This window comes from Microtus oregoni, unplaced genomic scaffold (genome assembly GCF_018167655.1).
Source record: "Microtus oregoni isolate MIOR12 unplaced genomic scaffold, Mior012 000074F_ref0000038, whole genome shotgun sequence".
NCBI lineage: Eukaryota > Metazoa > Chordata > Mammalia > Rodentia > Cricetidae > Microtus > Microtus oregoni.
Genome location: NW_024544004.1, coordinates 3,987,222 through 4,048,169, shown reverse-complemented (window position 1 = coordinate 4,048,169; position 60,948 = coordinate 3,987,222). Strand labels below are relative to the sequence as shown.

Here is a 60,948-nt window from a genome sequence, read left to right as displayed (position 1 = left end):
TCTGCGGGACCAGGTGTGAGTCTGGGACCCAGAGGGAGTAGACCTGAGCCAGGACCTCTGTGGGTCCGTCCATTGGCCTGGCACATCAAAGGGAATAGGGAGGAACCAGAAACCTCAGTGGGGCCAAGTGTGAGTCTGGGACCTCTGAGGAAGTAAGCCTGAGCCAGATCCTCTGCAGTTCTGGGTGCAGCTGAGCCTGGGAATTTCGAGGCAGTAGACCAGAGCCAGAAACCTTTGTAGGACCAAATCCAAGCCAGGGACTTATGCAGGAGGGGGTCCAGACCAGGATTTACAGAAACAGGTCAAAGCTGGTAACCTAGGCCAAAGTAGGCCTGAGACAGCAAACACCAAGGGAGCAGAGCAAAGCACAGGAGCACTAAGCTATCTCCAGGAACAGGAATAACCAACGGGGTAACTAGAACTGTGACATTGACTGTACCATGAGGAACAACCATCTGAGTTTTAGATTCACTGGCACCTAGAAGACTATTTAACAGAATCTCAGCGCCAACCACACCTATAAGAAAAAAAGATGAGTAGAAAAGGTAAGAACACATGCAACACCACAAAGAGCAACACAACACCAGTAAAACCTAAAGACCCTACAACAGCAAGACTTGAACAAACAAATATAGATGAAGCAGAAGAAAACGACCTAAAAAATAACATCAGGAGACTGTTTAAAACTCTTAAAGAGAAAATAATATATTCCCTCAAAGAAATGGAGGAAAAGACAAACAAAAAATTGGAAGACACCAGCAAATCCCTTAAAAAAAAGCAAACATATGAAAGAAACTATTCAAGACTTGAAAACTGAAATAGACAATAAAGAAAACACAAGCCAAGGGAATTATAGAAACAGAAATCATGAGAAAACAATTAGGAACCACAAGAACAGAAGAATACAAGAGATGGAAAAGAGAAACTCAAGTACTGAAGATACAATAGAGGAAATAGACTCATCAGTTAAAGAAAACATTAAATTTAACAAAAGCCTAACCCAAAATATCCACTAAATATGGGACACCATGAAAAGGCCAAATCTAAGAATAATAGATATAGAAGGAGAAGAAGTTCAACTCAAAAGCACAGAAAATATATTTAACAAAATAAAACTTTCCCAACCTAAAGAAAGATATGCCTGTGAATATACAAGAAGCTTACAGAATACCAAATAGACTGGATCAAAAAAAAAAACCTCCTCTCACCACATAATAATCAAAACACTAAACATATACAGTAAAGAAAAAAATATTAAGAGCTGCAAAGGAGTGCTCTCTTTGGCAGCACATATACTAAAATTGGAATGATACAGAGAAGATTAGCATGGCCCCTGTGCAAAGATGACAAGCACATTCATGAAGTGTTCCATATTTTTAATCAAACACTAAACATACAGAGTAAAGGAAAAATATTAAGAGCTACAAAGGAAAAAGAGTTGGGAAAAAAATATACCAATCAAATGGACCTAAGAAACAAGCAGGTGTAGCTATCCTAATATCTAACAAAATAGACATCAAGCTAAAATCAGTCAAAAGAGACAAAGGTCATTTCATATTAGTCACAGAAAAAAAAATCCATCAAGAGGAAATCTCAAAGCTAAATAAGAAGGTGAACCCAAAGAAAAGCATATAGGCATCCTCCTGAATATTAACCTTCATCAGGCGATGAAAGGAGACAGAGACAGAGACCCACATTGGAGCACCGGACAGAAATCTCAAGGTCCAAATCAGGAGCAGAAGGAGAGAGAGCACGAGCAAGGAACTCAGGATTGCGAGTGGTGCACCCACACAATGAGACAATGGGGATGTTCTATCAGGAACTCACCAAGGCCAGCTGGCCTGGGTCTGAAAAAGCATGGGATAAAACCGGACTCGCTGAACATAGCGGACAATGAGGACTACTGAGAACTCAAGAACAATGGCAATGGGTTTTTGATCCTACTGTACGTACTGGCTTTGTGGGAGCCTAGGCAGTTTGGATGCTCACCTTACTAGACCTGGATGGAGGTGGGTGGTACTTGGACTTCCCACAGGTCAGGGAACCCTGATTGCTCTTCAGGCTGATGAGGGAGGGGGACTTGATCGGGGGAGGGGGAGGGAAATGGGAGGCAGTGGCGGGGAGGAGGTAGAAATCTTTAATAAATAAATAAAATATTTTTAAAAAAAGAGGAAATCTCAATACTGAACATCTATGCACCAAATACAAGGCCACCCTCATATGTAAAAAAAAATTCTGAATTTTAAATCATACATTAAACCCCACACACTAAGAGTGGGAGACTTCAACACTCCCCTCTCACCACTGGACAAGTCAGTCAGACAAAAAATGAACAGAGAAATAAGGGAAGCAACAGATGTTATGACTCAAATGGATTTAACAGACATCTATAGAATATTCCATCCAAACAGAAAAGAATGTACCTTCTTCTCAGAACCTCATGGAACCTTCTCAAAAATTGACCACATACTCGGTAACAAAACAAACCTCAACAAATATAAAATAATTAGAATAACCCAATGTACCTTATCAGATCACCATGGTTTAAAACTAGAAGTCAACAGCAACACTAATTCCAGAAAACCCACAAACACATGGAAATTAAACAATGCTCACCTGAATCATCAATGGGTCAAGGAAGAAATAAAGGGAGAAATTAAAGTCTTCCTAAAATTCAAAGAAAATAACCACACAACAAACACAATTTTATGGGACACAATGAAAGCATATTAAGAGGAAAGTTCATAGCACTAAATGCCTACATAAAGAAGCTGGAAAAATCCCACACTAGTGAATTAACAGAACATTTGAAAACTTTAGAACAAAAAGAAGCAAACTCACCTAAGAGAACTAGACGTCAGGAAATAATGAAATTGAGGGCTGAAATCAACAAAATAGAAGGGTGAGAGACAAAAATTAAGTTTCACTCTTCTACATGTAGTGAGTGATCCAGTACGACCAGCACCATTTATTGAACATGCTCTCTTTTCTCCAGTATATTTTGGCTTTTTTTTTTGGTCAAAAACTAGGTGGCTATCATAGTGTGGTCTTACCTGTAGTCCCTCAATTCCATTTCATTAATCAGTGTATCTGATTTCAAGGAAAGGGTGCAAGAACACAGTGGTATATCCTTAGTCATCAGAGAAATGCAAATCAAAACAACTCTGACACCTTAACAACATCTTACACCTGTAAGAATGGCCAAGATCAAAAACACTGAGGACAACTTATGCTGGAGAGGTTGTGGGGAAAAGGGAACACTTCTACATTGCTGGTGGGAATGCAAGCTGGTACAGCCTCTTTGGATATCAGTGTGGTGATTTCTCAGAAAATTAGGAAATAACCTTCCTCAAGATCCAGTAATACCACTTTTGGGTATATATCCAAAGGATGCTCAATTGTGCCACAAGGACATGTGCTCAACTATGTTCATAGCAGCATTGTTTGTCATAGCCAGAACCTGGAAACAACCTAAATGTCCTTCGACCGAAGAATGGATAAGGAAAATGTGGTACATTTACACAATGGAGTACTACACAGCACAAAAAATAATGACATCTTGAATTTTGCAGGCAAATGGATGGAGCTAGAAAACATTATTTTGAGTGAGGTAACCCAGACACAGAAAGACAATTATCACATGTACTCAGTCTTAAGTGGTTTTTAAACATAAAGCAAAGAAAACCAGCCTACAAACCACAATCCCTGAGAACTTAGACAACAATAAGGACCCTAAGAAAGACATACATAGATCTAATCGACATAGGAAGTAGAAAAAGACAAGATCTTCTGAGTAAATTGGGAGCAGAGGACCTTGGGGGAGAGTTGAAGTGGAGAGGGGAGAGGCATGGAGGAGAACAGAGAAAAATGTGGAGCTCAATAAAAATCAATAAAAAAGAAAAAGAAAAATATCAGGACAAGTACCAAGGCATCCCTTCAAACTTTCAATTGAAGTTCAAAGTTCAAAGTTTTGTTGGAATGACTTTATTATCTTTGCCTGGAAATCCATTTGAGTGTAAGCTTCAAACATGCCAGTTCACTGGGACAAAAAAAACCTACTTTTTCTGAATGCCTATAAATTAAACTGATAAAATATTGGTAGATTAGGGCTGGCAAGACAGCTCAATGGGCAAGGGTACTCATTTTTTTTAATGATTTTATTTTCCTCATAATTATTCTTTGGACATTTCATAAATCTTGATCATGTTTACCCCTCCCACCCTCCTCTCTAATCCACTCCTCTTTTCTATCCACCCAATTTTGTGTCCTCTCTGTACAATTTGTGCTGCCCATATACACTGTGTACCAGCTTAGTTTCTCAAGTTCCATGACTCAAATAGTATCTTCAGTAATAGCGTCTTACTTTCAGTTTCTGGAGTGTAATCAAGAGCGTTGGCAACAGTGTATAAGCGGTGGAGCAGGTGTCTATGGGACCTCAATGCCCAACAACTCCAAAAGAGGTAACCCATTTCTGGCATTGGACGTTTTGTTAGCCAATGGTATCCATTTCAACTGTTTTTATATATGCACATGTTTTTGGAAGCTTCTACAGTAGATTTCAATATGACTCCTTCAAAATGCCTTTGTATTTGTTGTCTCTCCCATATCCCCTTCTCTATCTTGCCTTCTCAGCCGCCACCCCTGTTAACACTTCCCATATCATTATTTCACTTCGACCCTTTATACCACTGTGTTCTTGCACCCTTTCCTTGAAATCAGATACACTGATTAATGAAATGGAATTGAGGGACTACTGGTAAGACCACACTATGATAGCCACCTAGTTTTTGACAAAAAAAAGCCAAAATATACTGGAGAAAAGAGAGCATGTTCAATAAATGGTGCTGGTCGTACTGGATCACTCACTACATGTAGAAGAGTGAAACAATTTTTGTCTCTCACCCTACAAAAAACCTCAACTCTAAGGATCAGCACAAAATGAAGGATCTCAACAGAAGACCTGACACCATGAGTCTCACAGAGGCATAAGAAAGGACTTGCTGTATAGATCCCTGATAGCACCAATAGTAAAATCAATCACATGTTGGTTTAAGAGTCAAGTCTTTGAAAAAAATCATAAAATTATTAAAACAAAAAGTATTAGTCAAAGCTTGGAGTGGGGAAGACATTCAAAACATATCAACAAAGGTGAAAGAGACAAAGGCAAAGAGTGACAGATAGTAAAATAAACAACATAAAGATAAGCATTACACTTAAACAAAATTGAGGGAAAGCAGTAAGGTAATCTTTCCCATGAAAAAATGTATAAAAAAAGGCCTGGAGAGATTGCTCAGTACTTAAAGCACTTATTACACAATCAGCAGGCATGTGGATGAAGTTATGACACCTGCTGGGTGGGCCTGGCGCCAGCTCTTAGAAGGTGGAGACAGGGGATCCTCTGAGAAGTCGACTAGCTATTGATAAGCTAGGAGTTCAACCAAAAGAGCTTGCCTCAATTAATAAGGTGGAGGGAAATTAATAAGGTTGACTTCTGACATTAGTCCCAGGCTATCACACACATGAGCACATGTGTACACTTGCACACAACTAAGCTCCCAAATACTTAACTGAATGTGTATCCACTTCACACATACACTTCAAAACTGAAAACGAGAAAAGGATATGCTTAAACAAAATAAACTGACAGATAAACAGATTTTAAATGTTGATTTTTTTTCTAAACAAAAATGCAAATTAAAGATGTTATTTTGCATATCTGCCTAACTGAAAAACTCAACTAAACAATGTGTATATATAAAACACTGTTCAGATTTCAAGACATCCAATTGTTTCATCTAGAATTTTCCTGAGTTTCTAAATTTTATATAATCATAGATATAAACAACTATTTCAAGTATATTCCTCATGCCTTTACTTATTGTGCTGGCTAACTTTATGTCAAAGGGTAGAGTTATCTGAGAAGATGAAATCTCCTTTAAGAAAATGCCTCCATAAGATAGGGCTGTAGGCAAACTTGTGAGGGAGTCGTTTAGTTAATGATTGATGGAGGAGGGCCCAACCCACTATGGGCAGGGCCACCCTTGGGCTAGTGGTCCTGGGATCTACAAGAAAGCAGGCTGAGCAAACCACAATGACCAAACCAGTAAGCATTACCCCTCCATGGCCTCCGCATCAGCTTCTGCCTCCAGGTTCCTGCCCTGTTTGAGTTCCTGTCCTGACTTCCTTCAAAGACGAACAGTGATAATGAAGTGTAAGACAAGTAAACCCTTTCTTCCCCAACTTGCTTTTGGTAATAGTGTTTCACCATAGCAATATTAACCCAATCTAAGATACTTATAAAGTACAAAATTGTAAAGAGCTGGTATCGTTTTTATCATACTTAACACAGCAGTATTATACAGCTATTGAAATAACATTAGAATATATATTTGTTTTTCGAGACAGGGTTTCTCTGTGTAGCTCTGGCTGTCATGGAACTAGCTCTTGTAGACCAGGCTGTTCTCGAACTCACAGAGATCCGCCTGCCTCTGCCTCCCGAGTGCTGGGATAAAAGGCGTGCGCCACCACCGTCCAGCTAACATTAGAATATTAATAAAATGGGAAAATACTTAATATACTGTCAACTTGAAAACATAGCTTACTAGTTATGAATATCCTTTTTCAATAAATTATTATTTCATTAACCCATTTCCTATGAGTGTGTATTTCTATTTTCAGTATAAAAACATTTCCCCAATTTCAAAATAATGTAATTTGTACCCTAAATTGCATTATTCAATTTTCCTTCAATTCTAGTTTCCAGACACACTTCTGATTACTAACCTTTTTGCTATGTATTTCCATAATGGAAAGGGGGTGGCCTGTACTGGAGAAGTACACATTCTGTAAATTGCAGTGTTACCTGCATTGTAGCTGTCTGCTGATATGTAAAACCTAAAAAGAAACATTACAACCCATTACATTTATTAAACGAAGTAGTTGAAATGTAAGAAAGGAATGCTGTAAGTATGGTCTGAAAGTGGGGAAACTAGAAAAGATAGTAAGTAGACTTGCTGGATGTGGGGCTACATACCTTTAATCCCAGCACATGGTAGGCTGAGGCAGGCAGATCTCTGTGGATTCCAGGCAAAGCTGTAAGCCCTCTGTAGGTTAGAGCACTTTCTCTGTAAGCAAAAGGATCTGTCTGAGATCAGACTCTGACTCCCATGCTAAAAGTTGGGTGTGGCCATGCACTACAGTTACTCAAGGGCCCTTGGGGGTGCAGACAGGAGATTCTCTGGGGCTTGCTGGCTGCAAGCCTAACTCCAGTTTTAGACACTTTGTCTCCATGGGATAAGGTGAAGAGTCATACAGAAGGACATCCAATGTCTTCCTCTACATGCACATGCAGCCTCCCTCCACATGCACAGTTTTGCAATAATATACTGTAATTATATTAATATAATAATATTAGTGCACACCAGACAGACACACACACACACACACACACACACACCAGTAATGAAATGTTGCTGTCTTTTTTCCTTAAAGCAAACACTTCCAAACTTATAAACATGGACACCTTACTTAAAAGATTTCTTTCTGAGGACTATAGTAACTGCCATATACAAATTATATAAATTGAAATGGAAGGCCACTTTTAGAATCAAGAATTTAATAACAACCAAGATCGTACTTTACATAAGGGGGAACATTTCTATAGAAAAAAGTACACCAAAAAGTGTAAATTGCTTCTTCTCCTTTTGACTAAGATCAAGTATTAAAAAAATACAAGCCAGATGATAAATGAAAAATGCTGGTTTACATGTGTTCTTTTATTGCTAAACATCAAATTCTGACAATTATTATACCATCAAGTTAAAGCCTAAAAATGAATTACAGCTCACTCAGAAGTTATTGAAAAATATCTGTGTGCCACCAGTATGTGGATGCTCAATAAATACCAAGGACACAATGATGACAGAGTCACATCACTATGAAGCATACGTTTACAATTTGTTGTTAACACAATGACTAAGAATAGATTATCAAAAAGTCAAGTTTAGCTGTATGTCTCTTCAAACTAAGATGCTGAAAATAATATATGCATTCTTTATAATTACATCTGATTAAAATAAAAACCTTAAAATGTAAACAATACAGAATAGGAAGACTGAGAATAAAGTCTTACCATTGAACAAAGTGACAACACAAAGATACTTCATCAAAATCACCAACATAATTCGTTTTCCAATATAATTCATTTTTCTAATTGCTCTAAAGAAACTAAAATGGATTTTTCCCCAGAAAAATGATAACACATCAGGGACATAAAGACCTTCAAATTTTGTTATGTTAACATATATGTACAGTAAATATTCAATAATTTTTTTACAGCTTACTTAAATAGAAGCATGCTTTTCTATCCATAAGTATACACCAATCACCATTCAAGCAAATTAAGCACTTCTGATATCTCATGCACTGTAGGAAGACAAAGCTGAGTATGAATGACACAGTCCTAAGAGTAGAACAGTCCACAGTGAAGCTGAAGAGACAATATGTAACATCTCCTTTCTTAATCAATGAAGCCATTTGTATACAAATCTGCTGGACTTCCAGGAGGAGAGAAGGTCCCACACCCTGACCCTACAGGTAGCTGACAGAGGTGTTCAGCAGAGAATATGAAATGAGGTTTTGTTTTGTTGTTGCTGTTGCTTTCACTTAGAAAATGAAGTTAGTGGATAGAATGTCCTCTTATTAAAATATTTTCATGGCCTATAGGGTTATTTAGTTGTAGAAGGTTTGCTAGCATGTGTGAGGCTAAGCTCAGTTCTATAAGTACCACAGTAAACAGTAATTGTTCTCCTCAGTATTAAAAAATGATATAAACACATACATTTCATTAGTAAACTATTTAATACATGTGATCACGTTACTTATATGAGTATTTCATGACATTGTCTGTTTTACCTGAAAAGGTCTGTGCATTTTTAGTATGCAAATATATTTTGGTCCTGAGTGACCTTAGACGACAATAAATACCATATTTTCTGGGATAAAAACTAAAAATTAGTAAATGCATATGCCTTTAGTATTGTTAGCAATGAACAGCCTAACATTAATAATATCTCAAAATGATATTCAAGTGTATGGTTTATATTAAATAAGGAAGACAAATTTGTAATAACATGTAAAAGATTTCTAAAAATTAATTTAAAAGTCTTAGGCGCTTAAGATAACTAATGTTCTGAAAAAGGTAACCACATGAAGTACCTTACTTCAGGAAGGAGGTATATATCTGGCTATTAGTGAATGGAGCATTGACTTTCATTACTTCTAATGTGTGTGTGTTTCATCCAATATATATTTTTCATGAAAGAAAAAAATATGTGCATATATCCCAACGACTAACAGTTTCACACTGGCCAGCTGACTCTGAATTTCCCAGGGTTCCACTGCTACCCACAAGACCGACTGAGGTTCTTCAGGGCTTAAGAGTGTGTTACTAGACTCTGGAAAATCAGTATTTGTACAGTCATTCTCACTATCCCACAAAGTCTTTGTGTACTCACAGAGGTAGCTTGGGGAAGACAGAAAACAAAGATCGGGTGTTTAATCCCCCAACAGAGAGAAACATACTAGACGCTGGTGAGGACAGAGTACGGCTCAGGGGTGAATGCTATTGCAGCATAAAGGAAAAGGCCTACCCCAGAAGAGTTCGAAGCTGCAAAACTCTATAAAGTGGATACTAGACTTGCTGAAATGTCTGCTCTGTTGTGATCTGTTAGAGGCCTCAGCTTAGATCTCAAATTCATGTCTAACTGCCTGAGCTCAAATGCTGCTGTGGGAGATTCTTCCTGCAGCATACTTTATAGAACAAGCATGGAGAAATGAAAAAGGCAATACTTGTGCCACAAAACTATCTTATCTCATCACAGGCCTTAGCTACTTTCGACTTTGTCCATTTACTTGCTATCACTTGTACAGAGTTTTTGCTTCCATGTTAGCAGATACTTTCATAGAATTTTACTGCTTTAATTATAATCAGACCTTGGTATTCAGAGTATAGAATAATACACCATTAAACTTTAAAATACTTTACAAACAAGATAAAGACAAGCACAATAAAACCAAGAACACTTGCTTAGTCTTCCATTTAACCAAAATCTAGTGTCCCCAAATCTTTTTTTAAAAATTCATACTTTTTAATATTTATTTATTATGTATACAATATTCTTTCTGTGTGTATGCCTGAAGGCCAGAAGAGGGCACCAGATCTCATTACAGATGGTTGTGAGCCACCATGTGGTTGCAGGGAATAGAACTCAGGACCTTTGGAAGAGCAGACAATGCTCTTAACCGCTGAGCCCATCCCTAAATCTTTAATGATACTTGTGTGTGTGTGTGTGTTTGAGGAAGGGTCTTGCTATATTGCCAATGCTGACCTGGAACCCACTATGTAGCTAAAGATGGATGACCTTGAATTCATGATCCTTTTTGCCTAGCCTCCCAAACACATAAAGGCAAGTGCTGCGATTAAAGGTGTGCACCCCTACATCATTTTAATGGCACTTTTCAATAAATTTTTCCTGGGGCAGGATATATAGCTTAGTGGTAGAAAGCTTGCTTAGCATAAGTAGCATAAGTGAGGCCCTATTTCAAACTCTGGTACCACACACATATACAATTTTACTACCAGATTCTGCTTTCCCTTTTACTATTCCAAAATGCTATATAGTCACACAAAATGGTATCACATGAATGAATTTTCACTTGTTTATAAATTGTTCCACAAACATTCAAAATTTGCATATTCAATCTTTAAAACTAGAATGTAGCCAGGAATTACGCTTTTTCATTTCTTCCACTCCTTTTTTACTACAGAGTTTGGATTCTCTAGATATTGGAGCTCAAAGGTGTTGGTCAAGATGTTTTGAGGAAACACTTTACATTTCATATCCAGTAAGAATTTCAATGGCAACAGATATTCCCACTTAGCTGTACTTCAGACATTCCGTTGGAAGAGAGCAAATATTACCGTGCTGTAACCATCCAGAGTCCCAGTGTCACGTTGGCAGCTAAAAGTACACTGCCACCAAGCAAGATGAAAAATCCTATGAGATCCTTAACGTCATTGTCTCCAATCACTGAGGTAAGGGTAGCATCCAGAAAAGAGTTTAAAATCCATTGACCATCTAAGGCAAAGCAGGGCACTGCATTAACAATAGCCAGAGCTCCAGAAAGAGAAATCAGATACCTGGGTAAAGATGAGTTAAGGAGCTAGCTGCCAAGTCCAGACGGAAACTTTTGAGAAGTCAGAAGACAATGGACAGGGAGATGAGATTACAGTAGACTTCTCTACTGTAAGAGTGACACTCTTTTCCACAGCTCTGGCCTTTAAGACAAAGAAGTTAATAGTACTTTGAAGTTCAAAAACTTTGAATAGAAAAATAAAGGCAAACTAACAAATCTAAAATGGATTCCTAAAAAGATTAAACTTTTATAATCCTTTAAAGTTACAACAAAGGGAAAGAAATGTAGCACTAAGGAATAAAGGAAAAAACAGCCAATAATCTTAGGGCTTAGTGCACACTAGGCAACGTTCTACTACTGAACTATAATGCCAGCCCCCATGTTCTTACTTTTTTTAATCTTGAGACTGGGTCTTGCTGCACAGACTGGTCATATTCTTGTCTCAGCTTCCTAAGTGTTAGGATTACAAGTATGCACCAACACACCAGTCCCCAAATTACTTAAAAAATTTATTTTATGTGCATATATGTGTATTTGTGTAAATGTATGTGTGCACATGCATACTGATGGTCATGGGGTCAGAACAGGTGTGTGGATCCCCTGGAATTGGAGTTATCGTTGTGAACTACTATGTGGGTGCTCAAAATAGAACCTGAGTCTTCTGGGATAGCAATCAGTGCTCTTAACTGCTGAGCTATCTCTCCAGCCCTCAAAACTACTTTTTTTTTCCTAGACAGGGTTTCTCTACGTAACAGCTCTGGGTGTCCTGGAACTCGCTCTGTAGACCAGGCTGGCAACAAATTCACAGAGATCCACCTGCCTCTGCTGATGGATTAAAGGCATGTACTACCACTATCTGGAATTTATTAATAAACTCAAGTCTGGCAGGATGATGTTGCTATATGCCTTTAATCCCAGCACTCAGGAGGTAGAGGCTGAGGCAGGTGGATCTTTGTGAGGTGGAGGCCAGGTTGGTCTAAAGAGCAAGTCAGGTCAGGGCTACACTGTAAGACCATGTCTCAAAAAAAAAAAAAGTTCAAGTTGGGGAGAATTCATCACCTCATCTCACGAGTAACTGAAGTCTCATCCTTTACAAACTTCTTGTAAATTAACCCTCAAGCTACACCTTTCTGCACCTTCTTATAGGCATCTCTACACATTCCCATTATGTTTTCTGTAAAAATATACGCTTTTGTGGGGCTAGAGACATGACTCAGCAGTGCAGTAGTTGCTCTTGCATAGGACATGGGTTCAATTCCCAGTACCCACAAGGCAGTTCACAACCATATTCAAGCCCTCCTCTGGCCTCCATGGACACTGCATGAACATGGTACACAGACATACCAGAGGCGTCTTGGTGGAGAAAGTTCTTTGGAACTCTGAGGAAAACAGAAATGGCAACAAAAAACTCCTCTGAGGAGAATCTGCGCTCTCTGTATGCTTCAGGCACTGCCTTTCTGGGATTCAAGCTATTAAAATGCCTGCCTGCTGTTCTTCCCACAATCCTCCTCTCTGTATATTAACCTTTCTCCATACCCGATGAGTTTTCTCCACTGACTTTCCCCTCACATGCTAAACGGTAAAACCTAATCTCTTTCAGGTTTGTTTGTTTGTTTGTTTTTCGAGACAAGGTTTCTCTGTGTAGCCTTGGTGCCTATCCTGGAACCTGCTCTTGTAGACCAGACTGGCCTCAAACTCACAGAGATCCTCCTGCCTCTGCCTCTTGAGTGCTGAGATTAAAGAAGTGTGCCACCACTGCCTGGCTAATATCTTTCATCTTTAAAGTCTCTCTCGTTTTTTTGGCTGTAAGAAATTAAATAATAAGGCCTATATTTGTAATGCTTTATTCAAGGTAAAAACGATGAAGCTACAAATAACACACTTTTAATGTACTTTTCAAACCCGAAAGGATACTTGACAAATGTCTCCACAATCACTGGCAGATCTATGCTTAGAAAGTTGAAACGTGGGATAAAACTTGTGATGCTCACTAAAAATGAAAAAAGGAATAATAAATATTATCCATATCAGATAAGCAACAACACTATAAATTTACCATATGGTCAAAACCTGCACTAGTCTATTAACATGGATGAGCAAAACTTTCCTACACATGTGCAAGCAAGCTATATACCTCATATATAAGGAATCAGGGCCAGACATTTAATTCCATTACTTGGGAAGTAGAGGCAGGAGGATCTTTGTGAGTCCAGCCTGGTCTATAAAGCAAGTTCCAGGATAGGCAGGGCTATACAGTAAGATCCTGTCTCAGAACAAAACAAACAAATAAAAAAAAAAGAAAGGAAAAAAAGAAGGAGGGAAGGAGGAAGAGAAATCAGCTAATAAACATCTACTAAATATAGTGGAATTAAAAAGCTCATGTCCCAATGTATACTTATGTTTTGAGGTTACAGCTAAGATAAAGCAGATCACATACCAATTATGACTACCAAATATAGAGTGTGACTTGAAAATGTAAGTTATATCAAAAGCATTCTCATCCTTTCAAAGAGGAGTATTCTAAAAATTACACTTGTTCCAACTATTATGCTATTTAAAATAATTGCTTTTTTATTGCTAACATAAAGATTAACATGAGGGGATCTTTAAAGTTCCTGTATGTTGTAGATTCCATAACCCTGTTTTGGTCTAAAATGTATCCCGACATTAGGCAAAACTCACAGTCCACATTTCAAAATTAACCCCAACTAGAACCATTTCTTCATTTATTGAGAATAGCTGCCTGAAGTCACTTAACATCAAACCAGTAAACAAGAAAACCGATACAGGTTGTCTCCTACTATACAACTCTAAGGCAAGCTACATGGGGTGGCGCGCACCTTCAGTCCCAGCACTCAGGAGGCAGAGGCAGGCAGATCTCTGAGTCTGAGGTCAGACTGGTCTACAAAGTGAGTTCCAGGATACCTAGGGTTATAGAGAGAAACCCTCTCTTGAAAAATAAAAAGAACAAAAACTATGAAGCAGTATTGTGCAAGATGGTGCCTGCCTTTACTCCCAGCATTTAGGAGACAGTGGCAGGCATATCTCTATGAGTTTAAGGTGTGCCTGGTGTATGTAGCAAGTTGCAGGCCAGCCAAGGCTACATATTAAGTCTCTGACTAAAAGTAAAAACAATGAACACAAAAAAACCTTTTAAAGAATAGCATAAAATGCAAATATTCATCTACTGATAAATAGATAAAGGAAATATGGTCAATCAAGGATGAACATTGAGAACACTATGCTACCTGAAATAAGCCAGCTGTAAAATATTCAATTTATATGAAATGTATAGAACAGGCACATTTATAGAAACAAAGTATATTAGTGGTTGTCAAGGGCAAGGGATTGATGTGGAAAGGTCATATGTCTATCTGTTGCTTTCATTGGTTAATTAATAAATAAACTGCTTGGCCTGATAGGTCAGAACATAGGTGGGTGGAGTAGACAGAACAGAATGCTGGGAAGAAGGGAAGTGAGGTCAGATGCGATGGAGCCAGCCACCAGGTCAGACATGCTGAATCTTTCCCTGGTAAGACACCACCTCATGGTGCTACACAGATTATTAGAAATGGGTTAAGCAAGATATGAGAGTTAGCCAAGAAGAGGCTAGATATAATGGGCCAGGCAGTGTTTAAATGAATACAGTTTGTGTTTTGTTATTTCCGGGGCTAATCTAGCTGTGCAGGAGGTAGGCAGGATGAAAAGCAGGCCTGCCTGCAGCTCCTTCTACAAGGGATGTTCATGTTGGATGGGGGATAAAGCATAGGTGGTAGAGTGCTTGCCTAGCATGTATGAAGTCCTGAGTTTTATGCCCAGGGCCACATAAAACAGGATGTGGTGGTATACCCACTATAACCCCAGCACTCAGAAAGTGAAAAACACAAAGATCAGGAGGTCAACTTTGTCCTCAGTTCCATAGGGAGTTTGAGGCCAGTCTTGGCTACATGAGACCTTGCCTCAAAAGACAAAAGCATTTATGTGTCATGCACTTTTATGTATTTTGGTAATCTCAAGAGCATGCAGCTCTTGCCACCATTTTGGAGAATTTGGATACATTTTATGAACTCAGAAAACATCAGAGATTATCTATCTGACTTGGGCAAAAATCATCAGGAAGCAAAGAGTGTCATTCTCTATAGGTTAATTCTTTTTTTCTTCTATTTTAACTCCACTTAATGCTTAAGAACAAGTTAATAAAATTTTGATAGATAAGTGATCAAATTTATAATAAATGGAATCAACACAAGGATTTGTATCGAGTTTTTGCAACTAAGAATATATATGATCTTAAGGATATTTTAAGAGTCTATTCCAATAAGACCCACCTGTGTAATGAAGATGCAGTGGGTGTCCTACATACAGCATATCAATTTGAGGTGGGTGTTTCACTTTTATTAATCGAGTGTGAGTTTCCAAAGACGGTACTATACAGAAGCTTGAACTTGAACTGGTTTTGCAATCTTTATTGCTTCTACAAACTTGAGTAGCTTCAACTGCTTTCCGGGCAGGTAGACATGTATGCTAAAAATACAATATTAATCAATATTAGAAATTATTTATTAACAAGAAAAATCTAGGTTGCATTCCTTCATGTTTTTCTTGTCACCCAGCAGGTTAGAAATTGCTTTCATATAAAAGGAATGCTATCATTGTACAACTACTATAAATTAAATTTCAATATTCCATTTTAGCTATATGGATATCATACCAATATAGATTTTTAGATTTTCAGATAAAATGTGATATCTGAAACACAGAGGTCTTAATTAAATGACACAAAGTAAATAGAATAAAAAGAGAAAGCTTTATAACTTTTGCTTTAGCTTTATCTATTTATTTTAGTAATTATATCAGACAAGTAGAACTGCCTTCAGAACAACTTACCAAACGCTTATTAAAGTTATTTCTGTAGGAAAAACATACATCTGTGAGGCTGTGATTGTTACAGCATTCAGTAGAACCATCTAGTCGTTTATATGCTAAAAAGAAACACAGTCCTTATTAGAATCTATTTACATAGAAGTATATTTGTTTAAAATTCTGCTTTTTAAAGACATAAAAGACTCAGGAGGCAGAGGTAGGCAGATCTCTGTGAGTTCAAGGCCAGCCTGCTTGGAAAAGGGACTGTGGGGAGTAAGGGACTGTAACAAATGTTTCAACCTTAAAAAATCAGATTGGTCACTAAAAAAATTCTTAATATTAGTGAACAAGAGAATACCAGACATCTGGACATCTACCAATATCAAATAAAAGCACCAAGCATTACCTATGAAATACTTTAAAGGGAGGGAAGGAAGGAGAGCTGGAGGCAGAGACACCAGGAGACAGAGAAAAGGGAGGAGAGGGAGAGGAAAGGATCCTGAATCAAGCCTCTAAATTTGAAAAAGACCAGACTGTAAAATTTGAGAAAACAAGTGACTCAGTTTCAATAAACACATGGCCTTTCAAAAACAAGGAGTTTTGTGATAAACTGAAGAAACTTAGAAGGCATACTAACACTAGAATGTTAAAAAAGAAAAACCCAAGTATTAAAAAATAGGGAAGGGGCTGATAAAATAGCTTAGTGAGAAAAAGTGTTTGTCACTCAACTACGTAAGCCTGATGACCCGAGTTCCATCTCTATAACCCACAGAAAGGTGGAAGGGAAGAAACAACTTCATAAAGTTGTTCTCTGACTTCCATACAATTGTAACCCCCCCCCAAACATGCACACAATAAATCTAGAAATAAAGAAAAATTTTAATACTAAGGGCAGACAATGTAGGCCGCAGGCGGCTGGGACCGGCGGGGACCAGCACGGCGCAGACGCAGGAGGCAGGAACCGGCGCGCAACACCGAGAGCAGATCGCCCCACTACAATTAAATCAAAGAGGTAGGGCTTTGGTTGGCGAGGTCCCTGGCAAACGGGGAGCCTGGTCCTGTTCCTGAAGACCCTTCTGAGGGGTGAGAAGGATCTTGGCCACCGGCAGGAGCCAGGAAACAGAGCGAGGGCATTTTGAAAGAGGAGCCCCTGGCCAGCAGAGAAACCTGATCCGGTTTTAAAAGACCGATTAGACAGCATCGATAGGAGGAGATGGGCAGACGACAAGGCAAGAATTCACCCAATAATCTGAAAAACAACATGAAAACACCAGAACCCAATGATCTTACAACAGAAGGACTTGAACACCCTAACATAGAAGAAGTGGTAAAAATTGACTTTATGAAAGCAATAGAGTCCCTTAAACAACATGTAAAAAACGCCCTTATAGAAATGGATGAGAAGTATAACAAAAAGTTTGAAGAATTGAGTAAATACATACATGATACCCTGGGAAACCAAGAAAGAACGATCAAACAGGTAATGGAAACAGTTCAAGAATTGAAAACTGAAATCGAAGAAAGGAAGAAAACATAAACTGAGGACCAGCTGGATATGGAAAATCTAGGTCAACGAGCAGAGACTACAGAAACAAGCATAATCAATAGAATAAAAGAAATAGAAGAAAGAATCTCAGATTCTGAGGACACCATAGAGAAAATAAACGCACTGATCAAAGAAAACAGCAAAGTCAACAAATTCTCATCACAAAACATTCAGGAAATATGGGACACAATAAAAAGACCAAACCTAAGAATAATAGGAATAGAAGGAGGAGAAGAGTCACAGCTCAAAGGCCCAGAAAATATTTTGAACAAAATTATGGAAGAAAACTTTCCCAACATACAGAAAAATATTCCTTTGAATATTCAAGAAGCATACAGAACACCAAACAGACTGGATCAAAGAAAAACATCCCCTCACCATATAATAATCAAAACACAAATATACAGGTTAAAGAAAGAATATTAAGAGCTGCAAAGGAAAAAAGGCCAAGTAACTTATAAAGGTAAACCGATCAGACTTACACCTGATTTCTCTATGGAAACAATGAAAGCCAGAAGGTCCTAGATAGAGGTACAGCAGAAACTAAGAGACCATGGATGCAAACCCAAACTACTATGCCCAGCCAACCTATTGTTCACTATCAATGGAGAAAACAAGACATTCCAGGATAAGAACAAATTTAAACAATACATAGCCACAAATCCAGCCCTACAGAAAGTAATAGAAGGAAAATCACAACCCAAGGAATCCAACATTGCCAACACTGCCTACAATAACTCAGGCATCTAGCGACCCTTCACCAGCACAACTCAAAGAAGGGAGACACACAAACTCTACTACCAAAACAATAAGAATAACTGGAGTAAACAACCACTGGTAATTAATATCACTTAATATTAATGGTCTCAATTCACCTATAAAAAGGCACAGGTTAAGAGATTGGATATGAAAACAGGATCCAACATTCTGCTGTTTGCAAGAAACACATCTCAACCACAAAGACAGGCATCTACTCAGAGTAAAGGGTTGGGAAAAGGTGTTTCAAGCAAATGGTCCTAAGAAAAAAGCAGGTGTGGCCATACTAATTTCTAACAAAACTGACTTCAAACTAAAATCAATCAGAAGATATCGAGATGGACACTTTATACTCATAACAGGAACAATTCATCAGGATGAAGTCTCAATCCTGAATATCTATGCCCCTAATATAAAAGCACCCACTTATGTAAAAGAAATATTACTAGAACTCAAGGCAGACATCAAACCACACACACTAGTAGTAGGAGATTTCAATACACCTCTCTTTCCAATGGACAGGTCAATCAGACAGAAACCTAATAGAGAATTAAGAGAATTATTGGAGGTAATGAAGCAAATGGACGTAACAGACATCTATAGAACACTCTAACCAAATAGGAAAGAATATACCTTCTTCTCTGCAGCTCATGGAACCTTCTCGAAAATTGACCGCATACTCGGAAACAAAGGAACCCTCCACAGATACAAAAAAATCTCAGTGTCCACCTGTGTCTTATCAGATCACCACAGATTAAAGTTAGAAGGCAACAACAATGCTACCCCCAGAAAGCCGACAAACTCATGGAGAATGAACAGTCAACTACTGAACCACACCTGGGTCAAGGAAGAAATTAAGAAAGAAATTAAAGTCTTCCTTGAATTTAATGAAAATAAAGGGACAACATACTCAAACCTATGGGACACGATGAAAGTAGTGCTAAGAGGAAAGTTCATAGCACTAAGTGCCCACTTAAAGAAAACGGAGAAAGCATACATCGGGGACTTAACAGCATACCTGAAAGATTTAGAAAAAAAGAAGCAGACTCGCCCAGGAGGAGTAGAAGACTGGAAATAATCAAACTGAGGGCGGCAATCAACAAAATAGAAAACAGAAAACAATCCAAAGAATCAATGAAACAAAAAGTTGCTTCTTGGAGAAAATCAACAGGATTGACAAACCCCTATCCAAACTAATTAAACAACAGAGAGAGAACACGCAAATAAATAAGATCAGAAATGAAAAGGGGGACATAACCACAGACACAGAGGAAATTCAGAGAACCATTAGATCTTACTACAAAATAATTAGATCTTACTACTAAAATAATAATAATAAAAAACAAAAACAAAATAATAATATCTTGTACAGCTTGAAAGAATTTGTAGATTAACTACACTTTGCTGTTAAAGGTCATAATAAGGAGCCTGAAATCAGAAACAGTAGTGATTGTATTATTTCTCCTCAGTATAGAACAATAAAAATATAATCACTCGGAAAAAAATATAAAAGGCTCATGAATATATGAAAAATTAAATCTGGAAAGAATTTGGGAGGTGACCTTTTCTGAGTTAACTAAGTTTAGTAGGTTCCCAGAAGAAACTTGCTTCTGCCTTCCCACCTGTTGCACAGGCCAACAAAACCTACTTCCCAGCTCTTTTTGGAAGTCAAGACAACTTCCCTGGACTTCTGCTATACAAAACACACTGAAAAACACTACCCCAGATAGGTTTGGACATGTTAGTACCCACACATGACTTCTATAACTGCTTTTGTTTAGCTATATTTTAGTAAGAAAAAAAAAGGGATTCTTTTCTTTGAGATCCACCTGCCTCTGCCTCCTGAGTGCTGGCACTCACCACCACATCCAGCTGATTTTACACATTTTTACAATTACTTTTTTCCTGTGGTACTAGAGATAGAACTCAGGTCATTGCACACATTATACAAATCTTGTATTGGGGCTAGAGAGATGGCACAGAGGTTAAGAGCACTGGCTGCTCTTCCACAGGTCCTGAGTTCAATTCCCAGCAACCACATGGTGGCTCACAACCATCTGTAATGAGATATTATGCCCTCTTTAGGCCTGCAGTCATACATGCAGGCAGAACACTGTATACATAATAAATAGCTACCATTAATTCCAGCAGAGGCAGGTGGATCTCTGTGAGTTGGAGGCCAGCCTGTTCTACAAGAGCTAGTTCCAGAACAGGCTACAGAGAAACCCTGTCTCAAAAAAACAAAAACAAAAACAAAAAAACAAAAACAAATCTATCACTTGTTCCAGCCCAAACAATAGTGTTTTGAGTTCTAGAAGTCAAATATAATACTATAAAAGAAATTATAGGTTCGATAGTATATAATACAGGAAACAAATACCCAATATACCAAGAAGAATATCTATTAGCTTGAGCCTATTTATTTTAATAGCTTGCTTTAAAACAATTGGAAAAAAATAAATCAATAGATATGGTCTCAGGGTTAGTAACGGAAGGGACTGGTACTTGAAACATTATGTTATATTGAAAGAATGCACACACCTCTAACTGGGAAGCTTAATTGTTGTAATGTTGATGCACTTATACAGTAACCAATTTGGGGCTCATATGCAATGCTATCTAAACATTCATTCCAATCTTGTACGTTAGTAACAGGGCAATCCTGAAGATGAGTGACAAGGTCTCCCACAAAAAGGCCTCTGGGTCCAATGGCTGGTGAATCCTTGGAAAGAAGGAAAATCAAATCAGACAATGTATAATAGCAAGCTATAATCAATCAAAACTAGCCACGGTAATAGACACTGCACTAATTAAAAATAGAATACTTTTTAACATTTTTATTAGTTCTTTGAGAATTTCATAGAATGTATTTTGAGCCTATTCACTGCTCCCCCAACTCCCTCTAACAACCCTCTCCACTCTCCCATTCCTTTCCATTCAGCTCACAGCTTTCCTCAAATTATAATCATTTTGAATAATGGCATAAAACAATCCATCTCTAAATCCAAAATTTATAGTCAAACAATTTTAATTGCATTCACAAGTTCACCAATATTATAAAGTTTTCACAACTTAAAATCCCTATTTATTGATGATTAAGATTAAAATACTTTAATCCCAGCACTGAGGGAGGCAGAGGCAAACAGATCTTTGTGAGTTTGAGGCCAGCCTGGTGGTCTACAGAGTGAGTTCCAGGATAGCCAGAGATACACAGAGAAACTGTGTCTTGAAAAATTAAAAAAAAATAACAAAGAAGTAAGGTAAACAATATAGGCTTAGTGTGTACCAGGACCTAAGTTTGATTACCAGCAGCACAAAAAGGTGAAAATCAAAAAGAGTGAGCAGCTGGAGAGATGGCTCAGTGGTTAAGAGTACTGGCTGCTCTTCCAGAGGATGCAGTTTCCATTGCCAGCACCCACAGAGTGGCTCATGACAGTCATTAAACCCAGGTTCCAGGGGATCCAATGCACTCTTCTGGCCTCCATGGGTAGTGGGTATCCAAGCAGAACACAGACACACTGACAAAGCACCTACCCATGCACATAAAATGAAATTTAAATGTTAAAAAAACACACTTTTTAATGTAAAAAAAATAAAAAAAGCCAAGACACAACGAATCACTCTCCAATGTATGGCCCCACATCCAGAAGGCTAGAGAAGGACAGTACAAACTGAAGCCCATGGGTTAGCAAATTAAAGTGGGGGGAAGGAGACATGAAGTTGTGGGGGATGACAGAGAGGTGGGGGTAGATGTGAGAAGAGGTAAGGGGAGCAGTGAATATGACCCAAATACATTATATGAACTTGTCAGAGAATACTATTTTTAAATTAAAAAGAGGCGAAACAGAATAAATGTGTACTTAATAAACAAATTATGTAATTCTAAAAACAAATAAATAAGCTGGGTGTGGCGGTACACTGGGGAAACAGAGTCTGAGGCTGCCAGGGCTACACAGTCAGACTCTGTCTCAAATTCAAGAAATTTTAAAAAAGAAAAATAAATCTGTGCACACCTTCTGGGGATAAACAACAACAAAACCTATAATGAACAGAACAGAAGCTGGGGAGGCAGCTGTTGGTAAGTGCTTGCTGTGCAAACGTGAAGACCTGAGTCTGGAGCCCCAGCAACCCCCCCCCACACACACAAAGATATAGTGGCTTAAGTCTGGCTTGCCGGCCAGCTAGCATAGTTAAATGGGTAAGCTCCAGGCTCAGTGAGAAACCCTGTCTCAAAAATTAAGAAGGAGAGCTAGAGAGATGGCTTAGTGGTGGAAGCACTGGCTATTCTTCCAGGAAACCCAGGGTTTGACTCCCAGCACCCACAAAGTGGCTCACAATTACTTGTAATTCTAGTTCCAGGGCATCCAAAACTCTTTTCTGCCTTCCATGGGACCTAGGCGTGTGTGTGTGTATATGTGTGTGTATGTATACATATACACAATCATATGTGTGTGTATTGTGTAGGCAAAACTCCCAGACATATAAAATAATAAAATTTAAAAGATAAGTGTAGGGGGTAACGATGTGGTGGTGTATAGCCTTAATCCCAACTCTGAGGAGGCAGAGGCAGGAGGATCTCTATGAATTCAAGGCCAGCCCACTCTACACAGTAAGTTTTAGGACATCTAGGGCTATATAGTGAGATCCTGTCTCAATAAATAAATACATATTAGGGGGAGAGCATTAAGGAAAACACCTGATGTCAACCTTTGGCCTCCATATGCATCAACACACACACAGGCACATACTCACTTGAACACAGATTATAAACATATACAAAATACCAGCTAATTAAAATTCAAGAGAGATGGCTCAGCAGTTAAGCTGTTCTTCCAAAGGATCTGAGTTCGGTTCCCAGTACCCATGTAAGGTAGCTCTCAAGGAGCTCTAACTCCAGCTCCAGGGAATCCAAGACACTCTTCTAGACTTTGTAGGTACTGTTGCTCTTTCAGAGGACCTGAGTTCAGTTCCCAGCATCTACATCAGGTAGCTTACAGCCACCTCTAACTCCAGACGCAGGAGACCAAACAACATCTTCTAAAAGGCCTTTACTGGCACTCACGTATGTGTAGCATATATAAACATAAATAAAATTTTTATAAATTCAAGAGAAACTCTTACATCCTTAGTGAACAAAACCACACGATAAGTCTTTATAGAATCACATCCCCAAATATACAGACAAAGGCAATTTTCCTCTTGAAAAGATAAAGTCTTGACAGCATCATAGTAGCTACTAAAACACAGAATTAGCAGTTAACTTAAAACTCCTACAAAATGAGAAGGGGAGGGAAGAAAAGGAAGGGAGAGGAGCAAAATATATAGCTCAGTAAAAACAATTTAAAATACTCCTACAAAATGTTTTGCCTGGGTAACCTAGGTTTAATTATTCTTCTTAGTAGTATTGGAAAGCAGAAATATAAAAATAATAAAGATAAAGCATTTTTATCAATAAACCACATACAAAATCTTGATATTACCTCTTTAGCTCAGAACGAAAAACAATTTTCATGACATTAAAAAAAAATCCAATTTATTTCCCAACACCATGTTAGCATTTGACAATATTTTAAGAATTACAACAGAGCATCTGGTGAGAGGACACCCTAGGCAATCCATTATTTACCTCTGCAACTTCAGTGATAAGTACCCCAACTCCAGTGTAGTAAAATGGTAAGAGAATTACTGGGAGTAGAAGAAGAGCTAAAATACCAAGGAGAGCAAGGACAAAATTATGCCATATACCTGAAAAGAGAGAGAATAAAAGTAATAAGTTCAACAGTAGCAAGAATAACAGTTTGCTGGACTTTGTAACACATGGCATTCTAATAAGATTATAAACAGAACAGGGTTGCGAGGCAGAGGGTTCTATTAACTGTTAAGCAGATAGATGCTTACTAAGTCTGCCTTCATTTCAGATACTAAAATCTGAAGTGTACATGCTATAATTCTGAAGGCTGTATGAGATTATGGTTTAATAAAAATACAACAAAAACCTTCTAACTATGCCGTCTTTATAGAATAAATATACACACCCTTAATTTAAACATGTCCATGTTCTTTGATAACCCCAAACATATACAAATGAAAGTCAGGGTGAAATTAGAAAGCAAAATTCTTAGGACTAGGGAAATGGTTCAGTAGGTAAAACACATGCTGTGCAAACATAGGAATCTGAACCGAGACCCCTAGAATCAGCATAAGGGCGGAGCACAGAGGTACCTATCTGTAATTTCAGCAGCTGGAGTGAAGACAGCAGATCCTGGGGGCTCACTGGCCATGAGCTCTAGGTTCTGTGAGAAATACTGTCTCCCCAAATTTTGGGGGGTGGGGGAAGGTGTGGACATCATTCTTGGCCTCCACAAATGCATGCTTAGGTCAGTGTACCTGTATATACATTGCATATACCATACACACATACAAGTGCCCGCACGCTCACACACACACACAAATTTTAAAGATTTTTTTTTAAAACGTATCAATTTAAAAATTTTAAATTAGGGGCTGGAGAGATGGCTCAGAGGTTAAGAGCATTGCCTGCTCTTCCAAAGGTCCTGAGTTCAATTCCCAGCAACCACATGGTGGCTCACAACCATCTGTAATGAGGTCTGGTGCCCTCTTCTGGCCTGCAGGCATACACACAGACAGAATATTGTATACATAATAAATAAATAAATATTTTTTAAAAAATTTAAATTATATTATTTTAGTGCATGTGCTTGCTCATGTGTGCTACACTATACCTTCACATGGGAGTCAAAGTACAATTTGTTGACGGTTTTGCCTTCTAACATGTGAGGCCTGGTGACTGAACTCACGTCATGACACTTGGCAGCAAATGCCAAATTGTCTCAACACCTCAGTATAAAATTATTTATTAAATATGGTTAGCAAATATGGAAAAATACCAAATTATAGCAGTATCATTGATTTTATGTCTTAGATTTGGTACAAAAGAAAATATTATAAACTCATCATTGAAAATATTTTAATTAGTGGGGCGGTGGTGGCGCACACCTTTAATCCCAGCACTTGGAAGGCAGAGGCAGGCAGATCTAGATCTCTGTGAGTTCAAGGCCAGCCTGGTTTACAGACAATTCCAGGACAGCCAGGACTGTTACAATGAGAATCCCTGTCTCAACCCCCCACGTCTTTAAATTATTGTATGTGTGTGAACTTGTGGAAGCCAGATATATAAGATCCCCTGAAGCTGAAGCTATAAGCGGTTGCAAGCTGCTGGGAACTGAACTCAGGTTATCTAGAAGCGAATGTGATTTTAAGGGCTCAGCCATTTCACCATATAAACCTACCTATTAAAGATCACGATGTTTTAACAGCATCGTGATAAACAGCATGTTTTTTTACTGTTTGTATATCCAAGGATGCATGTGCAAGAGCTGTGAAGAGCTGGGCCTATGAAGGCAGGCTTTAGGGGGCGGGGCCTAGGAAGGCGGGCTTTAGGGGGCGGGGCCAGGAAGGCGGGCTCTCGGAAGGCTGGCTTTAGGGGACGGGGCCTAAGAAGGCGGGCTTTAGGGGGCGGGGCCTAGGAAGGCGGGCTTTAGGGGGCGGGGCCTAGGAAGGTGGCCCGGCAGCTGAGACAAAGTACCCAAGTATTGTTCCACAGGGCTTCAGTTAAGAGCTAAAATAGGCCTCAAAGGATAGGGGTTGGGGAGGGGGACCGTAATGCTTTATTAGACAAAAAAAAAAAAATTCAAACAAAAGAGGAGAGAAAAGGACAAATTAAACCACGAAACTAAAGATCTACCTGCAGAAAAACAACCGAGACCAAAACAAGAGTCCAGACTCTGAAATAATCAAGTCCGACTAAGCATGCATGCTTCATGGCTATCTCACTCATACAATCCAGAGGAATTTTTTTTCCGAGACAGGGTTTCTCTGTGTAACAACCCTGGCTGTCCCGGAACTCACTGTGTAGACCAGGCTGGCATCGAACTCAAGAGATTAGCCTGCCTGTGCTTCCCTAGTGCTGGGATTAACAGGTGTGTCCCACCACCACTCAGTCCGGCTTTCCTGAGGAATATTTTTATCAACTATTTCGTAAATACAGTTTTTTAGTAGCTCTAGAAACATATAAAAAGGGGGGAATTCCACCTCATCCTATTTTAAGTGTAAATTAATTTTTAATGCGACGAATTCTTATTTTTTGTACAAACAGAATAATATGTAACAGTTCACGGAGTGGGGGGGGGGTGGGGGCAGCTCATGAGTGAGACCAACCTGGGCTACATAGGGTAACAAAGCCTGGACCAATAAACTATAGCAACAACAACACCCCAAACAAATAGAAACCCCAATATGTTCAGTCAGCTCTGTTATCATGTCTTTCCCACTTTTAATAATATACTCATGCTTTTTTATAATACTTTCAAAGCTTCATCAAAAACAAAAGCAAATAAAAAGGGGCCATGCTATTACTAGATTGGTAAGGGTTCTTGCTGCCACGCCTGATGACCTGAGTTCCATTCCCAGGTCCCACAGAGCAGATTCCTTTAAGTTGTCTTCTGATCTTCAAATGTAGGTCACAGCAAGAACCTGGCCACACCCACCTCTTTCCTAACCTCATCAAACAAACAGAATATTAAAAAATAAAGATAAATCAATCTAAACCTGGAGGGTTATGCCTATAATCTCAGCCTTTGGGAAACTAAGGCAGAACTGCTGTAAGTTACAGGCCAGCGAGGACTACATTGTGAAAATTCAAGGCAGCCTGGACTACAGAGCAAGATCTTGTCTAAAAAACAAACAGAGCCGGGCAGTGGTGGTGCACGCCTTTAATCCCAGCACTCAGGAAGCAGAGGCAGGAGGATCTCTGTGAGTTCGAGGCCAGCTTGGTCTACAAGAGCTAGAGCCAGGACAGGCTCCAAAGCTACAGAGAAACCCTGTCTCAAAAAACTAAAAAAAAAAAAACAAACAAACAAAAAAAAACCGGAACAATCAAAACCAAGGAAATCCCCTCTTTATTCCTCTTTATTTCACACACTAGCATTTTCTCTGAACAAACTAATTCATAATACTGCCCTGTCGCTAGTAAATGAAACAGGAATGGACAAGTGAACAAATGTGCGGTCACATGACAGCACTGGTTTCGACTTTATGGGTACTTCTCAATTGTCTTTCAAGCTTGCAGTTGGTACTATTACCCTCTAAATTCTGAATTCGCCAACGATGGCTAGGCGAACACGGATGTATGTGTGTGGAGCAGACACGTGTCACTCATCTAAACAAACTCTTGGCCGTTAATGCTTTGTTTATTAATATACTTCCGAAATACTTCTTACCACTTTTGCTTTCGCAAGAGCACAGTTTTTTAATAGTGACACAAAACACAGTTTGGCTAAATAATTTTTGTCACTGTTCTGTGCACTACCAGATGTTCTGTTAGAATTACTATTACTGATTGTTACTGACCTGACACCAGCAACACTTTCCTCTTTCCTTATTTTCTAGCTAACGTATTCACACAAGCAAGATGTTTTTAATGCTCCAAACAGTTACTTTATTTTTGCTTTTTCTATCACACAAAAGTACACACCAAACATGAAATCAATTTGAAGACAAAATATTATTAAATCAAACACTATTCTTAACTGATCAAAGAAATTATACTCAACAACAGCACCTTAGGCAGTATGAGGGGAAGGCATAAAGTGATTAAAAGGTGCTTAAATTGGCTAATATGATTAAATCATCTAATATTCTACACTGTATAATACAGCTAAAAGAAATTTACAAAAAATGTCTTCACATCAAGGAATACTGGCAAAATTAAGACAGCAAACAAACCTATAACATTTAACAGAATATGTATGTACAAAACTGCCCATGCTTTAAAGACTATATTTTACAAACATCAACTCCACAGAAAACATATATACAATTACTAAGCATATTCCTAAAAGTAAACATGAGCACTTAGAACACATAATTAAAAAATATTAGTAAGTAAACTTCAAATTCATAAGAATGCAAAAGTCCCATTTTTAACACAGTATAATTTGACAGGAATTTCATGTGTGATTCTCCTGCCAAAACCAAACTTCACAAAAGCACGACTTCAAAATAAGACAGGCCACTTATCGAGAATATGAGGCTTGTGAATTAGTTGCCTGTTGAAACCAAACTTCACAAAAACACCACTACAGAACAAAACAGGGCATATGTTGTGAGGTTCATGAATTATTATCCTGTCAAACCCAACTTTACAAATAACACTGCTGTAGAATTCAGGACACCTTAGCAATATGAGGATCATGAATTAGCAAGTTTCATAAAAACACCACCACAGAATAAAGCAGTCATTTTAGCATATGAAACCGTCTCTTGTTCAAACTTTATAAAAACACATCAGAGGAAGACAGGATACCTTAGCAATATGAGGTTTATGATATAGCGTCCTGTTGAAACCAAAATGCAAAAGAAAAAAATCACCTCGCAGAAAACACAGAGCATCTTAGCAACAATGAGGTTTGTGATTTATTCTATGTTGAAATCAAGCTTCTCTAAACACTTCAAAGCAAAATAACACAGGCCATCTTTAGAAACAAAGTGGTTCATGAGTTAGTCTCCTGTTGAAAGCGAGTTTCATAAAAACACCACTGTGGACTAAAACCGGTCACTTTAGCATATCTGGTTTGTGAATTAGTATCTTGCTGAAACCAGTTTCATAAAAATACTACTGCAGAAGATAGGATATTTTAACAATATGAAGTTCATTATTTAGTGTCCTATTGAAACCAAAAACTCCAGCAAAAAAACACAGGTCATCTTTAGCAACAATATGAGGTTCGTGAATTAGTCTCTTGTTGAAACCAAGCTTCAAAAAGTATATTAGTACAAAACACATGGCATCAATGTGAGGTTAGTCTAGCCTGTTGAAACCAAACTTAACAAAACTTCACTGCAGCACAAATAGGGCATCTAATCAACATAAAACTTTTAACTTTTATTGTATCAAAAGATAAACCTCAGATCTGTAGAATTCATTTGCAATAACTTTCCTAGAAACTACTGAAATGAGAGGCATCTTATTCCCAGGCACATCACTGTAAAATACTCCCCAGGCTTCAGAAGGATCTTCTCACTTCTTTTTACTTGTTCTTAACATGTGTTAAGAGATGCGATTTCAAGTTGGTCGACTGAGCAAACTTCCTGCTGCAGCCATCAAATGGGCACACAAACGGCTTGTCTCCTGTATGAATTCGGACATGAGTGCGCAGATTGAAATCCAGGGAAAAGCGTTTTCCACAGCCTTCAAAGGTACACTGGTAGGGCTTCTCTCCAGTGTGAACCAGATGATGACGTTTCAGCTTCGAACTCTCAACAAAAGCTTTGCCACATTCTGTACAGACATGCACTCGAGGCCCATGGATGTTTAAGTGCTTTTTCATAGCGGAGTTATCCTTGAACATCTTCCCGCAGCCTATATGAGAGCAAACTATAGGTCTTGGATAGTCTCCTTTGGGCTTTTTGGGTTTCATGCTTGTAAATTCTGCCAGCTGTTTCGGATCGGACAGGTCAATGCCAGGTATTCCTTCAGGAGGAAATTTTTTTCCCGTCATATACTCAGAGTAATCAGGAGGTGAGTCGTCGTCAGCCTGCCTTTTCGGCACGGGATTTTTTTGTCCATTAGCCTCCCACGCAGTAGAGGCTCCCTCAAGAGCTTCAATTTCCGCCTGCTTCTGCTGCCATTGTCTGTCGCCAAGGTCAGGGCTCACACCTTCTACGCCAGCCTCGATAATGGTCGTCAAATTACAGAGATTCCCTTCATAGCAGGTGAGCTCACCTTGACCATTCTCTGCCGCCGCGAAGCCTGACAAGGAGGCACTGGTCGGCTGGAGACAGTCATCTTTATCAACACCTGGAACAACCATTTGGCTTTCGAATTCAGCACTGAATAGCAGGTTGTCTGAGTCCTGGAAGTCCACCACCTCCTCTCGTGTCTCGATGATGATCATATCCTGATCGTGCTCCCCATTACTCAGGGTGCTGCCCTCAAGAGGCTGCAGAGCAATAAAAGGAGAGTGGTAGTGGCCACCATGCGCCCAATCGACACCTGCGTCTTCATACACTTCGATGGTTGGGAATGAGCTGGTTCTTCCAGAAACCGCTTCGACATTAAGTGGCTCCAGGTCTACAAAATCAGCGGGAATCTCTGAATTTTCTGTGGTGATACAGAGAAGATTCTCTGAGGCCATGGCTGAGACCCACGTAGCAGGACTGGGTAGCAAGCAGATGGGAGATGGCTGTGGAGTAGAAAAAATATCAGGGAAGAAAAGCACGCACTTGCGTGCTTAGAAACAACGACAACAATGACAAAATAACAACAGAACAATGACAAAACACAAAATTAAACAAACCCGAGAGCTCGACGAAAAGCGTGCGCTTCGGAAAAGAGCTGGTCGTCGTCTGAGGCGTTAAGTGCTGTTTCCGGGCAGATGCATGCGCATGCGTAGGACACGTCACTGCACACGTCACTAAGACGCGCCACTGGATGCGTCATTGCACTGAGACAGACCATCCAGCAAGCATCTTCTGCGTATACCTAAAGCTCGTTCAACTTTCTGGTGCCCTATGGAACCTGCATTGGCTTTCCTGCTGTCCTATCTAATTATTTGACTGAAAATAAATTTCCTCTCTAGGTTCTTTACTGGTTTCCTTATTTTATTTCAGGTGATTTTCTTACCTTCTCTCAGCCAGGCTTGTATCAGATCTAGAAAATGTCTATTCTATTTTAATTTTACACTTTGTGTGTGTATGTTATACAAGCACCCTACCACTGAGCCTCAGCCCCTTTATAATTATTTATTTCCCCTTATCTAACCATAAAACTTACTAATATACATGTCATCAGGAATAGTTGATTATCTTGTCATTTTATATATATGTTTATACATAAAAAATTATGTATGTGTTCATACATACATACATACATATATATGTGTATGTGTGTGTATTTAGTTAGTTAGTTTTTCAAGTCAGGGTTTCTCTGTGTGGTCCTGGCTGTCCTGGAACTTGCTTTGTAGACCAGGCTGACCTCGAACTCAGAGATCTGCCCGCCTCTGCCTCCCGAATGCTGGGATTAAAGCTGTGCGCCACAACCACCAGGCTTTGTCCTTTAATAAATTTAATAAATACGTGAAACATGCAACTACTCATTTTACTAAGTATGACTTTACTTGCCTTCTTGAAACCTAACACATTTTGTGCTCTACCACACACACACACACACACACACACACACACACACACATCTACCAGTGCTGTATTTGCTTAACAAAACAAAAACCCAGTTTCTGCAAGGCATATACCTCCACTCTCAACTCTCTGAAGCTGGAGGCAAGAACTGGTATTCAGCCTGTACTACACAGTAAGACCATATCTCAAAGAACAAACAAAACCCCCAAACCCTCCACAAAAATCCAACTACAACAATCAAAACAATTGAAAAACTTAGTTTCCTTCTGTATACAATCTGAAAATTTTTATGCTAAATTTTCTTTTCATTTTTGACACTATTTCTAAAAATTGCATATATATGGAATGAAAATTGTAGAGAAAACTACAAAGCATGTTTGAACTATTTTGAAAATATTTGCTGAGTGCTATGCATACCACTTTAACTTTTGAATTATGATAATACTTTGGAAAGTTAACTTTATGCTATGCATGCCACTTTAACTTTTGAATTATGATAATACTTTGGAAAGTTAACTTTAAAAAATACATACTAACTAATGTTGTGTATATCTAAATATTTGTCTCAATATAAACATTACTAGTGTTTTAATCTTTACTGTATAAATAAACATCATTTACTATGTATTATAACTGCTATAATATCAAAAGAAAAGGACTATTATGATGACATTCTGGAATTGTTTTATGCTTAAAATGTAGTTAATACGATACATTTTTTGACTACTATGGCATACATCATCTCACTTTATAATCTTTTATTAGAAAAATTTATTCAGGATCTTATTATTCTACCTATAAAACTTTAAGGGAAAATCTTTACCAACTTTTCTAATTTCTTATCTTGTAATTATTGACCTGTTTCGTTAACTTCAGCTATTTTCAAATTCTTGTAATTCTTCAGTTTTCTGAAAACTTTTTCAGAGATGAACAAAAAACACTAAAATGATAAAATATTCTGTGTATCAGATATTATTCACCAATCTGAATACAGGTTCTGTCAATAGCTTTCTCCCTGTAGCTTAATGTTTTATTTATTTTTCTAGAATAGCTCTTGGATTTAACACTCTGATTCTTCTGTAATTTCTTATTTTTGATTATATCATTAGTTACCCCATTATTTCTTTAGTTTATGTGTGTGATTATTTTCCCTTTATGTATGTACATGCACCACATGCATATCTGGTGTCTGTGAAGTTTAAAGAGCTCATCAGATTGTCTGGCCCTTGTTGTAATAAGAGCGATGAGGCACCCCGCTGCCCGCAAGGCTAGCTTTACCTGAAATAATTACACGGAAACTGTATTCATTTAAACACTGCTTGGCCCATTTCTATCTAGCCTCTTCTAGGCTAATTCTCGCACCTGGACTAGCCCATTTCTAATAATCTGCTGTAGCCCACGAGGTGGCTTACAAGGGAGATTCTAGCCTACGTCCATCCTGGGTCGGAGCTTCATCGCGTCTGACTCAGAGAGCAGAGATATCCCCGCGTCAGCACAGGAGAGGGGAGCATGGCGTCTCTGCTCCAGAGAGCAGAGCTGTCGAGTCTGAGCTCACTTCCTCTTCCTCCCAGCATTCTGTTCTGTTTACTCCTCCCACCTATGTTTTAACCTATGAGGGCCAAGCAGTTTCTTTATTGCTTAACCAATGAAATCAACAGATTGATATATGACACTCCCACATCAGGCCCTAGAGTTAGAGATGGTTGTAAACCACCATGTGGGTGCTGGGAACTAAGTCCTAAGCTAGCTAAGTCCTCTGCAAGAGCAGCAAGTCCTCTTAACTTCTGAGTCATCTGTCTAGGCCCTATCCTGCTATTTCTTAACTATTTTATACTTGTCTTCATATTTCTTAAGCTGATTGTCTGGCTTATTTCCATTTCTTTTTTTTAAATATTTATTTTATTTATTTATTATGTATACAACATTCCTTCCATGTATGCTTGCATGCCAGAAGAGGGCACCAGATCTCATTACAGATGGCTGTGAGCCACCACGTGGTTGCCGGGAATTGAACTCAGGACCTTTGGAAGAGCAGGCAATGCTCTTAACCACTGAGGCTTATTTCCATTTCTAATTTTATAAGAACTGTGTATGGCATTGAATTTTTCTTTTAGTAATGCTTTATACTGTATTCTAGTAAAATCTCATTATTATTATTTTGAATAATTAATCATAACTAATATCATCAAGTTATTATGTTTTCTAATTAAATGGATCCAATGTGTGATTAAGACAAATTTCTGTTTTCCTACTATTATTCTTTAGAGACTTGTGAATATATGGATTTTTTGGTTTATCAACTTAATACGCATTTAAAAAGAAATTGTCTCCTGTGTTCATAACATAAAATCTAACTTATCTATTTTTATAAAACTAATTATGAGATTCCATGGTCTTATTTTTATACATGAGATGAATATATTATATTTATATTTGTCCCACTTTATCTATTTTGTTTGGTGCTCTGATTTGGTATTTCATAAAATACAAATCATGATGATTAGTTCTCATAGTAGATTATATTCCTTATTACTAAGTGACTTTTTATTATTTGCATAGAATATACTTTCCAATATTTGAGTAACATTCACATATTTTTCTAAACATCACAAACTTGAGATACTTTTTAAATCTAAATAAGGGCTTTTTTGTAGTGACGGGGATCAAACCCAGGGCCTCATGGATGCTATGCGAGCACCCTACCAGTAAACTATATCTCAGCCTGACATTTTAATAGTAGAGTTTATCTCATTTCTATTTGGACTAATTTATAATAATAATAATAATAAAGAAAAATAATATATTTTCATTTTTTAAAAGTTGGCTTATTTCATCATGATATAAGGACTTTTTTCTATTATCTACTTTCATTTCCTATGATCACTTGAAATGTTTAAATTTATTTTTCAGATCATTTACTGTATATTATTACACTCAAATCACTATTTCTGACTTTATCTCAATTATCTGATTCACACTACTAAGGAAATGAGGGAATTAGTATGCAGACTTATTGCTTTTACTTTGTCTACCTCCAAATTTTCAAAGAAAAAATTAATTTTTATGAGTAATTTATTTTCAGTGTATGAATATTTTGCCTATGTAACCTATGGAGGTCAGTTCATTGAGCCCTTAAACTGGAATTAAGGATAGCTGTAAAGCACCATGTGGGTGCTGAGAATCAAATCTAGGTCCTCTTTAAGAGTAGCAAGTGCTCTTAACTGCTAAGCCATCTCTCTAGCCCCTAAAGACATTTTTAAAACATATATTTTATTTACTTTGTGCAGCACATGTTATGGCATGAACACAGAATTCAGAAAACAACCTGTGGATGTTGGTTCCTACCAATAGGACCCAGAAATCAAACTGAGGTCATTAGGCTTGGCTTGGCAGAAAGCATCTTTACTCACTGAGCAATGTTGTTAGCACCCACATCAATTCTTTATTTTACTGGTTAGTTATAACACAGTGTGTTCAAAATTTCTATTTCCATACTTGTTTAGCCTTAGTTATTCCATTTAGTGAGATGTAGGATTGCGGTAGATTTGCCTTGGGTTCCTGTAGCTGAGATGAATCTGTTTTTCCCAGAATTTCTGGCTGGCTGAACTCTGACAGTGCTAGAGTTCTGCGTCAATACTTGTATACCATCTTTTCTTCATTCTTGAATTACGATTTATCATGTGACTGACTTTTCATGTTCTCTCTTGACTTTTGCACATTTCTTTGTAGATTTCATAGTTGTTGTTTTAGGTTTTGACCATTCCTTTGCTCCAGTAAACATGAAATTTTCTCCTTTGCTTTTAATTTAAATTTTTACTAATTTATGTTGGTTTTTAAAAAATTGGTTTTGGCCAGGCGGTGGTGGTGCATGCCTTTATTCCCAGCACTCAGGAGGCAGAGGCAGATGGATCTCTGTGAGTTCAAAGCCATCCTGATCTACAAAACTAGTTCCAGGACAGCCAAGGCTGTTCAGCACAGTGAAATTGTATCTCAAAAGACAAACAAAACAAACAAATAAAACTGCTTTTGAGGTAGTAATAAGGAGCTGAATTTATTACCCAAATGTTGTTTTTCACTAGAGTACTTTCAATAAAGTCACTAACCACAGAAAATCAAAACCCAAACAACACATAAACATTTAAAAAACAATGAAATCTATTTGTTACCTGCACAAAATATCCTTAGCTGCTGGACTGGTGATATAAGTTGCAAATGGTTGGTTAACAGATCAACAAATGCTCCAGGATAAATAATGAAGAGAAAAATTCCAAAGCCATTAAATCGAACTTGTTCCCTAAGAAAACATGTAAGAAATCTCATAAAAGGAATTTACTGATATTATAGTATTTGTGAAGTTAATAATGATATAATCGTAAAATTTTTTAAAAAATAATTCCCTGAATAAATAAAACATATAAAATAAAAACAAATAATCATAACTTTAAAATAGTGTAATAAAGTTTTGGTCTAGGCTCTAGAGAACTCTGAAATATACTTAAAATGCTAAATGTTTAGGATTTTGCTATTGTTGAATATATAATTGAAATTTGATATAAAGATACGGCTAAAAATTCTTTTAGAAATCAATGACAGGAATTTATAAACTATTTTCAGAGAAGGACAAGGGGAAATATATAACTCAAATATATGATTCAAACACATTTGTCTTAGCTATTATAAATAATCCTTAAGATTTATGGAAGTATAATTCTGTTGAGCACTTAAAAACAGTTAATAGTAAGATAGTCCCTAAAAGAAATAGTTTTTAGGCCATTTCATTTCTAAAATGTCATATATCTATTTAATAGTCTCACAGAACCAAACAGGTACTATGAAGAAAGCACTACCTTAACAGTAATGTACTAGACAACTACATAATTCACTCTTTGTTAGTAATGAGATTTATAAATAATTCATAGTCCATAGTGGCAGACTGCTAGGGCAGAAAAATCATCAATGGTCTTACCCAGCTGTAAACCACATGAGCTATAACAACAACCAGTCTACTGAGATTGTTATGTGGATAACCAACCACTTTTCTGGTTGAATTTAGGTCTGTTCCACAGAAGAGAACTCATGGTTGCTACTACTAAACCTGGCTAAAACTCTGAACATGGAGAGGTGTGGTGGTTTAGTAAGAATGGTCACCACAAGCTCACATATTTGAGTGCTTGGTAACCAGGGAGTAGAAGTTTGAAATAATTAGAAACAATACAGGGTGTGACCTTGTTGGAAAAGGTGTGACCTTGCTGGAGGAAGTTTGTAATACTCCTTCCCAAACTCTGGGTCTTACAATCTTCCTGGCTCCTCCTCTACAATATTTCCCTGAGGCTCAAGGGAATAGATGTGTGATATCTGATATCTGATGTCCCACTACACATGAGCACTCCATAGTCACTTATTCTCTGTACTTTGACCAGTTGTGAGTTTCCATTTAACTGCCATCCATTGCAAAAATTAAATAGCAACTATCTCTGATGATAGTTGAGAATAGCACATCTGCTCAAAATGTTAAGACAAATGTCTATCATCAGAAGCTAGATTTATTCATAAGCAACTGGAAAATAATTCATCTTCTCTAGAATAGTGATTTGTCTTTTCCCTGGTCCATATACACAAAAGAGAAAAGTTGTCTGTCAGCATACTTCTGATTATGCCAGGACTTGCCATGAGCTATCAGGGAAGTAGTGACGACCCTTGCCTTCTTCCCATTTTAATTCCTTAGATGTACATAGAAAGGCACATTTGGGTAGTCAAAAACATCAACACAGCATGATTTGCAAAGTCAGCCCCTAGGTCTCATCTTCTGTCTTCCACCTGGGTTTCTAGGTAGGCTTAGATATTGTTAAACCTAGCACTTCTAGATTTTTATTCTAGCAACATGAGGCAGGAATGGAAACAGGAAACTGTTTCAGCCAATAATGTAGATCCATGTACATACTTACTTTCCTAATACTGATGTATGTGTTACTTTCATTGGTTAATAAAGAAACTGCTTGGCCTGATAGGTCAGAACATAGGTGGGTGGAGTAGACAAAACAGAATGCTGGGAAGAAGGGAAGTGAGGTCAGACGCCATGGTCAGACATGCTGAATCTTTCCCGGTAAGCCGCCACCTCGTGGTGCTACACAGATTATTAGAAATGGGTTAATCAAGATGTGAGAATTAGCCAATAAGAGGCTAGAACTAACGGGCCAAGCAGTGTTTAAAAGAATACAATTTGTGTGTTGTTATTTCAGGTATAAAGCTAACCATGTGGGAGCCGGGTGGGACAAAAAGCAGGCCTGCTCACCTTATCACTACATAATACTTGGGAGACTGAGGCACGAAGACTCTGGGTTTGAGGCCAGACTGGGTTAAAGAGACCTCTCCTTCTGACTACCCCCTCACCCCAGAAAACACTGAGTAGTGGCAGAGGGTGAATTCAGTGAAGACCAGAGTACCAGTTAGCAAGATGGTTCTGTGGATAAAGGAAGTTCCTGCCAATCCTGTGAACTGTTTGAATTTGGGGATCCATATGGCAGAAGAACAGTAACTCCCACAGGTTGTTCTATGATTTCCACTAGCATGCCACAGCATGTACATGCATGCACACACATACACAATAAATAAATAAATAAATATAATTTTTAAATAAAAAGACTAGACGAAAAGCCCTGAAGCATCAAGATTATAATCATGCTGGCATAAACCAAAAGACAGAAAGACTTAAACTACAGATGATCACATGATTGGAAAGACACATCAGCAGTATATTAGTTTTTTTCTATAAAAGAGACACTACCCCAAGTAATGAATGCTAAGTATACATTGAGTGATATCTACCAAAAGAAAAAAAACCTCAAACATACCAGATTTGAGGAATAAATCTTCTTAAATGAAAAGCTTCTTTGCATATAGTAGAAAGGAAAAAGTTAAGTCTTATTACCTAATAGCTGCTATACCGTGTCCAATTTCATGTAAAACACCACTAATGAGGACTGCAGCGAAGAAGTAAGTCAGCTGATTGACAGGTAAATTTATACCAGGAACCTGTTCACAGACATAACAAAGCAATGATTATCAGTGTGGGTATAGCAGAGTCCTGTTTGTAAACCAAGAGACATGACCTTCACTCTGTCTTACAGCTGAAACCTCCAAACTTAATATTCCTTGACCTAAAAGTATTGTGACCATTAATGATCAATTTTTATTTCTATCATAATTAAGGAAAAAAGCAAAGGTTTGTTTTGTTTCAACCTAGGCAATTTCTATAAATTAGGCTTACTATCAATTTAAAGAAAATGGGAAGGACATTAAAAAGTTACATGTTCTGGCTTTGTGGGAGCCTAGCCAGTTTGGATGTTCACCTTCCTAGACATGGACAGAGGGGGGTGGACTTTCCACAGGGCAGGGAACCCTGACTGCTCTTTGGACTGGAGAGGGAGGGGGAGAGGAATGGGAGAAGGGGGAGAAGGGCGGGAGGAGGGGGAGGGAAATGGGAGGCTGGGAGGAGGTGGAAACTTTTTTTTTTCTTAATAAAAAACTAAAAAAAAAGTTACATATCTAGATTCCTGAGAGATTCACCATGGGACAGAATAAGGGTGTCCTGGGTGCCAAGAAAGCAGGTTGATAATGAAGGTGGCAGTGCTTGATCCATCCTTCACTTTATGGTTGGAGGCTCAATTTGGGAACTCTTCTTAAAATTCTTAGTCTTAGCCAGAAGTAGTGGACACCTTTAACGCAGGAGGCAGTGGGGGGGAGAGGGAATCTCTGAATTCAAGGTCAGCCTGGTCTACAAAGCGAGTTCCAGAATAGCCAGGACTATAGTGAGAGACCATGTCTCGAAAAAAATAAAAATCTTAGTCAAAAATCCTATCTTTCAACTGTTCTAAGATGTAAAGATCTTGTGCTGAGTCATACAGGACATTCTCGCTACAGCAAATCAATGAGGCTCTTTTCAATATGCACAAGAGGTAAGAAGAAAAGGTAATGGAAGCTATTACAGAACGAAATGCCTGGTCAGTGTTGGTGCACCATGCCCTTCATTCCTCTTACCCTTATCAATTTACCTATCAGAAAAATAGAAGCCAAGATGCACAACTTAATGCAATGTAGACTCGTAGACAGATGAAGAAGTATGAGTTGTTTTACAGTCATGTACTCTAAAAAATGTTTTGCATATAAATATCAGTGCATGCATAAGGAAAGCTTTCTAATTATCCAGGCTGAACAGTAAAATTCTCTGATAGCCAAGAGAGCCTAGCAATAAGGCAAATCATCTATTAGGGAGAGAGTCTGTATACATATAGAACACACACTTCTCACAGTACAAGACTTAGAACCCAAAAGAAATCTCTCTGCAGAAAATCCCTTCCTACATTTACGAATTATCATTTGAATATTTACTAAAAATGCTTAATACAGGCAAACAGGGGTCTGGCGAGATGGCTCAGTGGTTAAGAACATTATACTGCTCTTGCAGGAGAGCCAGGTTCAATTCCCAGCACCCACATAGGGGTTAACAGCTGTAACTCCAGGTCCAGTGGATCTGACACACTGTTCTGACCTCCATGAGCACCAAGTCCACACATGTGCATACATGCAGACAAAAATAACCTTACACATAAAATAAATAAATCATTAAAAAAACAAGACAGGCAAACTTAAACAGAAGCCTAAAATCCTGCCCACTTTGCAAACAGAAAACAGAACCATTTTCAAAGTTTTGCTGCATCTTTCTTGTCTTTCCCCTATACATCTACTTTTTAAAATTATACTGTAATTATAATAATTATGTAATTAATCTATAATAATTATAAATTACACTGTAATTATAAACATAATTTTGAAACTTGTGTTTTCATTTAATATCTCTTCCTGAGTATTTTCTAGTTCTATGTTTATTTTCTCTTTTTTTTTGAGTCAGAGTCCTATATATACAGTTGAGCCTACCTATTAAGAAAGAACCTCCTGCCGGGCGGTGGAGGCGCACGCCTTTAATCCCAGCACTTGGGAGGCAGAGGCAGGCGGATCTCTGTGAGTTCGAGACCAGTCTGGTCTACAAGAGCTAGTTCCAGGACAGGCTCCAAAACCACAGAGAAACCCTGTCTCGAAAAACCAAAAAAAAAAAAAAGAAAAAAGAAAGAACCTCCTGCCTCAGTCTCCAGAGGGACAGAAGGCTGGGATTATGTCTGCATTATACCATACCTAACTCAATGTGCCCTTCTTGGGGGGCTGCAGAGATGACTCAGTAGTTAAAAGTACTTGTTATTATAGAGGATCCATACCCATATCTTGGCTCCCAACAATTTATAATCCCAGTTCCAGGGAATGTAGCAGAGATGTAGTGTGCATATATGCATTAAGGTAAAACATTCATACATACAAAATAAATTTAAAAAATTTAGATTTATGTGTATGAGTGTTTTGTTTGTATGTGTATATATATATATATATATATATATATATATATATGCACCACATATGTGTGAGGTGCCCATGAGGTTAGACGAGGGTCATCAAATCCCCTGGAACTGGAGTTATGGATGGTCATGAACCACCATATAGGTTTTGGGAATCGAACCTGGTCCTCATTAGTGCAACAAATGCTCTTAACATCTGAGACACCTCTCTAGCTACTACTTTGGTTTTCGAGACAAGATCTCTCTCACCAGAACCTGGAATTCAATAATTAGGCTAGGCTGCCTGGCCAGAAAGTCCCAAGAATTCTCCTGCTTCTACCTTCTTGCATTGGAATTGTGAGTGTGCACAACTCGGCCTGTTTTTTTTGTTTTAGACCAGCACCACAATAAGGTTTTTAATAGCTACATTATATTTTGTGGAATGGGTTGTTGGTCATTTAACTATTTTACAAGTTTTTGCTTCTTTGTAATTATTTTTGTGACTTGATTATTCAATTCTCAAGTGTGAACTTTTGTGTGTGTGCAAGTACACATGCCTCTATACACATACGCAGAAGCCATAGAGGGTGTCTTCCTCTATGTCTCTCCACCCGAACTAATTAATTGATGGAGGAAGGTCACTGGCTAATAAAGGAACTGCCTTGGCCCATTTTATTGGTTAGAAGATAGGTGGGTGGAGTAAACGGAACAGAAGGCTGGGAGGAAGAGGAAGTGAGCTCAGACTCCACAGCTCTCCTCTCGGGAGCAGACACCTCAGAGAGACGCCATGCCCTGCTCCCGGGATGAAGCTCCAACCCAGGATGGACTAGGCTAGAATCTTCCCGGTAAGACCAGTTCTCACAGATTATTAGAGATGGGTTGATCGGGATGTGAGAATTAGCCTGTAAGTGCTAGAGCTAAAGGGCCAAGCAGTGTTTAAAAGAATACAGTGTCCGTGTAATTATTTCGGGGCATAAGCTAGCCGAGCAGGCAGCCGGGGTGCTGGGGACGCAGCCCCGCCACCCTTATTACTACAATTAATTAATTGCTGCATGCAGGTGTGGGGCATATATACATGGTACAGTTTGCCTGTAAAAGCTAGAGGACAACATGAAGGAACTGGCTCTTTCCTTCCGATATGTGGGTTCTGCGGATAGCACTAAGCTCATCAGGCTTAGTGGCTAGTGCCCTTCCCCACTGAGCCATCTTGTTGGCCCTCTGTAGGCTATGTTTTCAGACAGGGTCTCTTGCTGAACCTGAAGCTTCAACATTTCAGCTAGGCTAGACCGCTTGCGAACTCCAGAGATGACCCTGTGTTCACCACACAGTACTGGGCTTGCAGGCTGCAAAGCCATGTGGGTGCTGGGAATTTGAACTCAGACGCTCTGCCTTTCACAGCCAAGTGCTCCTATTTCCACTGAGCCATCTCTTCATTCAAAAAGTTAGTGACAAATCTGACTTAGCACAGTGGAATTTTTTTTCAGTTTATCACTATGCTACTTCTTATACTTGTTTACTTCTTTCTGTACTGGCTGGTTTTGTGTGTCAACTTGACACAAGCGCCACCCACAATGGGCTGGGCCCTCCCCCACCAATCACTAATTAATAAAATTAATTACAACTGCCTTACAACTGGATCTTATGAAGGCATTTTCTCAGCTGAGGTTCTCTCATATAGATAACTCTAGCTTGTGTCAAGTTGACATGACTAGCCAGCACAACTGATCCCTTGTCAACCTGACACACAAACACATCACTATTGAGCCACAACCCTTCCTTTCTTATTTGTTAAGATCTCACATTAAAATCATAAATAACTTTTAAAGTCCTACAGTTTTTACAAATTCAAATACATTAAAATTTCTGTCTCTTTAAACTATCCAATTTTGCCAGGTGGTAGTGGTGCACATCTTTAATCCCAGCACTCAGGAGGCAGAGGTAGGCAGATCTCTGTGAGCCTGAGGCCAGCCTGGTCTACAGAGTGAGTTTCAGGAAGGTTTCAAAACTACAAAGAAACCCTGTCTCAAAAACAAAAAATCTAATTCCTCTAAAAATCCAAAATCTCTTTTAAAAGTTTAAAGTCTTTTAGCTGTGGGCTCCTGTAAAAATCAAAATCATATATCTTCACATTTCAAGAGTGAAGACCCAGGGCACAGTCACAATCAAATCAAAACCAAACCAAACCTAACCGTGAAAATAACACCAATGTCCAATGTCTGGAATCCACTCAATGATCTATCTTCTGGGTCACTCCAGGGGCTTGGGTCACTTCCTATGCTCTGCCCTCTGCAGCACACATAGCTTAACTTCTAGGCTCTGCTTGGCTCCACTCCGCTGCTGCTGTCCTTGGTGGTTATCCCAATCATACTGTCATCTCTAAAACTTCTGGGGTCTTCTGGGGCAACTGGACTGCACTGTCAACATCTCTTCATGACCCCTTCAATCCTGGGCCTTCAACTGTCACTGAGGCTCCACCTTCACCAATGGCCTCTTCTGGCCTCTCACAGTGCCAAGCCTCAACGGCTCTCCATGACCCCTTCATGCCTTCAAAACCTGGGTGACCCTTATACTACCAGGTTCAGCTGCCAGCACAAGGTACAACCTAGGCTGCCTCTGGAACCCAGCTTCTCTGTACTCTCAGGAAATACTTCCCAGATTTCACCCTAACAATGCTGGTCTGTTCTTAATCAATGCCAGATTCTCAGCTCCTGCCAACTAGCATCGAGTATCCAAGCTCTGCAAAAATTTCACTTTAGGAGTTCTGGTATCTCGTTAATCACAGCTGATTCTTCAGCCCCAGCTACCACAATGCCACAATGCCAGACTCTTAAATCAAAACAGCAAATGGCCGTGATAGTCTTTAATCTGCCTTCTGAAACTTCACAAGCCAGGCCTCCATCCTCTGCACTGCTCTCAAAATTCTTTTTTTTTCTTCCCAAGACAGGGTTTCTCTGTGTATCTTTGGCTGTTCTGGAACTTTGTAGACCAGGCTGGCTTCGAACTCACAGAGAGCTGCCTGCCTCGGCCTCCCAATGGCTGGGATTAAAGGCGTGTGCCACCATCCTGGCTCTGCTCTCAACTTTCTTCCAAGCTTCCACAGAGCAGCCCACTGAGCACTCAACACTCACTGGCTAGCCACCAAACACCAACACCAAATTCTAGCCACAATCTACCCCAAAACATGGTCAGGTCTGTCACAGCAATACCCCACAATCCTGACCTTTTCTTAGTTAGGGTTTATATTGTTGCAACAAAACACCATGACCAAAAACAAGTTGGGGAGGAAAGGGTTTGTTTATTTGGCTTATACTTCCATATTATTGCCTATCACTGAAGGAAGTCAGGACAGGAACTCAAACAGGGCAAGAATCTGGAAGCAGGGGTGCTAATTATTTTACAGGCTTGCTCCTTATGGCTTGTTCAGACTGCTTTTTTTTTCTTTTAAAGATGTATTTATTTAATATGTATATAGTGATCTGTCTGCAAGTCTGCCTGCAGGCCAGAAGAGGGCACCAGATCTCATTATGGATGGTTGTGAGCTACCATATGGTTGCTGAAAATTGAACTCAGGACCTCTCAAAGAACAACCAGTTCTCTTATCACTGAGCCATCTCTCCAGACCCTCAGCCTTCTTTCTTAATGAACCCAGGACCAGTCCAAGAATGGAACCACCCACAATGGGCTGGGCCCTCTCCGTGTTCATTAATTGAATAAAAATGACTTCTAGGTGGATCTCATGGAGGCATTTCCTCAACTGAGGCTCCTTGCTCTCTGATGACTCCAGCTTGTGACAAGTTGACATAAGATTAGCCTGCATGGATACATACATCTTATCAAACTGCTCTCTTAAAAAAAAAAAGACCAAGCTCTATCTTTAGGCAAGCTCATTTTATTCAAATCTGCAATCTCAGTAGTCTATTCATGACTCAACTGACTTTTCCTGATGTAATTCATAAATTTGTTGTTTTATTTGAAACAGGGTGACAAGTAACTTGGTAGGGAGAGTAGCCTGACCTTGACCTTACAGTGATCCTCCAGCCTCTGCCTCCTGAATATTCGGATTACAGACATACACTATCATGTTCAGTTGTGTTCCTGTATTCCTCTCTTTCTAGTCTGTTAACTACACTTCAAACACTAGTATTGCTCCCTTGTAATACATGTCATAAATGTATCATCCGCTTTATTTGCCATATAATCTTACTTTGCTTTTAATTTTTGGTATTACAAAAACTTAAGTTATCAAATCTATTAATATTCAACATCTCCTAAAACATCAAGACTGACTGTAAATGTAAACCATGGGCCCTGTTTGATGATGGACAGTAACAAGTGGACCACTCTGGTTGGGGCAGCTTTGTTTGTGTGGGAAGTACTTGGGAAATCTCTGTATTTCCTCTCAATACTGTTATAAACTTAAACCTGCTCTAAAAATAACATCTTTAGAAATCAAAAATAACTAAGAACAAAGATATACTGTTTACTGTTGCATAAAAACATCCCACAGTTCTGATGTTCTCATTCCATAGTCACGTGAATTAAGAGCATGGTTTTTCCTCTGCTTTCCAGGCCTTTTGTTAGACTGAGTTTTGCTGCTCTCTCAATCAGACTTTGTTTTGGGCTGCACAGCAGATGCGTAATCAAAGAGGGGTCTGCAGCGTGCCGCTCACTCATTCTCGAAATTCCACTGATTCCAAGTGTCTGTTCTTTGATTATGAAATCCATTTCCATAATCAACATTCTGAATATGTGTGTGTGCTATCTTGTTATCTCCAATTCTCTTTACTCAGACCTTACTGAACAACTCTTTTCTTTCACAAATATCAGTGTCCCTTGTGCTCCACCATTTCTCCATTCCCAAGCTGGATAAGTCATCTGTTCAGCTTAGTAGCTTTCCTCTTTCTGATACCTCTTTAAACGCGTTGCCTTAAGATTAGCTCTCATGGGCTGGAGCGATGGCTCAGAGGTTAAGAGCATTGTCTGCTCTTCCAAAGGTCCTGAGTTCAATTCCCAGCAACCACATGGTGGCTCACAACCATCTGTAATGAGATCTAGTGCCCTCTTCTGGCCTGAAGGCATACACACAGACAGAATATTGTATACATAATAAATAAATATTTAAAAAAAAAAGATTAGCTCTCATTCATACTCTCTAGCTCACAAAATAACCGACACCAAAGCACAGCTTGCCTTTATTTCAAATAACTCAATTCATTTTATGCACCCAGCTCTCTGTCCCTTCTCTTCTGGATACACTAATAATAAGGCAAGGTAAGAGTCTGAGTTCGTGACTGACGGTAGCGACAGATGGCAGGTCTTACTAGCTGGCAACAGTACAAGATGACCATCTGTCCCTGATATGACTGCACAGAGTATTAGATGTACCAGAACACTGAACGCAAAACACTCTTTCAACAGCACACAGTGCCAGGGTTGTGGGAATTAATACTGAACAAGGCTACAGGGAATTAGAGGGGAAGCCAGAAGTACTTTCTTAAGCTCCAAGGGCTAGCTTAAAGACGAGACAAGGCACTTTCAAAATTATACACAAATATGCCTGGTAGACTCCTGGGCTTCTGGCTTTTTAATGGTTCCAAAGCACAGCACACCTGGTATTTTTATAAACGCTGAATAAACTGAGAAGCAAAGAGAAGAATAATTTCCTCTCTACCCAACAACTGCCATTGGAATTCCAGCAGGCAGATAGGCCAATGATCAGGATTTCTCTAAACGGGCTTCCTTCAGATTTTCTCTCAGTGGGCTTCCTACCCTCTTCTTTCTTGCCCACTAACTAATTGTATAACCAAAAGTCATCCTTAGGGGCTGGAGAGATGGCTCAGCGGTTAAGAGCATTGCCTGCTCTTCCAGAGGTCCTGAGTTCAATTCCCAGCAATCACATGGTGGCTCATAACCATCTGTAATGAGGTCTGGTGCCCTCTTCTGGCCTGCAGGCATACACAGAGACAGAATATTGTATACATAATAAATGAATAAATATTTTTAAAAAAAAGTCATCCTTAAACTGTCCCCATAACCTCCAGTGTCCCATGAAGTTAGTTACTGCTGAGAATTGTAATGAAAAGTCATCACTTGTATTCTGTATTTCTCCCCTTTAGAAACCGTTTCAGAATTCGATACATACAATGTGTTTTGAGCAAACCCACCCTCCATTCTCAATCCTCCTACTCCTTCCGTATCCCACAACCACCTTCTCCTCCCAACTTCGACTATTCTTTTTTTAACCCAATGAATGCTCTTAGTGTTGCCACTATGTGCATGGGTATAGGACCATTTTCTGCTGGGTAGCCTCTCAGGGGCCTTTATTCTCTTTGCAACAAACTTAGCTTATCTTTATTATTTCTAGCATGAATCATTCCATTTGTACTCTTAAATGGTCTCCCATCTTTGATCTAACTGTGGTGCATTTTGCACAGAATGCTAGGTAAAAGAGAAAATTTCTAGAAGGGTCTTTCACAGTCTAGGTACTACCTATATCACTCATCTTACCTTCTACTTTTCATACTGTTTTCTTATAATATGCTTACCTAAATTTTACCACAGTACTCATAAGGGCAGGTCAAAATTATGCATACTTCTTTGAATGAATGAACCAACCTATCTCCTCACCCACCTCCCTTCTTTCCTCCTTTTTTCTCTCTCTCTCTTCCCTTCCCTTCACCCTTAAATGGCCCCCTGGGGCCCAACGCATGCCAGACAAGTGATCTATCATGAAGTTATGCCTCCCAACACTTTCTTTACATAGGAGAGGTTCTCACTAAGTTGCCCATGCCATGTTGGCCTTAAAATTGCTTTGTAGCCAAGGCAAGTTTACAATACTCCTGCCTCAGCCTCCTGAATCGTTGGGATTATAGGCCTGCATGACAAGGCCTGGCTTTTATTTGTCTTTCTAGAAGAGAGAAACGTAATGTGCATAGACTACTCTTATCATCACGGAGATAGACATACTAACTCTGATCATGGGCAAATGTCTCTGGGCTTTCACTTTTCTCATCTGTAAGTCAGGGAGAACAAAATAAACTTCATGCGTGTATCCTGTCTATCAGCCATGTGATAAGAACAAAATAAAACATATATAGAGACTTCCTTTGGAAAACATTGCCTGTTACCTACTTCTTTATGATCACTGGGATAATTCTGTCTTCCATGTTACAGTGATCCTTCCATTCCTGGGTGCTGAGTTCTCACTGAGTCCCATCTTCCTTTTCCAGACTATATGGACTGTCCTCATCCTTCTGCTCTCTTCTTTCCTAGTGTCAGGTACACCTTACACTCCATTTGTGACCACAGCGACTTGTATAATGTCCAATCAAATAACAATCATAGCATCTCACCTTCTAGACTAAAAAGTTCCACGAGTGTGAGCACTGGGTTTTGTTCCCTAGGTAACTGGGACCCAGTACATGGCCAGTAGGCAGGAAACGTTCATCTCATAAATATTTACTTAAGAAATACATCATGTCTTACGCAGCTTCACCTGAAAAATCGCCTCAACTTCTAAGAAAGAGTTGTGACCATCTTTACTACTCTCTATAAATTACATGTAAGTTTTTCTCCGTTGGCCCAACTTAGCAGAGGTCATAGAGATATTTCTTTTTTTCTGAAAAATCTGTTCCTAACCCTTAAATGTCTCATTAACAAGGGACATGATTAAATACAATATTTATAACTCATGGACTAGAAACTACAAGTATAAAAATATAATTCAGAAATACTTAAATAAAAGCTGAAAACATCTGAAGCAAAAGTGAGCCAATGTCGAGCACTCTTGCAGACTGAAGGTGGCAAAGGTAAGAGATAAGTGCAGGAGCGACAGCTCAGGAGTGGAGCATTTGGTGGCCAAGCATGATGCTGTATTTTCAAACCCCAGTACTGCCAGAAGCCTACACATGTGCTTTAAAGTAAGAACTACTATAATACCTTACAAGCAAAGGAATAAAACTTAGCACATATTTTTTTTAATATTAAGAAATCACAAGGTGGAGACTGGAGAGCTGGATCAGCAGTTAGGAGCATTTACCGCTTTTGCAGAGGACCCAGATTTGGTTCCCAGCATCTACACAGTGGCTCACAACTGTCTATAAGTACACTTCCAGGGAATTCAATGCCACCTTTTGGCCTCTGGATACCAGGCATGCATATAATATACATACATGTAGGTAAAACACTCAAACACAGAAAATAAATTCTAAAAAAAAAATCACAACATACGTGTAATGAGTCTTATCTGAAATCTCAATACTTGGAGGTTTGCAGGCAACTTGGGCTATATAACAAATACTAGGCTAGTCCAACTAACAGAAAGTAGCTTCAAAGAAATATCAGTGGCCAAAAATGTCTTATGTCTTTGCCCCTAACTCTAATCTTATACTTTTAATTAAAAGGAGATTATTAGTTAAATTTTGAAAACCATGAAAAGGACAGGGAGTGCTGCACAACATTACGATGTAGCTTACTTTCATGTTCTAGGGATCTCAAGTCAGAATGCTTACTCCTTGCAACAAATAATCATTTCACATCTCAAGTAGACAACCTGAGTTAAGGGGAACCTGTACTGGCTGGCTGTGTTATTAGTGGTCAATATATTATCTTTACAGGTATTGCCACTGCCATCAAATATTGTGACAATTTCTGCTAATCTTGCACTAATGGTTTTTGGTTAAGAGTGTAATTTGAAAAATTATGAGGTGTTTTACTTTAATGTTTATGTTATACACTGTAGGTATACTAGCCAGAAAAATATATCTATGTTTTCAGTAATTTAAAGCAAAAAAGAACAATGTGAATAATTTTAAAAAAATAAAATAAAAAATAAAGCAAAAAAGAGTATACTTACCACAACTTGCAACACCTGTTCATTGTGAAGAGAGGAGGAAGAGGAAGAGGAAGAAGAGGAAGAGGAAGAGGAAGAAGAGGAAGAGGAAGAGGAAGAGGAAGAAGAGTCAGCCATCATCTGTGCCAAAGTCTGCATCAGTGTTTTTCCAAGGAGAAAAAATGAGCTGAACATGGCAATTACACCAAACACCATTCCAAAATTGAACCTGGCAACAAGGACAAAAGCAAACATGTAAGTGTACAATTCTTCACAATGCATATATTAACAAAACAACTAACTGGCCACGTTTCATTACTTTTAAACAATGGGTGAAATTACCAAAAGCTGGCCCTGTTTACGCTATCTAAACTATCTGACTGACTCATAGGCAGTTCGAACAAACTCAAATACTCCGACACCCAAAAAGCTGAATATTATTGCTAGTTTTAAAAGGGGGCTAAAGGGTTTCCTTTCCATTTGCTCACTTATATAGTACTGTTTGATTGTGTTTAATATAGTTAGGAATGCTCTTAAGATTGGGGCACGCATTCATTTTTTACCCATTCTACCATCGTCATCTTATTTTAGCTTCACTTTGTGATAAACTAGTTTAAATACCAATAGAGTATCAAATCTAATACTTTTATTATTCTGTTATTTTAATAATTAAAACTACTCTTTTACACTTGGAACTAATCTGTTCGTTTTCATACATTCTGTTGTATAATTGAAGGTTGTAGAATTGTTTATAATATTATTGTTTTTATTGTTCATAGAATTTGAAGTATTATCTATTTTTAATTATGATTTTATTTACTTTTTTTAATAAATCATGGTCTAGGCTTAAGCAGTTTTATTAGTCTTTTCAAAAACTGAATTTTAGGTTTGCCTATTTTTATTACTATATACTTTTTTATTATCTAATTGTTTACATTAGTTTGAACACATCTGGAACTTACATTTGTTATTTGTGATATATATAAGAGAGAGAGAGAGAGAAAGAGAGAGAGAGAGAGACAGAGAGAGAGAGAGGGGGTCTCAGTAAGTAACCGACTGGCCTGGAACTTGCTATGTTGTCCAGATTTCCCTCACATTCTCAATTCTCCTGCCTTGGTATTCTGAGTGCTGGGATTCCTATTCGAAGCTTTATTTTTTAACAAAAGGTAATTTAGAGGACACTATTCAAGAACCCCATATTCTCCAAAATAAGAACCTGCTATGAGGACCTGGTGGCATGGCTAGAGGTTAAGAGCACTGGCTGCTCTTGCAGAAGACCCAGGTTCAGTTCCTAGTTTCTAGGACCACATGATGGCTCACAACTGTCTGCCACTCCAGTTCCAGGGGATCTCATAGCTGCCTGGTTCCTGGGAGTACTGCAAGCAGGTGGTACACATTCAGCAAACATAAAAAATAAAAATAAAAGTAAATAAATCTTAAAAAAGAAATTGTTAGGACATTAGGTATTCCAAAGACCATGTAAAATACAAAACCATAAATTCCCCTAAGTGCCTTACTTACTTACTTATGTATATATTTATTTTATTTTACTTTATATGCGTCCTCTGGAAGAACAGCAAATGTTAATGGTTAAACCACCTCTCCAGTCTCTCTTATTTATTTTTGTTTGTTTGCTTGTTTGTTTGTTTGTTTGAGACAATGTTCTTATGTAGCTCAGACTGGCCTCAAACTTGAAATCTAACTTAGGATGACCTCAAACTTGTGATCCTTTGTGATCAAACTTGTGATCCTTTGTGATGAAACTTGTGATAACAGGTATGCACCACTATGGTCAGGTACCATGATTTTTAGTGTATGAAAAAGCACAATGATACAATTGTTTATATATATATATATGTGTGTGTGTGTGTATGTATGTATGTATATATGCTATTTCTGATTATCATAATTTAATTAAATTACTAATTTAACCCCCAAAATTAAAGATGAAAAGTACCATTGGTAAAGCATCCTTGCTTTCCGCCGTCCCCAACTGTAAAAGGCACGATTAAAAACTGAAGTTTGCCATCTTATATGAAAAGGAGAGATGCTCAATCCATTGGTTTTCAGCCAGTCTTCATAAGAATGTTTAAAATACGCAGATGACTAAAAGAAAGAAAAGTTCAGCATCACTCAAATTTGAAGAACACATTTATAACATAAGTAAAGAACTAAATAAAGGTTAAAACAGAAAGAAAATAAGTACTTTGTATATGAAACCAAGATGTTAGTGGCTCAACAACACTGATTCTCAACCTTACTAATGCCAAGACCCTTTAACACAGCTCCTCATGTTGTGGTGACCCCCAACATTAAAATTATTTTTGTTGCTACTTCATAACTGTAGTTTTGCTACTGTTATGAATCGTAATATAAATATCTGTGTTTTCCGATGGTCTTAGGTGACATGAAGAGAGGGCCATTTGATTCCCCACAAAGGGGTCTCAACCCATAGGTTGAGAAACCACGGGTTGATAATATTTTTTGAGATAGTTTCACAAAACTTAGGCTGGCCTCATTTCCATGTAGTCAAGGACAACCTGGAATTTCTGATCCTCTTGACTCCACCTCTCAAATACAGAGATTACAGGCATTTGACATGTCTGGTTTAAGTAGTGCTGAGAGCAAACCTAGGAATTCATGCATGCTAGGCAAGCACCCCACAAACTGACCTACAATCCCAGCCTGAAATGTACATAATCTTAAAGCCTTACATTTACCCTTCAAAGTATCAAAGGTCCAGATTAACTGGGTAGCTGGGTTAGGGTCCAGGGAAATACAGTCCAAAAGTGAAATCTGGTTTATAGCCTACAATATAAGAATGGTTTTAAAATTTCAAGGGATTTTAAAAAAACAAAAAACCAACTGCTGGGGCTGTGGTTCTGTTAGTTACTTGTCTAGGTACTATGATAGAGGGCAGTTTTAAGAAGGGTTTAATTTGACTCACAGCTCCAGAGGATAGCCCATCACGGAGCAGAAACTCTGGTGGCTGGAGCTTGGGGAGGTTGGTGGTGGAGGCAGCTAGTCACATTACATCCACAGTCGGGAGGCAGAGGGGGCTGAGAGCTTGCATTTAGGTGCTTTCTCCTTTTCAGTCCAGTCCAGGAATCCACTTCATGGGAACCCACATTTAGGGTTGGCTTTTTTCTCTTAATTATCCTAATCAAGAAAATCCCTCGCAGCCCCCTTCAGGGAATTATTTCTGTGATGACTCTAAATCCCACTAAATTAACCATCAAAAGTGGCCAGCACAGTGGTGTGCCTGTAATCCCACCACTTCCCTTTAGAAGGAAAGGCAGAAGTATCTCTACAAGTTCACAACCAGCGTAGTTGACATCGTGAGTTCCAGGCCAGCCACATGCACACAGAGGAATGCTGTCTCAACCCTATCTCCTCCAAACAGACAATAAAACCCAAGAATATTTAACAGAGACTCCATGAACCATAAAGCTTAAGATACTTACTAATTCAGCCCTTAAACCCCCCCCCCCCCCCCGACCTTGCCAGGGAGTGGTGGCACACAACTTTAATCCTAGCACAGTGGAGGCGGAGGCAGGTGGATCTCTGTGAGTTCAAGGTCAGCCTGGTCTACAGGTCTAGTTCCAGGTCGAGCTACAAAGAGAAATCCTGTCTCAGGGTGGGGGCGGGGCCAAACTTGACCCCTGCTTAGAACAATGAAGTACATCGAAATATGTGAGTCAAAAATGCAAGCCACATATAATTTTAAATGGTCTAGTAGCCAGATTTTAAGATGGGGAGATTCATTTTCATGTATTAGTAATCTATAATAGCCAAGTTATCATTTTAACGTGTAACCATTTTAAGATCACTGAGACACTTGTTTCTAGTATTCTTTGAAATGTGGCATCAAAATTATACTCATAGCACGTCTCCATTCAGAAAAGCTTTTTCAAATGCTAGGTAGCCACGAACAGAACTACCACAGTGGACAGCACAGGCTATTTTACCTCCACACAAAGGAAAGAAGTCTTTCGAGATCATTTTTAGACTTCCAGTGGCTTCAACAGAAGACTTAGCTTAGTGTGAATCAGTATTTTCTATTTTCATCTAAGCAAGCCTCAAGTTAAACCACTTTTGGACAAATGAAAGTACAAAATTTACCTACTGTCCTCTCGATCTCCACAGCAGCTCTTAAATTTCCCCAGGGGTTCCAGTGCTAGCTGCTTACAAACAGTCTCAAGGGTCTTATCTTTTTGAAAGCTTGACTAAAGGTAGATCTTTAAATACCAAGGCAGTTACAGAAAGCCCCAGCAGTACTGTCATCTGTATGAAAAATACATTTGTCCTACAAGGCTATGCCAGCTCTTTTTCTCATCATAAAGATTGACCTGAGTCTGAACGCCAGTATCTGTAATTGTCTCTACTGTCTTCTGACACCATTTTAAGTCTGCTTGTTTCCCAGGACGTGACAAGGAGATTGGCACACCCGTGCAGCAGCAGTCTCCTGTGGAAAGCTAGAAAAGTCAAAGGCAGAACAGAAGACCAAGAGAAGGTGAATGCTCTTTAAAAAAGGCAAGGTCTCGGACATTGGAAAGATGGCTTAGTCCATAAAGCAGTGGCTGCTCTTCCAGAGGACCCAGATTCAAATTCTAGTACCCAGCCGTAACTCCAGTTCCAGGGGACCTTACCATCTCTTCTGGCCACCAAGGGCAATGAATGTATGCAGTGTACATACAAGCAGACAAAACAGTCATAGTCACCTTTTTTAAATGTAAGGTCTCTCCATTTCCCGGACACTGCACAGGGTGCCATTGCTCCGGGGTTGACACTTTCATGAAGATAGAGGATGCCCCAGAAATTAAAGCCACATCCTCATCACCCATTTACTTGTCCAGGGACAGACTGCACAAGTCTGATGAGTTCCTTTTATTTAGGAATTCTTTCCACATATGAAGCGAGAAGAAATCACATGGCTTTTTTTTTTAACCTAATCAGCAAATTACTGCGGCCTGTGCTGCTAAGCACTATGCCCAATCCACTGCGTCAGTGGTGCCCAAACAAATGTGCAGGGGATCTTGGTAAGCTGCAGACTCCAACTGTACAGGGCTATGGTGAGACCTGAGGCTGGCACTCTAACAAGTGCCAGATCATCCAAGTGTTACTGGTCGTTGCCCTTCAGATCTAGGTAGTATATTATGGAGATCCATTAATATAATCCTCGCCATAATTTCAGGTGACCCTTCCTGAGGCTTAGGTAGTAATTTGTCCAAGGTCACAAAGGTTAGGAATTGACAGAGCCTAGCTCTCCTAAGGACAACACTTCATAGATCTGGCTTTAAAGTTTAAGTAAGACAAAGAAGCACAGGGTCCATTTCATTTTACTGTTATCTAAGCCACGATGCCGTGAGGCATTTTGTTTAAAAGAACACGTGAAGGTTTTACTGTTCATGATTATAATTTTTAAACCCTTGGGAATTTATACGCTTATGTTCTCCACACCCATTCCATGCTAAGGTTGTCTAAAGCATGTACTCAGACAACTGGTGAAATTTCTTCTTACTATTCCAACACCCACAACTTTCAAAAAACACACTGCATGCCCAAGGGTGTGTAGTAGCAAATGTGGCTATCTAAATTCTTGGGACTTAAGCATGCTACTTTAAAACACGCTCTGTGGGTCAGCACCATCTGCAGGACAGAGGAACTGGTTGGAAATACAGAATCTCAGCTTTCCTTCCAGACCTGCTGAATCAGAATCTAAATTTTAAAGGGAACCTCGGGTGCTCAAGTGCACTTTCGAATTAGACACCGGTGATTAAAATCACGTTTTGATTTCGATTCATCTCAATACCAGCAGGGGCTCAAGGATCGTAACCTTAGCACAAAGACGGAAAACAATGCCATTTCCTAAGCGGATGTTTTAATTTCTTTCCTCCTTCGAGCCCTGCCTCCCAAGCCCACACCACAGACTCCTCCCGGGAAGAAGCCAAAAGCTGCGGGGGCCAGGAGCCCGCAATGAGGCTGCCGCGCAGGCCGCCACACCCCTCCCGCAGCATGCCCCGCTTTTTTTACTCCGCCGGACGGAGGCACCACGCGGAAGGGTGCGCGTAGACACCACCGACAGAGCGGGTTCCAGCTCCTCCCGCCCACCGGAGGAAACTTGGCAAAGGAGGAGGAAAGGCCATGGGCAACACAGGGCCAAGCGCACCAGCCTTGTACTCCACCGGCTAGGGCCTTAGGCCCGAGGCCCTCACCTTCAACACCAAGTCGGCCAGGTAGACGGCGGTCCAACCACTCACCACCACCACCAGCAGCGACACCGGAATCATGGTAGCAGTGGATGGACGGTGGGCCCCGGCGTCCTGCTCCTGCGATCCACAATCAGTCTACCGCCCGGCGCCTTTCAGCCCCGGCATCCGCGCAGGAACCAAGTTGCTACCGGGTCCCTTGCTCCACTGGCAACGTTTCCCTCCGGACCCTTCCGGTGAGGACACTCAGCCGGTTTGGTGCGTGCAGGAAAAAGCACGAGTTTCTTTTCCTGGGACGCTCCGGCTCAGTAGTTTTCGGCTGCTAGAGTTCTAGTGTTTCTTTAGGCTTGGCCCTCCCTGCTCTCTGCTTTCCCTTCGCACTGATTTTAATCTCCGGTTTGTTGTGCTTTTTTGTTTGAGGTTATCAAAAATAATGATACACCCCCACATTCAAATCAACCACGTCTCTTTGTAACCGGTTTGTTTATGGCCACATCTCAATGGAGATCTCAGTTGTTCGTGTTGGTGTTTTGATAAGTGTAACTGTCTGTGTACCATAGTCCAAAAGGTAGCATTTCTATTCCTGGACTTTCCTCCTAGCTTCCCTCCCTGTCATCTTTTTCCCCTGTCCCGTTCTAATTTTTTAATATTTAATTTTGCATAAGTAGAATCGCACTGTTTAAATAAGGATTATTTCACGCGACATTTTAATTGCCACTTTTGTTTGTCTTTTTTGTTCTGTTTTTTTTTTTTTGTTTGTTTGTTTGGTTGGTTTTGGTTTTGGTTTTTCTAGACGGTTTCTCTATAACTTTGGCACCTGACCTAGAACTCACTTGGTAGACCAGGCTGGCCTCGAACGCATGGAGATCCGCCTGTCTCTGCCTCTCGAGTGCTGGGATTAAAGGTGTGCGCCACCATTGCCCAGCTGAGACCCTGTCTTAAAAACAAAAACAGCTGGGCTAGGACAGCCAGCGCTGTTATACAGAGAAACCCTGTCTTGGGGGGGGGGGGGGAGCCAGGGTCTCACTATGTAGTCCAGGCCTGGCATTCACTATGTGCACCAGACTGGCCTCGAGCTCTCAGAGATCCACCTGCACCAAATACCTGACTGTTGATTAATTTTTAAAAAACTACTATTCCATATTGGATGGAGCTTTAAGGCTGGCAAAATTACTCATCAGGTAAAGGCACTTGCTGCCAAGTCTACCTACCTGAGTTCAATCCCAGGGAATGACTTGACAGGAGAGAACCAGCCCTTGCAGATTGTCCTTTGATCTACTCACACATGAAATAAGTAAATAAATAAGTTAGGTAAAACTTTTAAAAAGTGGAACATTGACCATCTATCAGTGAAGTAGAGTGTGGTTCTCAGCTTTGGTTGCACATTAGCTTCACTAGGGGCCTTTAAAATTCCTGATGCTTATTATACAGCCGGAAGCAATTCAATCAAAGACTCCATGAAACAGACCCAAGCCTGTATCCTTTCCGTCTCAATCATGTCACTGTGCAGCCCAAGTGTAGAGCTACCAAACTAGATAAGGACTAGATGAGGTAAGGACCTCAGGGTTTTGAGCATGCCGAGGATGTACTCTAACTAACCCTGAGTTACCCACTCTAGCTGCATTTTCTCTTTTTTTAAAATGAAGTGTCTGTATCCCAAACTGACCTCAAATCCCTAGACAGCAAAAGAAACTTCTGGTCCTGTTTATCTGCACTTTCTGAGTGCTCGATACTGCTGCGTGTTGCGATGAGGAGAAACGTGAGACAAAGTTACATCTGCTTTCTTGGGACTTCAGCTCCAGAGAGGAAAGAAGTGAGCTAACTCTGGACAGACACTATCAGGCTGCCTTGGGGCGAATGGGGTGATTTGGCAATTGTCTGGCTATCATGGAAAGATAGGTGTGCACCACCACTGCCCAGCTATACTTTACATTTTTAACTTTATAGCAGTGAATTTTAAATGGTCTTGGATTTTCTAAGCTTTTAATACCTCTAACAAAAAATGACAGACATTGGCTGAAACAATAAGCTGTATAAATATATTTACTGCTCAAAATTTCACAAAACTAAATGAACATGATTGAAATTTTATTTGCATACTGTTTTCCAAACGTTATTCTGTATAAATGTGTTACAATTTGTACTTTTGAATTTCCCGGTCTATTGGTACAATGTTACATTTGATTTGACCTTTGTTTGCTTTTATATACTGGCTCTGCAGCTTTAACCTTGTTCCTTCCTGGGAGGAGACTATTAACTTAACAATGGAAATGGCTTCTCTTTTGTTAGCCTGGAGCTTTGTCTGGACCACTTGCTGGGACAAGCACCAGCTACTGTGTGGCTATCTGCTAACTCGAGAAGTTAAGGAAATGAGTTGATTGTGATTTTCAGTTCCCAGCCTAAAAATTTAGTTATTCAGCTGAGTTGATTTTCCTACCAGGAACCCAGCAGTCAAAACAAAGCACTGAATTGAATCCTGCTGGTTGCTGGAATTTAGCAGCTGTGGAAGCAGGTTGGTGGCAGCAGGAGAGGCAAGATAGGAGACAGAATGGCAGTGAGGAACACTGGGATTAAAAAAGATCAAGGTATTTTTCAGTAAAATAAACTTGAGACTTAATTTGCAAAACATTTTGAATTTCTGTCAAGGAACTGTTTTAAATAAAGGACACATAACTGAGCTTTTATTCATAGAATTTCAGTTTCTTGCATTATTTTTAGAGGGACATCAAGTATGTATTTTGGCTGAGTGCAAACAGCTGTATATTAAAAATTGATACTTGGTAGAAACAGAATATCACTATCTTCTAACTTCTGCGATAAAAAATATATATGAAATATAAACTTTTTAAAATTGTATAATTTTAAATTAAAGAATTGGTATTCAGTAGTCATTGAATAATATATTCATGTTTTTATAGCATGCTGTGTAGTGAATATATCATTTTTATTTTTCAATCAAAATATGAGTATTCAAAAATTGAGAGTTTGCTATTACATGCTTGAATATTTCTCATCAATTTAAGCTGATCATTTGCTTCTGGGGTTATTATTCTTTACATTTCTGATACTACATCTGACCAACCAGGATTAATTAGTGTGTGCCATCAAATTCAGTGGATGTATTTACTTTTTAAAGATTTATTTTTATTATTTTTAACTTTGGAGGCCAGAGGTGGTGTATCCCCTGGAGTGGCAGTTACAGGCTGTAAACCACCCAGCCTGTGTGCTAAGAGTCAAACTCATATCCTTTCTAAGAATAGTGTATGCTCTTAACCACTGAGCCATCTTTCTACCCCCCCCCCCGCCACTGGATAAAAACAGCAAATATTTATGATTTGTGTGTACCACATATCTTCATGACATGTCAGGTTGCACATATGGAAACATGACAGACTGTAATTTTGTCACGGCTGTTATGGTTTTCTGTCTCTTTAAGAGACAAGCCACGCCCACTCCCTCCCCCATTGGCTGAGGCAGGCTGATCTTCAGCTTCTGGCCTGAGCTCACTCTCTTTTCCATCTTCCTCTCAGAGAGGCAGCTTCGCTTCTGCCTCTCTCCCCACTTCTCTGCTTCCCCCTTCTCTGTCTCTTTCTCCTTCTCCTCCTCCTCCTCCTCCTCCTCCTCCTTCCTCTCTCTCTCTCTCTCTCTCTCTCTCTGTCCTATAACCCCCTGAATAAATATTCAACCTCACTCTGCAAGTTGTGTGCATCCATATCTCTGTCTCCTGCCCGCCCGCCATGTGTCTCCCCGCCTGGGACCAGCTACTGCTCGGGGATCAGCAGCCATCTCTGCCTGGGACTGGCTGCTCCCAGGGCCCGCTGCCTGCCACCACATGGCCTGCCACCACCGCTAGGGCCAAAGCTCTGGGACCAGCAGCCATCTCTACCTGGGACTGGCTGCTCGCAGGGCCCGCTGTCTGCCGCCACATGTCCCACTACCAAGATTTGGGACCTACAGCATTTCTACTGCCTACTGCCACCGAGGATCTTGCAGCATTTAATATATATATATATATCTGGGCGGTGGTGGCGCACGCCTTTAATCCCAGCACTTGGGAGACAGAGGCAGGCGGATCTCTGTGAGTTCGAGACCAGCCTGGTCTACAAGAGCTAGTTCCAGGACAGGCTCCAAAACCACAGAGAAACCCTGTCTCGAGAAACAACAAAATATATATACGGCCATAGTTCCAGATGAGGTTTAAGATTCATCAAGGTCAAGGAAAAGATGACTGGGGGGCTCCAGCAGTGGCAGTGAAACGCTGATAGCCCAGATAGGCAGTGTTACTTCTACTCCTGCTTCATTTGTGCAGATGAGGGAGCCCAATCCTGTGTGTATCTACAAACTGAGAACCAGCCACATAGGTTCTCATTTTCACCTAAGGGGGAAGGAGGAGTAGCAGATAGAATCCACCTGACCCTGCCATCATGAGTCACTCATTAATGCCCACGCTGTTATAAAGTGACAATTGTTAAACATTCCTTCTGTTGAGTAGAAACTGACTAGCTGAAGATTCGTCATCAGAAGAGCCCCACAAATGGGAGCTGTGATTACCAGGTGAAGGAAAATATTTTCTGAACATGTGTTAGGAGGAAGTCTTTTTTTTTCTTTTCTTTTCTTCTCTTCTCCATTTGCTTCCACTTAGCTTTACAGTCAGTTGGATAAAATCTGTCCTTCCACTTTGTTCTACAGATATGTTCTACAGTGGAACAGTGGATTGGCTTTCAAAGAAGCCAGTGATCTTGGTCCTTCCATCTTCATTTATTTTATTGTATGTGCCACAGTATGGGCACCTCTGGAGAAGAATGAAAGAATCTTCAGCAGCTATTATATCAGAAGTATGTGCATCATGAAAACACTTTTTCCTCAGGTTAGAGCAATCCAGTTGCAGTCTCTGTAGGTAGTTTTAATACCTTGACATATCTTTTATCTAAAGTGTATACTTTCCTTTTT

The 60,948-nt window shown here is 39.3% G+C and overlaps 2 protein-coding genes and 1 non-coding gene across 3 annotated transcripts; 1 reads left to right on the top strand and 2 right to left on the bottom strand.

The window, feature by feature from the left end:
* The first annotated feature begins 1,271 nt into the window (after positions 1-1,271).
* LOC121441365 lies at positions 1,272-1,378 on the top strand. The gene has a single exon (XR_005973451.1). It is a non-coding gene; the product is annotated as a U6 spliceosomal RNA (small nuclear RNA).
* Positions 1,379-10,492: 9,114 nt separating this feature from the next.
* Positions 10,493-56,164, bottom strand: LOC121441336 (membrane-bound transcription factor site-2 protease-like). Its single transcript, XM_041642465.1, has 11 exons — positions 56,005-56,164; positions 51,747-51,895; positions 49,814-50,018; positions 38,505-38,608; positions 35,743-35,870; positions 23,988-24,106; positions 20,903-21,083; positions 16,084-16,178; positions 15,525-15,720; positions 13,111-13,186; positions 10,493-11,200 (listed from the first exon to the last, which is right to left on the bottom strand). Exons 1-11 carry the CDS (start codon positions 56,077-56,079, stop codon positions 10,978-10,980), a joined length of 1,551 nt encoding a protein of 516 aa, XP_041498399.1. The 5' UTR covers positions 56,080-56,164; the 3' UTR covers positions 10,493-10,977.
* Positions 28,602-35,860, bottom strand: LOC121441337 (transcription factor YY2-like). The gene is made up of 2 exons (XM_041642466.1): positions 35,743-35,860; positions 28,602-30,624 (listed from the first exon to the last, which is right to left on the bottom strand). The coding sequence occupies exon 2, from the start codon at positions 30,574-30,576 to the stop codon at positions 29,470-29,472; it is 1,107 nt and encodes a 368-aa protein (XP_041498400.1). The 5' UTR covers positions 30,577-30,624; positions 35,743-35,860; the 3' UTR covers positions 28,602-29,469.
* Positions 56,165-60,948: the final 4,784 nt, after the last annotated feature.

Coding starts and splice junctions, on each gene's coding strand:
- LOC121441337 (XM_041642466.1), bottom strand. CDS start 30,576: ATGGCCTCAGAGAATCTTCTCTGTATCACCACAGAAAATTCAGAGATT.
- LOC121441336 (XM_041642465.1), bottom strand. CDS start 56,079: ATGATTCCGGTGTCGCTGCTGGTGGTGGTGGTGAGTGGTTGGACCGCC. Junction 35,871..38,504: donor CACGGTATAGCAGCTATTAG/GTAATAAGACTT, acceptor ATGTTTTCTTAG/GGAACAAGTTCGATTTAATG. Junction 24,107..35,742: donor GCTAAGGATATTTTGTGCAG/GTAACAAATAGA, acceptor CTCTCTTTTCAG/GTATATGGCATAATTTTGTC.